This window comes from Maylandia zebra, linkage group LG20, assembly GCF_041146795.1.
Source record: "Maylandia zebra isolate NMK-2024a linkage group LG20, Mzebra_GT3a, whole genome shotgun sequence".
NCBI classification, from domain to species: domain Eukaryota; kingdom Metazoa; phylum Chordata; class Actinopteri; order Cichliformes; family Cichlidae; genus Maylandia; species Maylandia zebra.
This window is the reverse complement of record NC_135186.1, coordinates 9,160,614-9,232,702: the sequence shown is the minus strand read 5'-3', so window position 1 is coordinate 9,232,702 and position 72,089 is coordinate 9,160,614. Positions and strand designations below refer to the sequence as shown.

General features: G+C 39.6%; 2 protein-coding genes across 5 annotated transcripts in view; one reads left to right on the top strand and one right to left on the bottom strand.

Moving 5' to 3' along the window:
- The window catches only part of mtcl2 (microtubule crosslinking factor 2), an 89,015-nt gene extending 56,619 nt beyond the window's left edge, over window positions 1–32,396 (bottom strand). Inside the window, exons 1-4 of one of the 2 annotated variants that reach the window (XM_004553988.3) lie at window positions 31,033–32,396; window positions 26,087–26,188; window positions 25,681–25,803; window positions 13,770–13,919 (exon numbers count right to left, since the gene is read on the bottom strand). In XM_004553988.3, coding sequence (XP_004554045.3) covers window positions 13,770–13,919; window positions 25,681–25,803; window positions 26,087–26,188; window positions 31,033–32,016 — 1,359 coding nt within the window. In that variant the 5' untranslated portion in view covers window positions 32,017–32,396. The remainder of the gene's footprint in view (window positions 1–13,769; window positions 13,920–25,680; window positions 25,804–26,086; window positions 26,189–31,032) is intronic. The other variant, XM_004553987.3, reaches the window with a different exon arrangement.
- A 7,583-nt stretch (window positions 32,397–39,979) lies between these two features.
- On the top strand, window positions 39,980–67,401 carry osbpl2b (oxysterol binding protein-like 2b). Of its 3 annotated transcripts, none has more exons than XM_012919921.5 (14): window positions 39,980–40,090; window positions 56,168–56,541; window positions 58,832–58,958; window positions 59,498–59,573; window positions 59,997–60,131; window positions 60,444–60,541; window positions 60,634–60,816; window positions 60,986–61,093; window positions 61,783–61,872; window positions 62,176–62,296; window positions 62,717–62,842; window positions 62,942–63,065; window positions 63,489–63,579; window positions 64,293–67,401. In XM_012919921.5, the coding sequence occupies exons 2-14, from the start codon at window positions 56,505–56,507 to the stop codon at window positions 64,393–64,395; spliced, it is 1,419 nt and encodes a 472-aa protein (XP_012775375.1). In that variant the 5' UTR covers window positions 39,980–40,090; window positions 56,168–56,504; the 3' UTR covers window positions 64,396–67,401. The 3 variants fall into 3 exon arrangements, with proteins under 3 accessions (XP_012775375.1, XP_023008072.1, XP_023008071.1); XM_023152304.3 differs by lacking the exon at window positions 39,980–40,090 and adding an exon at window positions 49,799–49,820; XM_023152303.3 differs by lacking the exon at window positions 39,980–40,090 and adding an exon at window positions 53,049–53,169.
- The last annotated feature ends 4,688 nt before the right edge of the window (window positions 67,402–72,089 follow it).

The window sequence follows — 72,089 nt, the reverse complement described above, 5'->3', positions numbered from 1 at the left end:
CAGAGCTATCCCTGCCAGGCTTACAGCTGCTGTGGGACATCACGGTAGCAGGGTAACCATAGCAACACACATGACACAGGCTATGTCGCCATAGTAACCGCGGTGCAGCCAGACTATCATCAGCGGGAGGTGCCAGCTATTCATTTTCCACGTCTCCACTTCCACATCACAACAAGGCCTGGCAGCACCGTGATGATGTCACCCGGGAAGCAGGAAGAGGGCGATGTAGAGAAGGGGGGAGACGTGGAAAGAAAGGGAGGAGAAAGAGGGAGGGAAACAACAGCAAGAGAAGAAGAGGGAGAAAGAAAGGGCATAGAGAGGAGGTTTTGGGGGGGAATGGATGGATCTTAGGAACAAAAGAGACGCACACCCTTGTAACCCTACCTGCATGTGTGCAGCCATGTTAATCTCCTTGCTGTGGTTTCGCGCAGCCACGGCTGAACAACGTCAATACCCAGCAGACCTCCCATTTATATGCATCAGCACCAAGCCTCGACATTCATCATACAATAGATACTATACGGACCTCTCAGCCCCAGGCAATAAACACTTTAAACACTGTATCTTGAGCCAAGTCCTTGCAGCTAAGAAAACCTCAGACTCATTTTACTACATTTTTACATAATCCATGTTTGTTTTGGTTATTGCGTGTCTGTCATTTGTTTCTGTGCCGCATTCCCCAGCTGTCAATCAGACGCTGGGGGTAGGACTGAGAAGCCTGTGGATTTCTGCCGAAAAGGTTTAAACTGGAGCTTTTGTTCCGTCTTTGTTCATTCATGGCCCTTGGAGGGCCATCTGCTAATACAAAACATTCAATTTCTCCATTTTCCGAGCCGCTTGTCTAGCTTAGAGTGGCTGCAGTCTGCAGTTGTCAATGGGTGAACGCTGAGGTATACCCTGGACAGATCACCTGTGCATTAAAAGACCAGCAGAGATGGATGACCACACCAAATAAAGATACAAAAATGAAATATATGGGCAGTTTAGTTCACTGATCAAGCAGACGATCGTATGGCACACAGCAGCAGCCCCCTTCTTTTCATTCCTACTTTTAACTACTCCCACTCTGATAAAGGTGAAAAATGCCCCCCAAGAGTAAATACAAATATACATTTTCTTGACTTCTTGTTCTTGATCTCAGTTGCATTTAGGAAAATTTTCCATTGCTACTATTTGGAACGAGACAAATAAATAAACCAGGCCAATATCTTGGTCAATACGAACTTATTGTAGTTTCTTAATATCAGTCTAGCTGTACTGACATTATTCAATAAACAGCATTCATCTTTTTTTTTCAAATCTGTGTCAGCCTTAAATACTGGATTTCAGTATTGAGTGACTAAACTCGAAGAACACGATAACTTTTTTGGGTTTCAAGCTACAGCGACTGGTCTGCTCAGTCATCAAATCCTTACAAAGTGATGAAGTAATCTATTACAGTATTACACACTCCTCAGTTTTAATATTAAGATTCTGTTGTCTGTAATATTATGAATTACATGAAGTATTTGAGTTATTTGAAAATCACCACAATCTGTTTTTATTCATTTTTAAACAGGGGCTTTAAAAATCATTCTGTGAGCCACACAGTGTAATTATTAATAACCTCACTATGACTGGATATCGACTGGACTTCAGCTACGATCATGCTGCAGCACTACCGAACAAGAAATCTAGCGTATCGGGTGTTTTGGTTCTTCTTCCACAGAGGACCTCATCAGAAACCACAGTCTTTCACTTAGCAAAGGGTGATGCCATTAAATTTTAAGGTACTCTACCCTTTTAAAAATTTAAATGCCTTTATCGATTTGGCTCTGCTCAAGTTAGCCTACCTCCAGCCAGTTTATCTACTGAACACTGAGATCCCAGCAGCAAAACCACAGACAGGCTGAAGCTGCAGCACGGTCTGTGGAGCAGATTGACAGCCATTCAAAGAGGTTTTTATTCCTGCGACGCTGAAAAAATTCTGAAATGTCACAGAGAAATCGGGTTTTGTGTCTAATCCATTTCCTGACAGAAAAAAATTGAACAAACACGCAATGTGAAAAATAATCCAGCCTTTTAGGATGTGGCAACTTTGTAACATTTCCAGGTAAAGTTTATACTGCTCTTACAGCTCCAGACCTTTTGACTTCCTGCCAAGTGAACCGATTTACTCCTGACTGAAAAACCTTGGAAAGAAATTCTGGATTGGTGTAAATCATGCAAACATCCCACTATCTATTTTTGCTTTTGTTCCAGTGAAAGATTAGATCTACACACTGAGGTGAGGATGTGGTACACCGGTTGTCAATATGCTAAACTAAGACAGTTTAGACAGTGGTTGTGAGAGTGGCATCCCGTTGGCCTCGAACAGCTTGTCTGTGCACTTTCACTCATTTTATATTACACTGTTTGTCCCTTCATGTGTTTCCCAGTAACTATGATGGTGTGATAGCGATCATTATGCACAATAGGAAGCTAAAGAGCCTTCAGCAACCTGTACTTTTCCGCATGCAACGTGTCAACACATCTTACACACCAAATGTGTGAAAACGGTCCCGTTAGGTGAAAATAATCAACACTTGGCATTTAATTAGAAGCAAAATCCCAAACTCACAACTCTACCAGATATAGATTCATGCATACACACACCTTCAGCTTCTTTAGTCATCCTATAACTGTACTCAGACGGCAGAGTCGGTGTTCGGTAGCAGCATAACGCACTGCTGAGCAAATTACCACTGACATCAGGACACATAATTTATGTGTAATTCATGAACTGAGAGCTGCTCGGCATCAGTCTAATGTGACGCACATTTAGACGGCTAACACTCCCAAAAGTAGACTTCTACATAAATTTTAAAAAGGTGGTTGGAAACACTCGCACTTATGGGAAAGTAGAGTGCACAATGAAATCACAGGGGGAAACGTTGGATCTATATAGCCCCTATATGAGACAATCAATAAATCATCACACTAACACTACACAAATACGACCGCAACAGAATGCACACACAGCAAGTAAACCCTGCTTTGTGTGCGTCTGTTGGTGTGAATGTGTTGCATTTCCAGATACAATGGTCCTCCCCAGAGACCAGAGCGAAGCCTCTTCAGCCAACCCCAGTTCGTCCCTACAGGTGAGATAATCTGCACTCCAGTCAGCCTTTAGCAGCTTGAAACCTTTTAATGGGTTCGAGACAGGCAGCATCCCTCCTCCCCTCCATCATCCACCTGCTCTATTCTTTGTCCTGTCTGTGTACAGTGTGCTGTCTGCAGGCTATTTCCTATTCATTCTTCCAGTCTCACCTCCCACCTCATTTCATTTGGCTTTTCCTTTGTATACATACAGATGAGCGCATTAACTATTACATACTGTTCTTCAGTTATAGGGGCCAAATAATAAACCACATGTCATACAGACAAATGTAAGGTGAATTCCTGAACTGTTTCTTAGTATTTAAGCAGGAATTTGGCCACGTTTATATGTAAAAAAACATTCATTCTTTCTGAAAATATCCAAATTTTGGACATAATCTAACCCTTTGGAGTCCAAATTACGTGACCAATTTAAGACGACAAAGCAGCAAGACGCAGCCTCGCTGAGTCTCGGCTTCACTGTGTGTCGAAAGTGCAGACTCCAAACTATGTTCCGGTTTGTAATCCTAACAGTGCAGTTATATGGATTTATTGACAGTCCTACACGACAAAAACAGACTAAATCCAGCAAAATACCCGTGCTTATGTTGTCTGTCTTGTGTATATATCTTACTCCGAATAACACATAAGCTGTTTAGGTGTTTTATGACAAGGATCACATTTAGTGTTATATTTTAGATCCTCTCAGTTGATATTTGGGATTCGGGTATTTGTTTTAGTTTGACATTGCAAAGCACAATTTGGTGCTGCTATCCGAAAGTGTGTGTGGGATTAGGCTTAGGGTTAGCACACATGGCTTAGACTTTAGAGGGTTAGGAAAAAGCAAGGAAAACTAGATTTAAATGAAATAGAACATAAATGATATCAAAGCATGAGAGACAGCACAGCTACATTGGCTTTAAAGGTGTTTCATTTGATACTTTGGGGTTTTCTGCATTTGTTTGAACTTCCAAAGCACAGTTAGCATAGGCCCAGTATCAATATGTGCATATGTAATAAAATAGGTTCTACTGTGACAGTGTTTGAGTAGATGAATAGTGCTGTTCTATGCGAGTGACAGTGATATTTAACCTTCTGATATTTACAGAGTTGTTGTTCTTAATAGTGTGACCATCTGCTGCTCTCAGGGAAACATTCAACTACTTACCTTCTGCTGAAAAATATAATAATAATTATATTTGACATTTTCTAATATTTGAGCTGTAGTTGCTCGTGTCCTTACTGACTATAAACCAGCAGCCTGAGTCAAATACTACCATCAATATTGGTGTTTTTTCACGGATGACGATTTCGCTCGTCTTTGTGGTTCCCGAAGGTTTGATCATTTTGCAAAACTTTTTTTTGTTTTGCTTTTGTAACTTTTGGTAACGTTTGGAAGAGGTACAGAATACATCTGAATGAGGTGATGCAGCGGTCATTTTCTGGTGATGCATTAGCACAGGAAAAAAGGTGTCCTGAAGTCAAAGGTGAGCACTTATCTGATATTTTACAACAGCTTTTAAAGGCACTCAGCCGATCTGAAATGCAGGTCAGAAAACAGCCTTTTCCTGACTCCTTTTTCCCGTTCTTTGTTTCTTCTCTCACTGCTGAGCGGAGAACAGCTGCCAGGCTATCACTATTCTGTCAATCTATTAATTTAAGTTAAATAACCGACTCAAAGTGAAATTTTTGAACAAAACGAGAACTATGAAGACATCATCTAGGATTCTAAAACTATGTAAATGTGCTTTAAGCATTACTGGCCTGTTTGTGGTGTTCTCCTCCAGCTTGAGCCCCCTGTGGGGTTGCTCTCAGTGAACGGGAGCTACAAATTCATCCCCTCCCTCTTTTGTCCTGACATTTATCCACCCTCTCTCCCTCCTTCGTTCTGCCCTCCAGTCCTCTGTTCTTCCCCTTCCCTCTTGAGTGTTTACACTGTTATTGCTCCCCAGTCATCTCCCAGCATCTCAATCCGTGACTCGACCAGCTCTCTGCCCTTCAGTGCGCAGGGGTATCTTCAGACAGACTCATGTTACATCTACTGAGGCATGAAATTACCTCTGCACCCCCTACAGGCCCCTAAAAGATGCTCCACTGTTGAAAAATGCAACACAAATATTGGCACTAAAGAAGGGGTGGAGCACGCAGGCGGAGATGAACACAATGCTAATCATCGGTTTATAAAAGCGTCAAAGCGAGGAGAAGTCATGTTAGCTCTGATCTCCCCCCGAGTGAGTGAGATACTGTCAAAAAAGTTAATCTGAAATTGATTGGATGATGGTGGGGGATGATGACAGGCCGTGCAGTTATAAAGCGTTTGGCTGTTAAACAATGGGAGATTTTTCAAACATTTCAAAGCACGTGCTTGTTCCTGGTTATGATAACTAATGCTTTTAAGAGACCTACAGTCACATTATTCTCCACCATGAGTAACACCTTGTAATCCAGTGTAATCTGCATGCTGAAACACACTGTTTTACACAGAAGTTGCTTTAATAATAATAATAATAATAATAATAATAATAATAATAATGATTCTTGATAGTTGAGCAAAAACCCTATCTGCATTATGTAATTAGCGAAGTCCTTTAGCACTACTATAATTCTGTCAGTAACTTTAAACAAAACAGTGTAAGTGTTCATCCCTCAGTCAGTATGGAGCGCCCAGCTGTGGATGTCTGTGTGATATACAGGGAGAAGCGGAGATTCAGGCCATTACTCTTTGTTCGCCCTTGTACTGCTCTCTCGTTCTTTCTGTGTGTGTGTGTGTGTGTGTGTGTGTGTGTGTGTGTGTGTGTGCCTATAAGGGCTTTGAGTTCCCAGAGAACATTCAGCTCTCCTATTTTTCTATATTCTAGTACACGTATATGTGTGTGTGTATGTGAATGAGTACAAATGTATCACTCTCTTTCTCTGTGTATGTGTGTTTGTGTGTATTTGTGCATGTGACTTCTGTCTGTCCCACTGGTACCGCTGAAGTTCCCATCGACCTAGAAACCCTTCTGGCAAAATTCCCCCTCCTATCTTTCCTCGTCTCCTCTTCCTTTCTCTTTTTATCCATTTTTTATGCCTTCTTCCCACCAATAGCTGTGACGGCCAGAGGCGTTGTGTTTTCTGAGTATCCACCAGCCCGATGTTAATTTCATCCAACCCGATTCTTATACACATCAACACCTTGATGATATTTCTTAACATGTAGCACAAAAGGTCTTTACACCCTCACAGAGCACATTTTTGTCCAGTACAGTATAGTTACCGTTATAAAAATTATGCAATACTGCCGTACATAAGCACCACCTGCCATAATGGAAAGTGCAAGGCGAAGTCGGAATGGTGGAAGATTATTTCATATACGGGTTTGACGCCACCTGAACCCATGTGCCTGGACTGCAGTGATTTTGTTTTTTATATGTTTTTTTTAATATGTTTTATTTTGTCTCCCCTGTCCCACTTTTCCTCTCTTCTTCTCTCACGATATCACTCGCTTTTGTTCGCATTTTTAAACAGCAGTCTTATCTGCCATTCACAATCTAAATCCATTCCCTCTTTTGTTCCCTTTATCTCTTTCCATGCCTCATTCTCTCACCTGTCACTCCTCTGAACTTTGATTCTCTTCCTCTCTCTTCCCTTTTACTTTCAGTCTCTCCGCTTCTCTTTATGTCGCTCTAGTCTTGTGTTATGCTCTAACTCAGTTACGCCTTGCAGCATCCTGACACACTGTAAACAGGTTTCCTCACTCACAGAAAGACTGTCATCGCCTATCATTTTACTCTTTTTTTGAAAGTGTTCACCAAAACTTTTCTTCATCTCATTGTCTTCCTTAAGTCACATACACATACTCGTTTTCATATCTTAGTGAGGACATCTCATTGACATAATGCTTTCCCTAGCCGCTTAGCCGTGTGGGACTAATAAAGGTTATCTTATCTTATCTTATCTTATCTTATCTTACCCTAACCCTGACCATCAAAAATTAATGCCTAACCCTGACCCTTAGCCTAACCATAACCATAACCTAATTGTAAACCTGACACTAAAACCACATTTTGAGCCTCAAAAATCCCTTCAAGCTAATGGGGACAGGAACTTTGTCTCCATAAGTGACTGTTGGTCCCCATAAATATAGCAGTATGCCAATTTTCTGTCCTCACGAAGATGTCTAAACATGTACACACACACATATACACACACTACCCTGTTTCAGGTGTGAAGTGGGGTTATGTGACTGATTTTTCTCTAAGCCTATCTTCACCTTAATCAATCACTCTGACCCAGATAAGTTCAAATGTGGACCACTTTGATGCTCTGACCCATTTAACAACACTTGTGTCCCTGAAGACAACACACAGCTTTCACTGTTGGCCTGACATGGAGTGTCGTGACTTGTTTGGTATGGAAAAGTAAATAAATACATTTTAAAAAATGACTAACATGTGTTATTAATATAGTGCTGCTGGGTGCTTCACTGTTTCCACAAGTGTTTCAGGTTATCTTCAGACAAAACACTAAAATTTAAGATATTAAGCCCGTATTGACACAAATACATCCCCAGTAACACGTCGACTCACATACAGGCACAAAAGCTCACTCCAAAGTCTCTGGCTACCCCTGCCCCACATCCCTCAACTTGCTGCAAACAATAGGCAGCACTTCCTGAAAGACAGGAATAACAGGGAACAGTTTCCTTCAGCAGTAAGTGGGGAATTAGAGAGAGTGAGTGGAGAGGGGCATTTAAAAGTAACAAAAAGGAAACAGCCCTGCAGGACTGAAACATACAGGCTGTGATTAGAAGTACTTACCACTCTGCTTCTCCTTCATTAAGCCAGACAGAAAACATATCAACTATATAAATGTGTAGGTCCCCATATACACAGAAGTCCCCTTACCATCATCAACTAGGTTCTGAACCCTCATATGCACATATGCAGACACACACACACACACTCTCACAGAAAGGGAGTATGATCCCTGCTGAATGACCTTCAAGGGAAACATGGGATTTAAACCCATGCAGAGAGGTAATGGTGTGTGTGGGTAAATCTGAGGAAGAAACAATTACAGAAAGAAAGAGAGAGAGAAATGCACAATGAATAAAAACAAGCACCAGAAAGAGAAATGACATGCCACATTTCTCTCTTCACCCTCCAGTCACTGAGGATTTTTTTTCCAATTAAGGCTGTTATCTCCTCCACTGCCAGCCCTCCTTACAAGACCCCACCCACACGGTATATTCCCCCTCCTCATCATCTCCCTTTTCCTCTTTCTGTCAGTATTTTTTGCCCTAATTTCTTCTTCTTTATCCTCCTTTCCATAATTTCTTTGTTTTATGTCTTCTTCTTTTCTTCCAATATACAGGTTCAGCCAACCAATCAACAAACGAACTATGCTGTTTGTATCCCCCAGTTTCACCTCCCTTCCGCCTGTCTACCTCTTCATCTTTCACCTTCAGCTCTATGTTGCTCCTTTGTGTTTAAGCAGCTTGGGGCAGAGTGGCCATGGCTGGAAAGGGAGCTTCTGTGTTCTTTTGGTCAGCTTGTATTGCACTCTGTAAACAAAGACAGCTCTGGATTGGTGCTAGGAGCACAGCAGCACTGCAACATGGATACATTCCTTATCAAAAAAAGAGCCAATAAAGAACTGAGTATTATCCAGGGTGGCAAAACTTTAGATTTATGCCTTCACCTAAACCAACAGACAGATATGCTGTTAATGCAAAATACTTCCAGGCAGTATCAGAAGTTGATCTGCTGATATCTGCATTACAAGGTCAGTGTCCTTTTATTTCTTCTCATCCGTCTCACCTTTGCCCTTCACTAAGCGAAACAGAAACTCACTAAAATTCAGTAAATTGGTGTTATTATAATGATAGTACCTATTTACAGTGAATACAGTGGCTCACTGAACGACAACATCCAGACAGCATAAATGGTATTAACCAGAAACAAGAGCTGCTTGTTCTGTTGATTGTTACAAAGAAGACGTAAATAAAGTGTGAAGGAAAGTAAAATGAAAGAAGGTCTCTGGTTGAATGACAGGCTGGCTTGTATTCAAAAGACAGAGTCTCTTGCAACCTCAGCTTTATTGTCTTTCTAACCATGATTTTTTTTCTTTCTTACATTCCTTCAATCAATCCTTCCCTAACATCCGATAACTCTAACCCACTCCTCCCTTCATCACATCTGACCTTGCCTCTGTCAAAGGTCAAGCAGCTGGAATGGATCGATGGGTTTTGGAGAGGGAAGGGAAGATTGCAGCAGCAGAGGAGGGGAGGAAACAAGACAAAAAAGGCGAGGTATGAGTGAGCGAGGGAATGAGGGCTTTGGTATGAAGGAGGGAGAGGGGGCGGACTGGCTTGAGTAGGAGGAGCAGGAGGAGCTGGACAGAGGAGAAATTTTAAGGGAGAGAGGAGAGAGATGGAAAAAGAAATCCCTGCATCAGCATTCCTCTGCGTCTCTATGGGAGCAGCAGGAGAGGAGGAAGGGAGGGAGGCAGGAAGAATAGAAGGTGATAACAAATGGGGAGATGCAGGAGGAGAGCAGAGGTGCAATGGAGGAGGGGAAGGGAGAGCCGGGCTGTGAGAGAGGGATGAGGGTAAAGGAAAACAAGGGTGGAGAAAATGAATGATAGAAAACATTGCCCTTCTGCTTGTTTGACTAAATTAATTGTGTTTTACGCGTGTTTGTCTAACAGTGCGTATACATCTGTAGAAGAGAGGCAACTGATTTAATATAATATCAACCAATATTATCTATTTTCCGATCTATTAGTATTGATATTTATAACAGCTGATAATTAACTATCAGCCATTCCTACATTTACAATGGATGCATCCGCATATTAGCTTTAGCTCCAGTTTTTACACTGGGCGCCCTTCTGGACCCGACCCTTCAAAGGATTTTTTTAATTCGGTTTACTTCATGTTTATTTATATGCAACCAAATCATAACAACAGTTGTCTCAAGGCACTTTATACTGTGAGTTTTCATTTCAGTCTTGATTTTTACACCAGAGAGCACTCTGCAAACTTCCCTATTGGGAACGCCGCAAACACAACAATCATCTGAGCTGAGTAGATTTGGGCACAACATAATAAATAAATAATAATAATAATAATAATAAACTATGCGTAACAGATTTGGGGGAAATCTGTTTATGTTTTTGTTTTATCTGGATTAAAAAAAAATCGGCTCATGTAATATCAGAGTTTTAAATCAGAAACTATTGGTATCAGTATCAGTCTTCAAACTCCTACATCGGTCAGACTCTAGCAACTATTAAAATTCTTACTTAACTTTTACATGAACCATTTTCTAAAAATACATAAGATAGGAGACAAATTCACGAAAAATCAACTGAACGATTTAATTTCTCCACAAAAATGCACAGTTTGAATCAAGACAAGGCTTTTCGGTATGTAATTATGAAAGCGATGGAAATATTATGATGTGGCCTTTTCAACCCAAATTGACATTTGGAGGTTTGGACCAAAGGGTTTGAGAAATTTGTCACTCTTTATAAATAAAATAAATTATAATCTGGAATTCTTCAGTGTGGGATTAATGAAGTCTATATCTATGCATAAATGACATTGCTTCCTATATCAAAATTGACATAGTTTTCTAAAATATGGCAGATCTTGACCTTCAAGTTACCAAATGGAGAAGGCTAACATAATAACACTAGTGCACCATCCAAACCTGCTGTGATTAAGTATTAAGTATGTCATAAAAGAGGCATCATTTGCGGTCAGTGAAACTAATATGTTACAAACATATAAGTAAAATACTGCAATTAATAATGTGAATGTACCTAAGGCTAACACACAACTGCCAAAGACTAGCATATAAGAGAAGATTTGGCAATGATAATATAAAGCACACATGCAACAGCGGTGCTTGTTTCTATCATTGTTTTTCGCTCTGCAACTGGCAAACTAAAAAATGATAGCAGCCTATAAGCATATTGACAACGATTGCTAAAAATGTGTTTTTATTATATTAATATAATACAAAAACATGCGCATACAGAAACCTACCTATAAGTCCAACCTCTAATGTATAGTTTTTACCATTTATAGCAACACATGATACATATAAAGCAAAAACTAAAAAAGAATATTGACAATTCAAACGAGATGTAACAATCAAATTACATGTTTGTCTGCTTCTAATTGACATTATTTCTGTTTATGTAGCTAAATCATTAAAACTGTTACTCTACAGAAACTAATCCTCCTGTTTCCAGTTTGGTATTGATGGCCTGCAGCAGCAGCAGCAGCAGCAGCACAGTAAAGGTCTAGCCAGTGCACCGCACAGCTCTTCTTTTTAAAGAATATCGATATCAGTGCAGACCGTGGGCTGCAGTCACCACACAATCAATAATTCACAAACTTAATTTACAGCTGTGAAATACCAAGGCCTTTACTGACTGCATGCACTCCTGTCTGTGTGCTTAAATCCCTTTCTGTCCAGTGTGTTTATCTTCACCGTATAATTTTTTTGTGCATATCTGTGTATATTTTATCACTCTCTGAAAGGCGGCCGCTCTTATCACTCTCTTTTCTGTGATGTACTTGAATTCTTGTGTTTGTACTGTGCAGTCGAAGGTGAAACACAGATGAGTGAGACATTCCTTTGTGGATGAACATGCACACAAACACAGCTCTCTGAATCACATCAGCTATGTGAAGAACTCCCTTCACTGAAGGGTTAGCATGACTCTGCACAGCAGTCCCAAAACAAGGCTTATGAAACCATGTTAGTTCATAGCACATCAGGCATCCAGTCAGTCAACAGCCTGCTGTGCTAGGTGAGAAATAACCATGGTACTTTCCACTTGGTGAGACTTTGTAGCTCTGCTTTAGTGTATGATTGGTGACATAATACAATAGCCAATGGGCTATTTTGCTTTAGATGGATGAAAGCTTTCTTCCAAATACCAGGAACTATCAGGATCTTTTAATTGTAAAAAGTAAAACATTAAAGCCTGTGCTTAAAAAATGACAGTATAAATAACAATTATAACTCCAAGGGAAGAAATTTCATAGCAACAAGATTAGCATCCGGTTGTATCCATTTCTAATGGCCAACAATTAAGCTTTGTGGAAAACTGACATTTTGATAACTGAAAACAAAGGGTTGTGAATTTTTTCATTATGACTCATTACATTATTCAGATGACTCGAGAGCTGCTGTGTTTTGAAGGAAAAGCATTCAAAATGTACAGTAAAGAAAAACACGAACTGCAATATGAGATTTCAAACAAAATCTCATATTTGCAGGATATTAAACAAACCAATAATACTTTTACCAATTAAAACTGCTACAATATAAAAATCTATTCCACAGACTCATGCAAAGGAAGCTCAGTCTTTAAATCAAACCATTGGTGAGGGCTGGAAATATAAATCAAATCATTGAGATATTAGGGTGTTGCATCTCCATCACTGTGGATGTTAGGGATGGGGATGGCAAGCAAGCTATTTGAAATTCACTGAGAACTGTTCATCTATTTTTAAACACCCCCCACTTGTGGAAGCCTCACCTGGCAGAGTTGCACTGAACCTTTTTTTTTTTTTATTTTTTTTTTTTTTAGAGAAGGTCAACTAAGATTTTTTGACATCTGTACAGTGGCATGAAATCTCACAGTGCTACACATATTTCAGTTTAATAGTAGTATTTAATGGTAGTTCAACAGAGGCTGGTAAATAGTGCAATATTGCAAACTTGTAGTAGTAGTACAAGATACCTCCAGGAGCTGAGAAAAAACAAGGGGAAATGTATATAATAGACAAGAAGCAGCTATTCAGAATGTACGTATGTGTATATCATCTGTAGTGGATGCACCACTACACTTCATCTGAAAGACAGCCAGGTGAAGGGTGATGAAACCCAGCCATCTTCCTTCAATCCACAAACAGCAAACGCCCAATTGTACCAAGGGAACACACAGTCCAGCCAGACCAGAGCAGACAGACCCAGATCCCCTGCCAGGAACCCAGCCATCCATCCCAACCCGAGCCACATCAGGGACCTGGTCCTGAGCCAAGGCTGTGACCATCAGACCATTAGACATTGGCAAAAGAGACAATAAGCAGAAAGAGGGAGGAATTGGATGCAGAACTGTAGCCTCATTTTCTGCTTTTCACTCACATTACGCTTCTCTCAGACCAAATCTATGTGCAAATACACTTACTCGTATTTTTTCCCATTAAAAAAAAAGGGCAGCAACATCAACTCTGTTATGTTTATTTTCACTTCACCGAGTCCTGACATCAGTTTCTATTCTTCCTTTTCATTACAGTTTTTATTGGCTACACTTAGTATAACAAAAAAGTCCCTAGAGTTGCAGCCGAGTGGCAGAAAGGAAGTGAACACCAGAAAAGAACAGACTCTCTGGAGGCTTCAAGACAAACTGAGCACAGTAAACAGTTTTCTTCAAAGGTCCCAAATCCACGACAGGCTAAATAGGGATCTGCCTGAACCTCAGTGTTTAAATGAAATTTCTAGTCAAGTCTGAACCTAAACAAACACACATCTTAACTTGTAGTCTTGTAATCTACTTCAACTGGCAAACCTTTTTTAAATGGTTTCTCAGTACATGGCTTCTGCAGCTTGGCCTCTCCTGACTCAGATGCAAAGTTTTGATCCTACCTTGTCAATTTCCTGCTGCAGGACCTGTTTAGCGACCTCCAGATCCTGCAGGCGGACCCTCAGCTCCTCATTCTCCTGCTCAAGACGACTCCTCTTCTTCTCCACACTGTCCAGCTGGCTGTGGAGACGGATGGACACGTCCTTTGCCACCTGTGAGGGGAAGATGGAGGGGTAGAGGTTGGGAAGTTTAGCTCAGTGCGTCAGTCGTCACAATGATACCTAAATATCATGCATGAAAGTCCGTTTGCCTCAGAATTTCTTTTACACGATCAGGTATTTGGGCACACAGACACATATTAGGACCCTGCAGGTTGTTCGCTTTATCAGATATTATAACAACATTATGCTGCCTAGCTAAAATGCTAAAATCATCCATTCATAGACTCCTTCAAGACCTTATCATCTTCATCGGATCGTTTCAGTTTAATGACAATATCCACATAACATGAATAATGTGTTGTTCAAGTTATTAGGGCATGATCCATGATCCTAGGAAACACCTAACAAGGAACTAAAGTTACAGACATAATCATACTGTGGTGTGTACTTAAAATATTCTCAGCTGTAGCAAACCTAAGTCATATCCATTTAATTCAGACATCTAGGGTAAGAGTAGTTTCAAGCAATGTGTGTATAAATGCATATTTTTCTCCAAAAGGAACCCCAGAGTGTTGTTATCTCGGATTGTAAGTTCACCAAGGTTGAGGGAGGTTACTTATTATGTTATTAATCTCTGTTCAGGTAAAATAGAACATCTGGGCTATGCAAATATCAGAAATGTTATTAAAATAGTGCTGGAGAAAAAAAAGAACTAGTTAAATACTTGTTATTTGGGCTGAGACTTAAGAGTGTATTATACATCAGGAGGAAGTTTATACAGGCACTACTTGGGGACAATGATGAGGGGACTTTTTTTTTTTCAATAATAATACCAGAAAAGATAATTAATAGCAGCCTAGCAGGGACTGATCTTTTATACATAAAATGATCTCATGAAAGTCTGATTGTGCCCCCCTCCCCGGACTGCCTCCCCCACCACCAAAGCCCTGAGGGCAGTTATTCATTAAAAGTTTCTAATGTCAGAGAGTGACACCAAAGTCGACACCAGCAGCTGGGGGAAAAAATTTTTTTTAAATCCCATGTGACAACTGCATTGCGGTTTTAGTAAAGCTATCATGCTGTTACAGTATTAAAAATCAGAACAACTTCTAAAATGAGGCGAGTTAAATAAATTTGTCTAGTTTGCAAACTTGCATTGCATGAAGCTGAATTAAGCAGCGTTTTGCTGTCTGAAAAACAAAGAGTGCCCTGATCTGCAACACCGATGCAAAACTGGTTCTTCAATGTGTTTTGGGGAAACAATACACAAAATTACACACCGACATCATCCCGAAACACTGTATTCAGTATTCACGTCATAGTCTTTACACAGCCAGTTAAGAGTTTGCATAGGGGCCCAGTGATATATCAGCTGATGATTGGTATTTGATAAATATCGAAAGGTCTGAAAATAAAGTGTGAAATATACTGATGTCAACGGCTGTTTTTCTGTTGTCCCATATTCATTCACATTCATGTGTTGTGGTTTGTTTGTTGTATCAGGATAGAAAGGGGAATAAACTGACAGCAAAAATCAAATATACAACCCCAAAATTATCAGTGTCAGCAGTAACACACAAACACTCGAATCAAGACTTTTTAGCATTTTTTTCATAAAAAAATGTCTGCACAAAGTATGATATCGCACAAAACACTGTGAAGAATTGCAAAAAATAAAAGGTAGTCAAATCCCAATTATGGCTTTCAGTATAGAGGTTTGTCAATTATCTAGCAGTGAAAATTACCAGAGGCTAATGAGCCGAAGCCCCGACTAAAGAGCAAAAACTATTCCACTGGACAGATCGCTGTATCGCATTTAATCAGTCATCGCTGGTTATTAAAGAAGACAAACACAGAAAAAATGAGCTTGTGCAGAGAAAAGGGGTCATTTGCTTTAATAAATATCAATTTCACCTTCAAACTGATTGCTTTTTGCTCAATTCAAACTAAATATGAGGGCTTTTATTTTAAGAGGCTGCATTACATTTGATCAAATTAAACTTTAATGGTTCCCATTGGGAACTAAGTAAAAGACTTCATCTAGTGTTTCGGGGGAAAATCTGTTCAATCATCACTCAGTAGTTCAAAAATGCACTTAAACCCCATTAACCTCCATACTGATTTAATCTAGTGGGATGAGGGTTTTTGTCTCCAATGGTTTAACAGTTTATACTGACCACTTTTCATTTTAGCAGTTAACTGGTGCAGGCTTCAATGATTTGTTATCAATGAACTCGTTGTATTTAATATTTAGCTGTGAGACAGGCAGGTGTGAGTTTTAAAAAATAGAGGTGTTTTTTTGTTTGTAGTGTAAATAGTGCATATCTGAATAGAAGCTGCAGCACCAGTGGAACCACTATTAGTCAGAGTGGATTTATGTGGTTTCAACAATACTCCTGTTAGAGTTTATAAATGCATGTAACGGACTGTCTGCTTGTGCACTTTGTAAATGTGTGTGTGTGTGTGTGTATCAGGTGTCTGTTTGAGCATCACTGGTACAGTGCGTCTCGCTGCTTGTTTGAAACGACTCTCTTGAACACAGTTTGTAATTGTACGTCTGAATGTGTTTTTTTTACGTCTGTGTCTTTGTGGATGAGTTTGAATTGGTGCCAGGATGCACAATGCCCCTCTGTACCCTCACTCTATCCAAATGCTCTCGCAGCTCCACCATGCTCCAATTCATGCTCAAATGTGTGTGTGTGTGTAGTTTCTAATAGTTCCAGTGGTATTCAACTCATTTTAAGTCTTTATTTTAAGTTTTTTTCTGAACTTTATTCAGGCATCTCTCATCTTATTATTATATGAAGAGACTTTATTTTAGACAAAAGTTATTAACATGAAAATATTATTTTGTTGCTGTCTGTCTATCTGTTCATTTTCAGTCACCTCACATGTTGGGCTGGTTAAAAAAATATACCAATATAAGCTAACCAGTTAGCTATTGAACATTTAGTAAACTGTAATGTACTGTACAGCTGGATCCAGGAATATTTGTACACTGACACAGTTTTTCTAGTTTTGCTTCTATACATCATCATTATGAATGCTGCAACAGTCAATCAGGATGTGACCGAAATGCAAACTCTTTAATTCAAGGGAGTTAACAAAAGTATTGCGTACGTCTATATTTCTATATAACATGTCCTTGTATTTGTACACCCATACCGTGGTAAGCAACTTTTGACCGTTAGACTTAGAGTTGATTAGTTGATTAGTTAGAGTAGAGGTGTCAAACATAAGGCCTGGGACCAGAATTGCCCTTTCTTTGGAAAATGTGAAGGAGGGCAAAAATCTTGGACTTTTAACTTTATTTTCAGACGTTTTACAACTTTTCCTACCCATGCAAACCTCTCCCATGGCCCTTCATACTTCGTCAATGTAATTAAGTAATAGACAAACATTAAATGTGTTTTGTCTATCACAGAAATCTCTGTTTTGTAAAATTAGCCCACAGTAAAAAAAAAGAAAGAAAGAAAAAAAAGAAAGAAAAAAAAATACTTAAAGGACAGTCTGAGGCATGAGCTACCAGAACTTGATATCCCTAAGCTAGAGCAAAAACAATATATAAAAAACACAAAGCCCAAAAGTTTTTCACTATGCACACACACAGATTTATGGCTTATCCATCTCCCCCTTCCTTTGTTCCTCCTCCCACCCTCACTTCTATATTGTCCCCTTCATTAACACTCCTTCGTCAGCCTTTTGACTCCCAGTAAATGCTGCACTGTTCTTCTATGTTAAAGGGAAACGTGAAGGAATTTAATACCATTGAAGCTGTGGTTTTTACCCAGCAACAGAGCCATAGGATGTAATTAGAATTCAGTCAGGGTGTCAGCTGACTGAGAAGATGTGTGTCTGCGCGCGTGTGTGTGTGTGTATACATGTGTGCATGTGTTAGAGAATGAAGGAGCGAGTGTGTGACAGGGAGGTGTGGAAGAAAAGCATTAAACCTACAGAAAAGGGTGAAAATCAGGCCGCAGGGGGGAAACAGTCACATCATTCTACAAGTGGCAGTTAGTCACCCAATCACTCTTTTTTTCATGCACACTGTGCGGTTATTTGTGTTTGATTGCGCTTAACAACTGGAGTCTTGTTTCTCCACAAACACACACACAGCTGCTTTCTTTCCATAACGGACATCTCTCTTTAACAACGACTCTATCCCTGTAGATCTTATCAGAGGGGTTTTATGTGCAGCCGCTTGTGTGTGTTTACGTGGCCGTGTGTGTATTTGCATGCACTTGTTCTTATCCTGAGGTACAAAGCATACAAAAAAAATATTTGGCACTCGCCTCTTGAAAGAGCGGTTTAAAAAAATTAGATCAGTCTAATTTAGACATACGCAGGTTATCTGTGGGTTTATATTAAGGCAAAAAGTTGAGCATGTGCATACTGTACTTATCTGTGTTGGTGAAGGGTGAAAAAAGGTATTATGACAAATTATATATCAGTTAATAATTTACAGAAATCTTGTAAAAATATATTTACAGATAAAGAAAATATAATTTATGTCTTTACCTCAACTCATGAACAAACTCTTTTATTCAATATGTTTCTTTTTTAACTCATGCACTGCAGCCCAGAACTGCTTGTGATAATGCAAATGCCCAGTGCAGATAACAAAATGATCTTTTACATGCCAGCTCAGTAATGTAAAGTCTGTGTGTTGTGTGTGTGTGTGTGGTTGCACCACTTTTCACTCATCTGAGAATTGTGCAGGTTATGATAATCTGATGCATCACAGCCCATGCCTGTCCTGGGTCCTGCTTCCTGCTGTGCTCTACCGCATATCTCTTATTGTCTGAGGTTTTCTTTTTTGTAATTTTGTCTCTGTACACCACCACTGCGTTTAAATCAAACAAATAAGTCTTTTAGCTTTAATTCAGGGACTTAGCTAAAGCATTGCATTAACTGTTTAGGAATTACAGCAATTTCTATGTCCAGTCCCCTGGTTTAGAGGTACAAAATTAACTGAGCCTTTGTCTGGCAAGTGCTTTAATTTTTACCTGATCAATTAAACAACTAAAAGATCTGGAGTTGGTTTAAAGTGGTGCGCTTGCATTTGGTAGCTGTTAACCAGAACTGGAACAAGACATTAATGTAAGTGAAGGAGGCCATTATTGGCAATGACAATGAGAAATAACAGCTTAAGCAAAATGTCTTCATCTGTTTCTTCCACTAAAATCCTTAGTTTACGTGCTAGCAGGTTGGCATGCTATATTTGAATTGCTCAACAGCTGAAAGAAAACTTTTCCAACATTGCTACAATGAGCCTATCACCAAACATTTTCTTGAAACCTACTCTAACTAAAATTCCAGAGCTTAACGGAAAAGGGTCCCTAGGCAAGCTCATTCTTGATTTTATGCTAGCTGGTAAGAAATCACCTGAACTGAATGGATGATAATGTACTCTGCTACACCGCACACGTAGCTCTTTAAGAAACAGGATTTACATGTGTTACACCACCTAATTTCCAAGAAAACATGACTGAGTACTGACCTCGGATCTACAGCTGTTCTACCTCACAGCATACAGAAATTAAAATAAGACTCATGCTAATATCGTGGTTCAGATAGCGACCGACAGGTTCAGTCAGTCCTGATGGTCTTTGAAATCACTCACAGTTACTAAACCACTTTGGCTTTGTCCATTGTTTTCCAACTTTGAATTTTTAAGTGCTGAACATGTGTGGGATTCACAGTTCCATTTCTGAATGCCACTTCACTCTGCTTTGTCTGCCTGCACTCCAGCGCTATAGCCATTCTGCTGTCAAATCAAATAGGAACATAACCATTTCTGCTAATGTAAAAATATGACAGTAACAATTGTTCAGTCTGTAGTTTTATTTACATCAGCACTCTGCAGCGGTTCAGCCTTCCATTTACCAATTTAGAAATCGCTGCAGATTCATGTCGGGGAGCGATGACTCTAGTGAAACTGTAACACTCAGCCTTGGAGTTGAGCGCATTGTTTTTTTTAATGAGCTCTGAAATATGCTTACAAAGAGTGGCTCTATGTAGAATTATTGACTGCCTACTGTTAAGCTGAACCCATCAGTTTATCTTGGATCAGAGTAATGCTGAATAAGCTTGTAGCAGCACATATAAACAAGGAGTGTTTTTGAAAAGCTATCTAAAACACCGCTGCTTGCTTGTAATTTCATTTCAGGTAACCCATTTTGAATGTTTGCATGCAGTAATTAAACAGTCGGATTTTTTATTTGACACATAATATGATACAATAAAAAGCCACGCAAATAACTGCAGTATATTCAATGGAAATTGCTGGCTTTTTTGACGTAGCTGGATAAACATACATTTGATCCTGTGAGAACAGGAAACAGCAGCTATTAATAAATGTAAACACGATGACATGCTGTCTAGGGAATGACCAGTCTTCAGTCAGTCCCAGTGTTTAAAGATAATATGAGGTCATTAATTTGAAATTTGAATATGAATTTGAATTGAATTACAGACTGGAAGACAAAAACTATTTCAGTTCTAACTATTTCAATCTAAAAGGACAGTTATTTATATTTCTAGGCCTTCAGTGATCCAAAGTGGATATCTTCACTATTGCTTCGAAAAGCCTAATGTTGCATCAGTGCATCATTTTGCATGAGTCCTGTCATCATTTACAGCCCTCAAAACACAACCATGATAATGATAACTTATCACAGTATGGAGGAAAGAAAACATCCCATATGACTCTATCATTTGTTTTTATTAAACTTCAAATATAATTCAAGGTAAAGGTGAGGAGAACACATTTTATTTAAGTCTGCTCAAGTGAACTGCCTGATTTTGATGGAGACGGTGGGTGACACAGAGGTAGCCCTGGTCTTGATGTTTACTGTTCACGATGCTGACCTTTTCCACAGTCGTCCAACATTCTGGCCCTTCAGTACCCACTTAGAGGGTGTTACGTCACAAGTGGTCTGCTTCGTGTCTATATATAAACCATTATGTGTGAAAGAAGAAGAGAAACAGACAGTGTTGTGACAGCTGTGCAGGCTGTGATCCATCTATCTTAGAAAAGAGGGTGTGAGAGAGAGAGCCACAAGGAGGGAGAGAGGTAGTGAAAAGTGAGGAATTCTCACAGTCGCTGGCATGCTGGGAATGTGTGATCTCGCCTCCAGTATCACCAGCAATCATTTTTAACCATGTTTTCATTAATGCATGCATACAAACAGGTATCTGCTCAGTAGGGGTGGGACTGAAGCTGCTGTAGTTCTTCACAGGGCACGTCCTGTTGCTATAAGCACTTCTGCTGGACTCTGTAACATCCAAAAATAATTCTACATAAGCATTTTACTGTTAACTTCCTGAAATGTAAAGCGTGACACACGCATGGAAACAGCAACTTCCTACAGTATGTGTGTGTTTGTGTGCGTGTGTATGTGAGAGCAACACAAGAGGAACATTTTTACTGGAACTCACACAGTGTTATTAAACAGTAAAAACAAATCCCACTTTAGAAATTTTTATCACAAGCACACACACACACACAAGCACACACACAATGCAAATAAGATATAAGATAAATGTACACTGCTGCTTTTGATGATAGTGAGCATGTGTGCGTTTGGATGGCTGTCTTTTTGTGAGAACTAGTGTAAGGCTTTCAGAGTGACGACATCTTGTCTAGTCCGTAACTTTTCAAGATGCATTGAGGTTATAGCTTGTGGTTAGTTGAGTATATTTTTAAAAAACATGGTTCCTCTCAGCTGGAAGTCTGTCTGATGTTCATGCGTGAATGAGTGAGAGGCAGGATGACTCTTGACCAAGTGACAATGCATTTATAAGAACATCTACAGGAAGCACCCTCCCCCTAACACGCACGCACACACACATCTACTGTGTGGTACAAAGATAGGAAGTATTATAATGGAAAAAATGAACTGAACTAAATGACAAAACAGAGAAAAACGAGAAAAAGAATTCATAAATATTTGTCAAATTATTATGGTCTACTTTATATATCGTGTTGACATTACCGGGAGCACAGACTGCACACAGGTACCATATGTAGCATAAATATTGTACAAAGCACCGTAAAGCTGTCCCGATTTACACTCACTGCTGCAGAGGGCAGGGGTGTCTCCTTATTTGGGCAACTTAAAAGAAGTGTTCAAGGCCCAGGCCTAATGCTAAGCTATGCTAAACACCTTGTAAATCTCTCTCACAAAGGGAATCTACTCATCTTCTGAAAAAGGTAAGTTCACCTTAAAAGTTTTGCCTTTTAAAACTATATCCTTTTAAAATATTACTTGTTCTCAGGTGGAAATCATCTTAAAACAATCTACTTGAGATACAGTCAGATACAGTCACACCCTTAAGACAAGTGAGTGAATAACTGACTTTTTTCTGGAAATGTGAAGTACCAATGAGCTAACATCATGAGAATCCTAACAACTATTTCCTCTGTGTGTCCAGATGCCTGTTGCCTGTGGGAATGAGAGTAGTGAGTGAGTAGGACAGGAAATGATGTCAGGAATTCTCATAGAGAGTCTGATGGCTGTAGACCTACTGAACCCTTACAAACACGCATATAAAAACAGGCAGTCACATGCAAGCAGACACCCGCAAGATTTCTAAATGGGCACAAATAAGAGCACATGATGTACATAATGACATGTTTGTGTCAGAAAGTATTCACATGACAAACACATTAGAGTGAAGACACACTCTTTCTAGTTCACCATTTCTTTCACTTGTCATTCTGACTTTTTTCCATCTGACTTTCAGCCCACGTGCTCTCCCTAAAGGACAACTAAAGGCCTTGAGAATAGACTGAAAGAGGCAGAGTAAGGAAAGGAGGAGTACTTTTGCTGATTTGTTTCCACTTGCATGCGAGTGAGTCATCGAATCTAATGCATCAACAGTAGTTAAGCCAATTACTTTTGCAAAGCAGCTCAGGGCAGAGCTGCTCGGCAAATCAAGGTCAAGTTGGACCATGAAGTGCAAAAACACTGGGGCGCGTCAACCACAAGAACCGTAGCTCAATAAAACGTTTTATACAATAAGTTCGCACATTTCTCTGGAGCAAGAAGAAGAAGAAGCACTGAGATTTTCACTCGTGTTTACTCTTGTTTAAGATAATCAGTATGACTGTCATACTTGATAGCTGTTTGGCATTGCACCAAGCTTTTGTGAGGCCTACTGTAAATGCAAAGAAACATGTATTTTCAACCCGCTGTCAAAACGAAACTTACATATAAGGAGTGAAAACCAAAGTGGAGCTTTTTTCTTGTATTGTTTGATTTTAGTTGAGTAATTTAAAAAGGTGAATCAGTGAATGTTTATTAGTTATTTTATGACCATCTTGCAAAGCCTCAGGGACTTACCACCCTTTACTTGGATCACTAGCTGATCTTATGGAGCAACAGCCACTCAATCTAAACTGATAGTTTTATGTTACATTGCACTATGAAAGGGGCAGTATAGAGCTACTACTTAATGCACTTCTGTGTACAAATGAAAACACTGGGCTTTTTTGAATCTGGCCTTCTGGACTTCATGCTTATTAAAGGATAAGAACACTGACGCCAGCATACCATTGCTACACTGGTAGATTTTGTGTAAAACTTTATGATGCATCCCCTTACGATGAACCATTATAAGGGTACTAAAAGAGATTTCATTTAAAAAAGGAAAATATCCAAGTAATTTTATGTCAGTAAATTATTGATTTTTAAACAGAGTATTTGTAAATTCAGTGTGGTTAAAAATATGGGAAAAAATCCTTAAAAAATTAATACAGAAAACTGCTTCATTTTAAAACGGTACATTGTGCCATACTTTTACTTTTACTGTGGGGATGAACTGGGGGATGTTTGTGCATCTTACTGCTTAATTAACTGTGCATTCATTTTTGAGGCAATACTCCACTCAAACCTATGAACATTTTCCAATTGAAAAATGTCCTTTGATTATTTTCACACATCTGATGTCAACTTTAGGGTTACTAAAATGTGCACAAAAATACAACAGTGCTAATATTTAGTTGTACAACAAATGGCACATTACAGACAGTTGGATGATTTTGGTTTCTATGACTTAGTTAATGGCAAAGTTGAAGAGTCTCCAAACAATTTCGCTTGTTTTTATAATTAAACTTTTATGCTCTGAGTCAGAAATTCAGAGCTTTTAAATCTGCAACACTGAAAACCTTTAAACAACGTCAATTTTTTTTAACTCCTATTAAAGCAAAGTGAAGATTAAAGTTTTCCAGTACAGCCTAATCACAGTGGAGTCATAGGGGTAGGTAGAGTGTGTGTTTTTAAAATACGAATAATGAAGCTACCAGAATAAACAGAGGAGTGGCTGATACACACTAGAGAAAGAGAAGCTTAGCCACGGCTTAATGCATGCAAACACACACACACACACACACACACACACACGAACACACATGCAGAACAGTATGTTGTAACTTGACCTGGCATCTGAGTCCTTGGCCCTGTCGGCAACAAGGCACAATCAGCCATGTGTTGTGAGAGAGAGACACAGAGAGGGCAGACTTGTCTCCCAGCAGTGTGATTTTTTTCAGCTTTCTGTGTTAACGATACCCCTTTGCTGATGCAATCAACAGATGCAGACTTAGCTCATTTTCCCCCTCAAGCTTTAGTCTTTCCATGCATCATCCCTGCCATCACTCCCCTCTCATTTTCTAAACATGACAACTGGCCACTGAATTCAAACAGGGACTCCCTTCTGCCTTTGAGTTGTTTTCTCATTGGCCAATTTGAATTTTCAAACACTGACCAACCACCCCCTTCCCTTTTAGTCACAGGATGTACACTCATCCCTCCCTCTTTCCGTCCTCACTTCCCTCCTTCCTTCCAAAACAACCAGATGGTGATACAGCAGCTAAGAGACAGACAGCAGCAGCGGGCGGGAAGCCCTTCGAGAGTGATTCCACGGTCTCACTCTCTTGCACGCTCTCTCTCTCTTAGAGGATAAAAAGCCCTCATTGTGTCGTCCTTCACGTGGAAAATGTTGGAGGAATGCTATAAATTTCGCACAGAGTAACGGTAGTCCAGGGTCAGTGTGACAAAACACACACACAAAGGCTTTGCCCTAAACTCACCGTGTTCCTGTACAGCTACTGCAAGGCCCTACCAAAACAGACTGTGCACATAGACACATTTATAGTGTCTAAAATGTATCAATTTTATCATTGGTGGGGGTTTCCTGACTAATCAAATTAATTGCCTGTATAAGTGGGTTATTACAGATAGCCCATGTTATAGGAAAAGGAAGGAAATTCTTCAGAAACAAAAGCTCGAACTCGATGCAGTTTTGTGACTTTCAGAGTGTGACAAAAACTGGGTCAAAGGAATCTCCATATACAGACACATCATCAGAAAGCATTACTGTATCCAAACATATCTTCTCTTATGTCACAAAAATAGTGATTGAAGACCGTTGCATAGCAAAAATTATGCAACCGTGTGCAGTGAACTTATGATCTTGTCGCCTTTGAAACAATTGCTTTGAAGAATGCAAGTCTACGGCAAATCGCAGCAAGCTGGATTCTCCAAGATTGACTGAAAGTGGTTGCCCAGAGGTCGAGCGTGTAATGCCTGAACCTCTGTATATTTTACTTCTAAAGATCAAAGATGGTAGAAGAAGTTTAATTAACTCGTTAGCTAATTAAACCTGACAGCTGTGTTTTTATTATTGAGTACCTTAGAGATGCTGGGATTAAAGACAAGACATCTAACGATGTTCCACTTGACTCTTTTTGAGACCAACTTCATTTGAGTCCACACATCTTTTAATTTCCAGCTCAATCTCCAACACTTACTTTTACATCCTGCTCTAGTGTTCGTATCAGTTCTCCATCCACTTGTCCTGTTTGGGCCACGCGGATAGAGCGTCGTTCTGCCTTCCTCAGCCGGTACTGCAGGATGCGGCAGGTCTTGTTTGCCTGAGGAACAGGGGCAATGTCAGCAGATCATGTTATGCATCAGCTGTCTAATCCATCTCTAGTACTTTGCTTCACTGCACTGTTCCTTGCAGCAGTCATGTGCATGTAGAAGAAATGCAGAAAACATAAAATGGCAGGAAAGAGCATTTGTTGCATTTATTTTTGGAGCCCAAATTTGCTTTTCAGATGTAAAATAAATGGAATTCTTTCTTCACGAGGTCATTTTTGCAAGATCTGCGATAAGTCAGGCTCATTAAACCAGTCTGTCTTTGTAACCACATACCTGCTCCAGCTGTTGCCGCAGTTCCTGCAACTGGTAAACGTCTTCCTCCATGTACATGTCCCTCATCTCCAGCATCTCAGATCTCAATTCCTCCATCTCATCCTTGGGGCAGTGAAAATGAGAGAGTATATAAGTGCGTCTGTTATTTTTACACATAGCTAAGTACTCCTCCAGTGTTAACCTGTGGAGAAGGTGTAAAGACTTCTGACTGAACATCAGGCTCTAAGTGGCTGTAAAGAGCTGACAGCATTATATGCACACACAGGATTTTTGTCATAAATGCAAGGCAATCATCACTGTCATCAGAAAATCACTCCATTAAACTTTCCAACATCGTAATGTAGTCCATCAATCACCTCTTGCTGCCATGTATGACTACATCTTCTTCTTTATCACCCTCATAATTGCATAACAATCAGTGTCCTCTTAAAATGAGCTTCTGCAATATTTTCTTACATCAGATAAAAGGGGCCATGCAAAATAGAGAACTGCATGACCGAGTAAGATAATATGACAGTGAACTGTACTCTTGTTTTTTGCCTCACTCCGAAGGTAGTGCTAAGGAGACCAAAGGTCAGGGTATAGCTATTAGCACACCTTGGAGCAAACTCCAGGATGTGGCATCTGTGGATTAAGAAAATTCAAAATCTAAGCAGAGCATTTGGATAGTGTGGGACTGCACTAAAATACAACTCACAAATACTACAGACCAGTATAAATGTTTCATTCAAACCAGTGTTTTTATCTACCCCCGTTTTAGTCACATGCAGATGAATTATTCATTTCAGCCTGACAGCATGAATTGCATCACACTTCTGAATCATATTTAAGGCGCAGCTCTGTCTGTGTTTCCAATGAAATCAAGTATCACACCCCATAAAAAAAGGAAAGTCTAGGTCACTCTGTTTTACGGCAAAGCACGACAATGTGCTTACAGAACTGTTAAATGAACGTGTGCTGGCAAAAATCCCTGCCTCTAAGTATGAGCGTGTTTGTGTGGGTGATGTGTTAGCATAATGAGCCAAATGAGTATGAGCGGCTGTAGTAATAGTAGTGCTGTCATGACTTACTACAGTAAAGAATGTGGGTCAGCTCCTGCAGAGCTCCAAGTGCAGCAACAACAAGCTGTGCGGGTGTGTGTGCATGTGTATTTTTGTGTGTCTGTATGTTTACTATGTGCACAATATGAAAAGCAAGGTGAGCAGTGTGTGCCTGCGTCTCCACTACGTACGCACTAAACTGTACAAGGATGAATCATAACCGTGTGAGCAGGTAAAGTAAAATGGATGGATTTAGTAATGTTTCTGTGAGTGGCACACAAGTTAATAGCATGAAAAAGAATCAAAGGGAAAGAGCAGACACAAGAACAAAACCCAAATTCTGAAACTGAGAGGAAAAGGAATGAAAGAACAGCAAAGCAATAAAAGGGAATGTAAATGGGAAACAGGAAAAGAAAAATCAGATAGGGAAAAAAACAGAGCGTGAAAACTATCTAGATGGAGAGGGAGATAAAACATGACAGCAGAGAGTGAGGAAGTGAGGACACGAAACCAGGGAATCATAAGTTAATGTGGTGAGAGACTGAGACTGAGGGAGAGAGATGGTCCACTGACCTGCTTTTCACAGCTAACTAAAGAAGAACAGTGAAGAAGGTCTCTGTCATGTGAGCGAGTCAGGAGAAGAAATCAACCAATCAGCTGTCATGTTAGTGAGTCAGAGTGGTTAATGTCAGAAATGAGTGTGTGCACACATCTGCTGTGATAACAGTCCTCCCTACCTGGCTCTGCAAATCTGAAACCCACCATATTTTGTTGTCAGTTGTGTACGAGGTGATTTAGCTAATTGCTCTCAGTATTTTGTCCCAGCTTTATGAGAGTGGCATTGTCAGGTTTTCATCTGACTCTCATATTCTTACATTCGTATGTGTATTCTATTCTATAAAGAAGCCTACAATAATACAGAGAAAACCCAAACAATCAAACAACCTCTTATGAGAAAGCACTTGGCAACAGTGGGGAGGGAAAACTCCCTTTTAACAGGAAGAAACCTCCCAGAACTAGGATCAGGGAGGGGTGGCCATCTGTCACATACAGCCCGGGTAAGAGGGCGAAGACAGGATAAACGAAACACGGCGGAAGAGAGCCAGAGATAAATGATAACTAATGATTAAATGTGGAGCGGTGTAAAAACAGAGTGAGTGAAAAGAAAAAAGAGGAGTGAAGATGAAACACTTGGTTAATAACGGGAAGTCCCCAGCAGTCTAGGACAAGTGCAGCCTTAAAAAGGGAGGATTCAGGGTCACCTGACAGAGCCAAAACTATAAGCTTTATCAAAAAGGGAAGTTTTGAGATTAACCTTCAAAGTAGAGATAGTGTCTGTCTCCCAAACCCAAACTGGAAGCTGGTTTCACAGAAGAGGGGCCTGAAAACTGAAGGCCTCCCATTCTACTTTTAAATCCCAGAGGAACCAGTCTCAGAGCAAAGTGTTCTTTTGGGTGATACGATGGGCCTGATTATACAACACCTTGTGTCTGAGGAGTTAAACATAAATTAAATATAAACACAAAACATAAACATAGTGGATCTGTATGGTTTTTATGTTCATTTAGGCAATTAGGCAGCAGATCAAGCTGCTATTCTGTGCATTTCTATCACATTTGCTATATTTACATAGATCCTGTATGTTTATTGTTATTATTATTTTCAGATTAAGCCTTCAGGATCATAACAAATGATCAAATGACTCATTGAAGGCACCATTGCATTTATTACCACTATGTTTTCAACTATTTAACTCTACCACCAAGGTCGTCTTTTACAATTTAAATTACTCCTAATTGGTAAGTGAAAACAGCCATCTGCACAAGCTGCACAGATGCTCATCTGTTTGTTTAAATTGCAGTCACAGGACGGACATTCCTAAAAATTAAATCCAGAAAATCTCGTCTTTCTTTGTGAAACTGTGTCAGGTTAGGCATAACATGAAGAGCAGCACGTCCCTACTCCTGGTTTATTGTGTCGAAATACAGCATGTGGACTTGAATGATGATTCAACTGTACTGAGCGTAAGTTCCCCCCTTGACAAGGCGTGCGGTGACTAAAGTGCGTTCAACAATTTGTCAAACTGTTTGTCAGCATGGCACCTACAACCTGACGGTGTATGTTCATGGTGTAGGAAAGCAGGAATGTAAGTACAGGCGTCAGTAATGCTGCGTGCGCGGTACGTGAAACATCTAATCAGATATTCTTTTGTAGCTTCAACAGAAACACAAACAGTAAGGTATAAAGTCGCCACTAATGAGATTCAAACAGCTGCCAACTGTTTTGATCTCCTACGGTGATTACCAGCTGAATGGGAAACAGCTCGGCACCCAGAAAGAGTCTGCATATTCATAGGATGGCGGTGGAAGACTGGCAGGCTGGAGATGTAAAGCATGAAGGAGGAAAAAAAAGATGAATTTTGAAGCGGTGGAAAACAAAGAGAAGGAACTGGAGACTGAGCATTACAGCAAGGATTTATGATAAGTCTGAGAGCCTGATGCCTCTGCAGCATGTTGTTTTGATCGTCTGATCACTAACCAGGTGTTCCTCGCAGCTGCAACAACACACACAGCCAGACTTACTTCACTGCCAACCCTCCCGTGGGGCTTTGCCGTGGTCCAATGTGATATGATGCCCCATATTCCGTCAGCAGCCACACACTGCACCAAATATGCACCAACTAGGATGACGTGTGTTAATGATAAAAGAAAGGAGTATTTTGGGGACCAGGAGTGGGCAACCAGAAACTAAACCAAAGATCAAAACACCCCCAACAGTTAAAGAAACTCCTGGGGAAAGTGCTTTTTGCTTAGAGACAAGCGCTGCTAATCAATTACCACAGGCAATCAATGTCTGACAATCACTGGCTTGTCTGGTCACTGCCAGGTAGTGCTAGGGGATATGTTCCCTAGCTGATCCTTGCCTTAATCAATCACTCTGGAGGGAGGCTTGACCAGCAGCTCGATGTATATAATACATTTCACTGCCTGCAGATGTACTGTGGGAGCTGTGAGATGCCTATTCTATCAAAAACACTGATGAAATCAAATCCTCCTGTGAGCTGAGGTACTTTGGGATAATGCAACAATTGTTTAGTTATTGTTTTCAAGAGTGATGCTTTAGTGTTTGACAGACAACAGGAATTTGATACCGATGCTGCCAGTAGAGGATCTTTTTCTCTTTTTTAATATAAGAGTTTTGCACTTTTATGGAAAACCCCACTCAAAATTCACAACTTGCAGGATTTCCATATTTACTTCCACATTTTAGGTGTTGAGAATCTTTAGGCAATCACACAGCGCTCTACCTCTGTGTTAATACAATGCTATTAATAATGCCTTTAGGAGCAAAGCAGAATACAGCAGCAGAATGAACCGTACCTCCACTGTGCCAACATGCGAAGCACAAGTGATGAACACCAAGTGCAAAATCTCAATCCAAAGCACACCATTGTTAACCATTTACAGTATTTCACCGTTCTGCAACTGCAGATTTTCTATCAGAAACCTATTCTGTCACCAGGAAGCAGCATGTTGTGCTCATGCGTGGCCAGGGGTGCAGACAGACTCTCTATAACATCAACATCCTTGTAGTGAGTACTCTTGGGAGGCATCCAAAGGAATCTCTACACAGTGAGAAGCAGGTCAGAGTGACTTTTAGAGGCAGACTTTGGAATAAAACAGTATGACAGAAAGATGATTTGTTTAAGGAATGAAAAATGACAATGACGTCAAATTGCTAAATAGGCCAGGTGTATGCATGTGACCAACGTCAGGAGTGTTTTTCATGGGAACCCATGCAAAATCTGGTGTCACTGCTTGAAAAAAAAAGACTAAAACCCTGTTTGTGAAGCACTATGTAGGTTAAGCAACTTCAAAAACACGAGCTGACATATGCCGAACTTACTTTGAGGTAATCATTCTCAGATCTCAGCTCTTCTATTTCCCTGACAAACTCCTCGTGCATGCTGTCCATAAACTCCTCTGTGAGGTCTGAGAAAGCCAGAGATGTGCTGGCGGGCACCCGGCTATCAAATGAGGTGACCGATCGCTCCTCGCCCGGGGATATGCTCCCTTCTCCCGTCTCGATACCGGTGGAGAGCCGGTCCTTCTCTCCGGAGGAGCAGGTGGTCTTAGCAGCAGCAGCAGCTTGTTGGCTGGTTCTGTCCGCCAACGCGCCATCCCTGAGCGGCTTCTCTAACTCCGGCCCGCCGCCCCTGCTACTCCTCGACTCGGCGCCGCTGCTCACAGCGTCCGTGGACAGCTTGTTTTCCTCAGAGGCGCAGTCCGACAGCTCGGAGCTGCTGTCGGTTGGGGAGAGCTTCCCCGGGGCGCATCCAGAATCCTTGGATAAATCATCGGATCCTATGCTGGCGTCCGACACCTTCCTCCGCGCTACGGTGCTTTTGATGGCCTTGGACGCCGAGCCCTTGGAGGACATGCCACCAGAGAGGGAGGATTTGCCGGCGGGTTTTCCGCCACCACTCTTCTCCCCTTTGCCGTCCTTCCCAGCAAGACTTCCCACGGGGCTGCGCCTGGATATGCGGCTACCCAGATGAATGGCTCCTGGCTTGACACTCAGGGTCGGGGTCCCAATCCCTCCTCGGATCTTCGTGAGCGACCACCCGGGTACATCCTTCGGTCTCGCCGGAGATGGGGCCCGGTTGATCTTCTTCTTCTGGCCTGGAGTGTGAGCGGACAGCACGGCAGAAAGGTCCGCAGATTCGGGCTGCTGACCGGGCACCGCGTGCTGCATCTGCCCGCTATCCGAGCACTCCGTCCCGCCTCCGCTTTCCATCTTCTGCCGGAGATGGAGTCTTCGTTCCTTGGGCGAGGCGAAGACGAGGTGAGTCGGAGAGTTGTGGACATCAACCTCCTTTGTTTTTGTCATTCATTCCGTTTAGGCAGATACGAGAAAAATAGAAACGAAACCTCCTATTTGCAGAAACAGGAGGCAGAAGTTAGGAGTGTGAATAAACAACTGCAGAGCCACACAAAAGGAGGAGATCACTCCGGCCACAATGAGGGCTTGCAACGCAACAGGACGAAGCGGGAAGTGGAGTCTAAAAGATCGAGAAAAGATAAATACAATCCAATTTTCCAGTTCTGTGTGCCGCAAATGCACCAATTATTCCGCTTTGTTCTGCTGGATCCTCCACTCCTGTCCTCGGGATCTCCCTCTCTCTGCCTCGATGACACAAATTAGCCGGTTCCTGCTCAGAGGAATTGTGGGTGAGAACAGACGGCAGTGCGGTGCCTATGGTCACCTCTCTCTCTCTCTCCTCTCATATAACGGGATGTAGCTCTGGAGGAGAGAGATAGTCTCGTTTCTGCAGCTCTCTGCCGCCACCAATGCAAGATATCAGAAAAACAGTAAGACACAGCAATAAATAAATAAATAAATAAAATATTGTGTAGAGACTCCAGGGCTCGGAGGACAGGGCCCATTTATGCACACTTAAGTCAGCTTAAAATATTTTCATACAGGTCAGTAAAGCAGCTGTGTGTGTGTGTGTGTGTGTGTGTGTGTGTGTGTGTGTGTGTGTGTGTGTGTGTGTAGCAGCCAGACCAGAAACCTTTCCTTCCAAAGTAACAGATATTTAACATGCGCGCAAATCATAGAAGAAAGGTCACAACAGCATACAGCTGCATTGTGGGAGGTGAGAGCATCACCTGACCCCAAATGTGTGCATTAATGTAGAGTACACTGTAGGGCTCAGATTATCTGTCTCCTTCTAAGCAAACAAACAAACAAAAGATTCCTCTGACATCACACTCAAGCAAATCTTTCTTATTCTTCTTAAAGTTTAGGTAGATAGGTTTGTCGCAAACATCGCATGAAAAATAGTGTCAAAGAACAATATTTCTTTTGTTTTAAATAAAGCATGCAATTTATAGTATCCCTTCTGTTTCCCTCCTTTCTGTCACCTGTTTATCTTTTACTTCTCAGACTGTAGACTGTTATTATCCTGCATACTGTCCCACTGTTCCCCCATTATTTATTGCCTCCGACAGCTTTAAATTTGTAACCTTTGGAGATCCCTTTTCACAGTCCCACCATTATTCTATCACAACTAATCATTAAACCTTAAGCGGCTATTGATATCCTGTAATTAGCATGTGCAGTTAAATTTTACAGAGCGCTGAGTCAGGCAATTCTCTGTTTTGTTGTGTTAAAGAGATTGTATGGGTTTTAAGGCATGGCCGAAAAACCCACGAGACCCGTCACCAGTCAAGATAAACTACTTACAGATAGGCGGAAAATTAAGTGATAACATTTATCCCATAGTGAAACATTTCCTGATAGGTAGGGTCTCATTCAGAGGTCATCAGGGGGCTCACCGAACAGTTTGAAATGAGTGGAGCCTGTGCTACAGCTCACACAATCATCAGATCTTAACCAAACTGGATACCCATAGGAGGTTTTTCAAGTAACGTGTTAGATATTAGTCCACCAAAATCTTGGTCTAAAGCTGGACACCAAAATGTATTTTTTTAATAAGCCGTATTTGCTTGTGCAGCATGTTTATTAGCATATACAGCATAAGTAGGAACCATAAAGTTGATTTTTTAAAATGTGTTTGTGCATTATTTTTGATAACTGACTGAAGGGCCGTGTCATCGTCTGCCATAAACTGTATTTTTGTTTCAATAAAGCTACAAAGCAGTGCTGGATCTCCTGCCCTGTATGCACACAGTCGGAGATTTCCAGTAATAACCATCGCATGGTGCAATCTCAGTGGGCTCAACAAATGTGTGTAAACACTCTTCCAAGCAGTTAGAGCACATTATGACATTTAGCAGCATTTCTAATAACATTTATTCTCCAAGGCTCCTTTTTTGCCCATCCTGCGGGTGCTTGTAACCATCATCTGACTAAAGTCTTATCACAGAGACAATACAAACCATATTGATTCAGTCCATGCTGTCAGACTCAAACTCTGTGAATGTCTTATGAGTAGAAACTTGAGGACAACAAACACAGAATCGAAGCCATGAGAATAGATTTTCCCACTCAGGGATCAGGGCTGGTGAATGGCCATTTGCTATGTGCTGAAGCAGTGGGCTGTACTGTGTTTACATCTGTATAATTCATGTAAACACGTGGCTACAAAAATAGCACTATTGTAGGACTTTCTAAACTTAAACACATTATGGAGCAATTACGTTCTCAGTCCATCACAAGCAGCTGCTGCCACGTTTCACTCTGTATGTGATCTGTCATGTGTGAACGATCACATAGTTATCTACACACATTTGTATTTTTGACGCATTTGGATTCAGCCAGAGAAATTAAAAATCTCACTGTGCAAAACAAACATGCATGCAACATTTTTACTGTTTTTGCACCCCCGAGAGGATATTTGAAACACATTCCAATGAAACCTCACACCTTAAAGGAGCATCCAGTGAGTGAGACCACACCAAACCTCTCTGAATGAAATAATATAACCGATTAAATGAAAGCACTGTCATTTACATATGATGGGTAGCGTAAAAGGTGCTAGAAAAATCACTTTTGGTTCAGCTGATCAATCCACTACCTCTATCCTAAATCCTGCTTGAGCATTCTACTATGTTCGCTTGTTTATCACTTTCTCTGGCAGCGGTCTTTACTCAGTATGAAGATACTGCCACTAGCAGACTGCATCTGAAATCATGCAGTCTTTAAATCATTCATTGCTAATGATCCTGCAGTGGCAGCCGCAGAATTACAACCTAGTATACTCTATTATCTTCTCTCACACCACAACAAAACCAAATATCTGCTTTAAAGGTCTAATAATGAACAGAAATAGAAATATTAAACAATATTTTACACTCCCAGTTAATCCATTTAGAGCACTCATTCATTGCAGAAATCTTGCCTATAATCAGTTGGAAAACAGTGGAAACAATGTTGTTTTATTTCCGGTTTGTTTTGGCAATAATAAGGCAAGAATAAGAACATGGTTAGCAGCGCGTTCTGCTGAGTCAAGCTGACGGAAAAGATAAGAGAGGAGTCAAGAGCATTACAGGAAAGAAAGGAAAGAAACAAGATAACAACAATATGAAACCTATTTAAAACATTCTCTCGATTAGATGCCTTTCTTTTTTACAACAAACATATGACGATCTTTCATTTAGTGTCACAATGATCTCATATACAATACAAGTACAACGCTGTATGCCTGACACAATGCATCTGTCAATTAGTTTGCTGTCTACACACACACACACACACTACCAGACCTATCCTTTTCCAGATCAGGCATGTGAGAAGGTTTGCTATGAATGGTTCTTTACCAGAGCCCTTAAACTGAGCCAGCTAAACCAAATTTAGCCATCGTGAATTTTATTATGTAAATATGTGACATGTAATATTAAAGTCCATTTCATACCAGGCAATTTTCTGTGCATTGCAATTATATACCCTTATTAAGGATCTGGTTTAACATCAAAATTGCAATTTGGAGCAGTTGAATGGTTCTTTGAATCATTAATGAACCGACCCTCCATTGTTGGTGGTATACCACGTTCATTGAATATTAAGCAGACCACAAACAGCACCCATGTTGGCCCTCACAGAGCCCATCAAGTCGCCCCCTTCCTCGGCCCCTTCTTCTAATAACCAGTGTTTAGCCAGATAATGAAGAGAAATGCAGATTTCTGCAGTATTAAAACCCCACTGTAATAATGCAATTGGCTTTTATTGTTTTCAGCAGGCTCTTTGTTACAAGAACATCTTGACACATTATTTCCCAAATGTTTTCGATACCTCATTTTACTGCACCATTTACTCACAGCAGTTCAATACGGCAGTTTCAACAAGCTGTTCTGTCATTTGCTTACCAGTAAAATATTTTGTGATTAGCACTTTGAATGTTGCAGAGATGTCTTTTACATAGCATAAAGACAAATAATTGAAGCTGCACCGTTTAAAGTCTTTTCTGCCTTTAGTTTGTTGAAGTATTGCGATTTTTCTCTAGCAGATTTTTCAAGCTTTGTGACAGTTTTTACTCTTCAGTGCTCCTGGAGTGTGGTTTCAAGGTCAAAGCAACTCACTGTGCTCCTGGGCTACTTGGGCCACAGCATTTTATGGGAACACAGAACTTTATTGGTGACAGTTATGTTACATCATTAGCCAAACACATTTACATTCAGGAAGAACACAGTGGGGTACAAGATTCTTTTACAAATCTGCTGAGTTTGCATAATAAAATCAAAATGCAATAATATAAAGGAATATATTACTATGTTTTAAGGGAACAATGAAAGAATACCCTGCAATCTTGCACGGATATTGCCAAGAATTAAACGTCACATGAATATGTCTGAATCCAAGAGCATCATTGGTGTTAGTTGATGAGCTAATATTCAGTTCTTTCTCATGTATGGCATGTAGGTTGGCACTAGAAGTGCTTTTTTTAGGAATGATATCTAAGTTTTGCTTCATTATTCGCTTTCAGCCATTAGAAAGGAGAGCATAAATGAGGTGAATGGCTTGACAGTTGTGTCGCAAGACTTCACATCACCCCTCTGCCATCCAATCCGTTATGTGATTCTGGTAGGAGGTAACCCACGCAGACCAACCAGCAAGTGCTCCTTAACAATGAGCATATTTTACTAATTGTGAGTGAAAAACACCCCGATGTGCCTCACACTGACGTCCAGTCTGAGTGCCGGTCTGCTTTGCTGAGACAAAAAAAAAGGCATCGGCAGAAAATTGCTGTCCTTGCACGTTATTTTCAGTTCAGTAATTGGAAAGCAGTGAGTGTGTGTGAACTAGAGCTGCATCAGCAATGTCACTGCTACATTCTGCCTGCTGACATTAGTACAGGACAGATATTCTCAACCATGATTTTCTTATATCATGAATTTCTTTATTTCATGCATTAAATGTAGGTGCACTCTCTGTGTAGTGATCACTGTGTATTTGTAATCAGTTACGCTTGCTTTATCACAGTGCTGCCGTAGGGGACCAAACTAACCTGGGTTTTCCCTTCCTTACAGAAGCTACTGCTTCTGCAATGACGTTGTCAGCCTTCACCAATTGTGGTAAATCCCCCTTTGAGAATTGTTGTGGAAATTTGTCTCCTGCAAGTAAAATGAGTCTCATGTGACCTGCTTTAGCTGGAATAACACGTTTGTGCTCAACTTACCTCCCTGCAGGGTACAGTAGGTGGCCTATATATGATGATATCAACTTCCAGACCTTCTGTTGACACTGTTGGATCTGCCTGGAGCTTCTCATAAGTGTGCCACATAAATAGTCCTGTACATTGTTCAAAACCATACGAAGAGCAACAGCCAAAGGCCTCCTTCTTGAATTAGTATTCAATAGTTTGGGTTCCAGACCTCATTCAAAGACCATTTATCTTGTAGTTAGAAGAGGATCAAAATTCCCTTATTGCTGGAATCACTTTGTCCAAAACACTCAGTTTCCATAATCATAAAGGGATGTTATTTCATGAATGATATTTTTCTGCAAATCAGCACAAGGAGAACATACACAGTACTGAGTAAATGTCTTTTTTATTTCTATTTCTTTCTATTTCTATTGGGAAAAGGATTGAAACAGGTATAACAATACACAGAAAAACACTATACATGCGAACAAAAGGAGTTTGTGCATTTCTAACCAGTCTATATTTGGTATGACCACCTTAATTCTCTCTCCCGAACAAGCTTTCTCATAATTTCCTGAAGCAGCCTTCAGGAACAGTTCTCCAGGCTTGAAGGGCGTTCCAAGTTCTGCCTGTCGTTTCATTCTCTGTCAGTCCCACGGTGCTTCAACAATGTTGATGTCTACTCTCGCACTGAGACAGTTTCTGATGAGGGTTTGGTAAATAATAGATAAATCAGCTGAAAGGCCAGGGGCACCTCACAAATTTTGTCTCAGGTCTTTGTTGGTCTGATCCATCCTTGGAGGCGCTTTTTATTGCTGAATTGGTCAGTATTAAGTGGGTGAAAATAAAGAAAAATCCTCTGAAAAGGATCAGGCACTAGGACTGAACTGAAAATGTGTGAAAAAGCAGCCAATGTCCAAAGAAAATCTTTGAAGGACTTTCAGAAAGCCTGGAGAACGACTGCTAAGGGCCACTTGAAAAAATAATCTAAAGTCTGGCTTCTTGAAAGCAAAATATGTAGTAAAGGCTTAAGACCTTTTCACAGTACTCTGTACAATTAGTTTCAAAGGTTTGGTTTCTGTTGGCTACTGACGAGTGAACAACTCAGGGAAAAACTTTATCTTTTACCTCCATCTAGTGGTGAGTAGGGAAACTTGGCGAGTACACCAGGAAGAAAAACAAAACTGTTTGACTAATTGTATGATAAAGATCAAAGCGTTTGCTTGACCACAGGTGAATTTAGAGGCAATTCATCGCAGCAAACAGGAAGCAAACTATTCAAATCATTAATGCTGTGAAGCAGATAAAGTCAAATGTTAAAACCAGCTGCTTTTTCTGTGTGATGCAAATTAAAGCATTCTTTTTCTGGTTTGTTCTTTTCAGATATCTTAAGTATTAAAATTACAGTCATGTAGCTTCTTTAGGCTCAACATAATGCTTTGATAATGGGGTTTTTTTTTTGTGAATTATACATAGAGGGGTGAGCAGCTGTATCTGCATGCGGTTGTGCACAAGCTGAACTCTTTGTCCCGCTGTGTGCCTGAATAGAAACCATTTTCTCCTTCTAGTCCACTGTTCTCTCTGCCTCTTCCCCTCCTCCTCATCTCCTGCAGTCTCTCATCCTATTCTCTGCCCCCCTCCCCCCTCTTTTCTTCTCATCACACCATCATTATGCAACTCTGGGAAAAGAAACACACTGATTGTTTGTTCTGAAAGAACAAATTACTACTGACAATTAAACTTTTCTCCATCCAACATTAAGATATAATGGCACTACAGAGTTCTTTTAGAAATACTCTTGATGCAACAGTGCATCATTAGTGCCTGGCCTGGTTTTGTGTCATCTGTGAAACAGTGTGGGCCTATGACCTGTGAGCCTTCAGTAAATGTTATGAGAGGATATTGTAAAAGCTTTATCAGACATTCAAATACAAGCCAACATGGGTACTAAATTGTAAATGTTTTATCATGTGCCTCGTTATTGCTCATGCCCCAGTTCTCCTCTAAGCAGGCTGCCTGCTATATCAAATAGATAAGCTGTATTACTGATGACAGTTGATACAATCTCTGACTAAGTTGAAGCCATATAGACGTGAAATGAACGTCAGATATTGAAAACCCTGTACTGCTAAAGCAGCTGTGGAACACAGTGTTAGTAAGCAGCTGTGCAAACCTGACCTTTGGTAGAGAAACCTCAGATGTTTTCAGAAATAGAATTATAATCAAAACATTAAAAATCGCTGGCTGATTAGGGTATCAGAATGCAAGTTGAATATGTCCTCATTTTGAGCATCAACACTGTCTCTTATCACAAAACATCCACGAACCACCATGAAGGGGCCTTTTAATTCCAGCTATTCTCAATGTGTTATTCATGGTAATGATACTAGAGATGTTAGACAGTATTTCTTATATATATCTGATATATTTCTTATATCTCAGACTTCTGAGGTGCGGTTTTTACACACACACGCACGCACACACACAGACACACACTGTTTGGAACGGAACATATGTGTGTCTGTGTGTGTGTGTTGATTTAGACATATTCTCGATTTAGACTTATGTTCTGTAATTTATAATAATGGAGAATAAGCTGCAGATGCTCAGCTTTATTTTTTTTTTAAAAAGGAAAAGGGTGCATGTTTTTTAAAAATCTGCTCTTTAGTGCGCATTGTCATTGGTTAAACGTTTCCTGGATTACATCTCATTGGCTGCAGACTGTGTCTGTCGTCTATCTAACGACGCCCCCATTTGCCAGCTACTTCCGCTGCTGTGTCAAGCTGAGGCTACACAGTAAATTCTTGTTCATCTTTCTGGACTTGCAGATACATTCAGCCTGCTCACGCCACTCAGGTACGATGACAGATATTCCGTTGGTCTTTCTATGGTCTTATGTTTTCTTTTCAGTGCCCTAAATTTTGCTTTGGCCTCTCTATTCAAAAAGGTGGCTAACCATGCTAGTTAGCCACCTTATTTTTCTTTAGCCCGCCCGCTAATGGTAAAGCGCTAGCTGTCAAAAAGCTCCGGCCAGCCTCGGCACTGTCAGTTTGTTGTGTGGGAACAATGATTTAAAAACATTGTTCTCATTTAGGAATATTGTATAGTTCGTCACATGTTAAATTTGGCAAGTTAAAGTGTATGCTATTATGTTAGCAAGCATAGAGTTTACAGTAGCATTTATTAGATGGGTTGTCAGAGCTGGGTGTTTTTCAAGTTGTCAGTGAAGGTTTAATTGGTAATTGATTTAGAATATAATTATTATTTGGGTATTTTTAATGTATTGTCAGTGCAAGCAGAACGATTAAGTTCCGTGTGCTGGTAAAAAGCTGCTGGTAAAAAGCTCTTGATGGTTGAGTGTGAGGGAGTCCTTCAGAGGAAAACATCTATTCAGATTAAAACCGTCACATTTTCTTCACCTGCAGCAGTTTATGTAAAGGTGCAGATTAAAGTCATTTCCTATCACGTTTCACTGCCTCAGCAAACATTGGTAATGTCTCCCCGCCAGGCTGACTTCTTCCCGATTACATCCGCATCTGACTCGCAAGAGATTAAACAAAGGTTTGTCGTTTAAAGCTGGTGTACTTTAGGTCATTGACACAAGGTTTGCTCTGACACAGTCATCTGTTTGTCTACTCTCCCTGACAGACATATTGCTCAGTGGCATTCATAGTAGTACTACTGCATGTTTCCACTGTCACTAAGGAACTTAATGTAAGGAAGTGATACTGTGTTACTGACGGTCAATCTGCTTAGCATTGTTTGTTCATTTGATATCGATCTTTTGTAGATATGTCAGTAATAACTGTGAGGCAATTCACAAATGTTTTGACTACCACAATTTGATAAAGTTGAACTGAAAACGTTGAACCAAAATAACATCATCTAAGCAGATGATGAACAAAAAGTCCCCCTTTTTCAGAATCAGAATCAGAATACTTTATTGATCCCTGGGGGAAATTATTTTTTGTTACAGTGCTCCATTATAAATCAACATTAAGACAAGACAGACAATACGCTAACTAAGAATAGTACAATATATACATACATACATACATACATACATACATACATACATACATACATACATACATACATACATCACTCATAAATAAATAGCTGGAAAAGAAACATGTGTAGTTGTAGCAGTAAACAGTGTGTTAAGTGGATGCGTTGTACAGGGAGATGGCCACAGGCAGGAAAGATTTCCTGTGTCGTTCAGTGGTGCTTTTCGGTAATCTCAGTCTCTCACTGAACGAGCTCCTGTGACTGACCAGCATGTCATGTCATGTCTTAAACTTTTTAAGAGTTTGTTAAAAAAAATGAGAGGTTTTGTTTTTGGTGGTGATGGTGTTTTTTTTGTTTTGTTTTTTTGCACGATGGTACAGTGGGGGTGGATCTTTTGGATCCTGTGGATTATGCTTTTTGGACTCCCATAGTTGCTATGTGTTGATCTTGGGGCTTTGGAGGCCCAGCCAACACTTTAGAATATTTTTCATGTACCTTGAACCATTCCTTGACAGGTTTTGTGGTGTTACAGCATGCATTGTCCTGCCTGGAGAGTGAGTGCTGCTCCATGGGGGTCAGTTTAATTATGGGTTTTATTTGTCAAAGTATAAAAGCTGGCATGGAAACTTTCCCAGCAGAACATTGCACTGAAAGGATGCTCTGTGTTATGTACTTCACGTAGTAGCTGTTTTATTGTTGCTAATCATCTTTTGTATGGTTAGGATTAAAGTGAACTTCCCTTTTTAAAAAAAATTGTTGCTTTATCCACAGGAGTATGAAGGTAGACACATTTTGTTTTTATCTTTACATGACATACTAGTCTGTCCTCTCTGGAATTGCAGTTGTTGTCATTTAGTTATGGGTTTTCCTCCCTAAGGTACCTTAATTACCCTCACCATGGTGTCTATGGCAATAGATTCCATTTGAAAGGGGAGCTTTACACTGTGCTAGTAAGTAAGTTTACTAGCACAGGTAAGGTAGTTACCTTAGAGTAATGTAGTTCCACTTGAGAGCTAGATGAGCAGTTGTCCTTGTTGAAACAGCAATTGCCTAATTAAAGTGTTCATGGAATAAATGCTTATGAGCGTTCAGTTGTGGAATATCTGTGTTTTGTTTATGTTTTGCTTTTGTATTTTTTTCTGCCTCACATTAGAAAAAGTTTGTATGAGTACAATTTGTCTTTCAGCAGGATTGCACAAACGATTATTAGCCTGACCTTCATGAAGCTTGATGGAGCGGTGGTACGTGGGCAGAGGAAAGACCCATTGAATTTTGGTGGATCTTTTTAAATGAGCAAAATAGGGCAATGGCTCTGGTGGAGATTAGCCTGCCTAATGCTCTTGTAGTTGAGTTCTGTGGCTAAATTTAAGTGAACAGGAAGAAGATGTTGCAAGCCATGTCCCAAAAGTTGGGTTTCAGCAGTGTTGAAACCTAACTGTTGCAGCAATGGGACGGTCAGCAAATGCAAAATCAGTAGTTGTATTTGGAAAGCAGGGAGGAGTCTTGGTGTAGGTATGTTTTCAGTGTGATTTGTCTGTTAGCAAATACTAGGTTGCTTCTGCTAAGCTAAATTTGAATCAATTTATTTAAGTGGAGCATGGGTGAAGACCCATGAAATCTTTAGTGCAGCTTTGTGTCTCTTTCTTTAAATTTCTAATTAATTGTTAAAAATAGATGATGTTGTTTGTGTATCACATTATATTGTGATATTCTGTCGTTCGTACAGTTGCATCATGTACACGAAACTGCACGATTTCCTCAAAAGTAAATTAAAGATCTTTCAGAAGTTTCTCTGAAGCAAAAAAAGACTGGTATATTTTTCCTTTGGTAATTTATAACTGTAGGTGCCCTATAAAATGCAATTAAAGTATATTCTGGTAATGTGAAATTGACTGGTTGTCTCTAAAATCCATTGGAAATGTGGCTCCACATACCTTTTTACCTAAATGCCAGAACGCAGAGAAAGTTTAAACCCAGTCACCTGAACCTGTCAAATAACAACTCAAGTGCAAACAATGCTGATCACAAAACATGCTTTTGTGCACATGTTTTATCTAAACTCAGGAGTGCCATTGTTTGTGTTAATGGGTGGACAATTCAAGGGAGTTTCCAGGCAAGATGCTGAGCAGGCTTTGTTTCTGCATACACTGTGAAGGTAAAACTCCTCCTAGCAGGTTCTTCTTCCTAGCAGGTATCACTGGTATGCGCTGACTCACACTGTTCAGTAGTGTTGTGTGTGTGTGTGTGTGTGTGTGTGTGTGTGTGTGTGTGTGTGAGAGAGTGTGTGAAACTATACGTTCAAGCATCCTGCCCAGAATGAGACAGTATCTTATGCCCAGTGGGGTTTACTTGACTTCAAGCAGGAGTAGAATAAAGAGAACAAGCTCCTCCCTTATATTTGAAAGACAAACAGACAGGATAGACTAGCGCACATGATTACACATATGATTGAGCTTAGATCTCAAGTGCAACAAATTCAATGAAACATTTGTTTGGAGCTACCTTTAGTCTTTAGAAACTTACCTCATCAGTGTTAGGGGTGTTACAAAAAAAAAAAAAAAAGAGTGGGGCAAGAAATTAAATAAAATAATAAACTGCATATTATTCATTACTTTTCTTAAAAATAATGCAGTGTTACTTTCTCTGATGGGTCATTAAGTAATTTGTTCCATTACTTCCAAGTAACAGCGTAACATGACATTAAATTCGTTGTCACATAAACTCATATACATAGAGCATCAAATTACATCTCTGTATCTCTGTTATATGTATGCTAATTTCTTTACATTTGCAAATGTACTCCACAGTTTTTGTGTACTTGTTTGAGACATTTTTTTCACCCCCTACTTCCTCACTTCTAAGGCTGAATGACTTATGCAATCTAGAGGTTACATGAGTCCTCAGTGTATTTCAGAAGTTTCACTGGGAGCTTTTGTTATTATACGGCAAGATTTTTCACTCTATCATTTAAATAATCTGTAAACATGTTTTACATTACAGTAAAGAGGAAGAAATGCAAAAGGATAAAAAAAGATCTGACCAACATGGAAAAAAGATTTGTACTTGATTCTCATAGGAGAGTTTACTTTTCGTCACACATTTGAGTTATTATTGCATCAGATGTAAAAGTGTACGTTTGAGGCTGTTTGGGTGTGGTTTATTGCAATTTCCTCTCTTTAAATGGATTAATGGTTTTAATGTTAGCACTTAGTTTTTCTAAAGTGCTCCAGTCAGTGGATGTACTCCGTAAGGTTAGTCTTGTGATTGAAGTAGACTGAATTTGATTTCATAGTTTCAGTATACTATAATAAAAAGTAATTTGTGAATGATTGTCAGTTAGACCGTCTGTTGGTCTTGTGCTCTACTTCCATTCGCCAGCTCTTTGGAGCTTGGAACGTAAGTTTGGATAACATCATAGAAAGCTCACGGCTCTCCAAGGGGAGATTGAGAGACCAGTGTTGGACTGTTAGAACAGCTTTGAAATTTATGAGTTGTTCGCACTAAAGTAAAAACTATCATCACTTCATGCGGAGACCCCTTCGACGCCAGCTGCGGCCTCAAGGCTGGAGCTGAACAAAACACCCTCATAACGACTGTGTTTAGACTGTTCCCCCCATTCCATGCAAGGCCACCCGGGTTGGCTGGAAGACTGTTTACTTAGCCTGGCGGGGCGAAGGACACTGTCTCAGCTGAACTCTGGACACACACATACACTGACTCCCCCCCTCCCTTTCCAAACGCCTTCGATGCTTGTGCCCTACCGGGGAAGATGGCAGTCAACTGGACCAGCGCAGACATGCTGCAGGACCGGATGCGCTGTCTACACCGGCTCTCTCTTACCCTTTACCTGCCCCTGTTGCTTGTCTTGTGTTTCTATGGTGTATTGACAGTCATGTGCTTTTTGTGCTGAGGTGTTTTTTCTATTATCAAACTGTTCTCCCACTAGGAGCTCAGTCTGAGTAGTTTTGTTTTTTTTTCCCCCTCCTCCTCTTACCTCATGTTATGTATTTTTTTCCCCCTCCTCCTCTTACCTCATGTTATGTATTTTTTTTTTTCCCCTCCTCCTCTTACCTCATGTTATGTATATTTTTTTCCCCTCCTCCTCTTACCTCATGTTATGTATTTTTATTTATTTATTTTTTAAAGTTGGTCAGAAGGTTCCTTTGTAAGTACAGCATGCGCCATTAGCGTGCTGCCTGCTGTAACCCTAATTTCCTTCGGGATTAATAAAGTATTCTGATTCTGATTGTGATGAAAACAGGAAGCACGGAACACAAAATAAACTAATTTTGGTCATTTCACCCAGTTAGACTCTTGCTCAAATAACTTTTGCTCTACGTCAGTCTAGTACTGGCTTACAGTACAAACATTTGTGTTTTGTAAGATGCTTGGGCTTAAGACAATCACGTAACAGCCTTTCCTGTATACAGACATGTTTCTGAAAAGATAAGAAACTAAAACATCATGAACCATTATAAACTACTGATTCAAACTTGGGGTGTAAGAGGTTTGAATCCCTGATGAGATGGCTTTTCATTGTTAACCAATATGGACCTTAGAAAAAATAGCGACCACGCACATAATGGTGAGTTTGGATAAATGAAATCTTAAACTCACCATTAACCAAATACTTCGCTGTTCTGTGTTATGTCTACACATAGCAGAAGACTTCACAATGTATATGTTATGAATTGTAACTTTAAGTGCTTTGTTACCAGCAGCTTGTTGCAAAAACACATAATTTGCTCTCATTTCTTTAGTTGAATGTGCAAAAAATTTCAAAGATGACAGTTTGACAGATGTCGATGCAAAAATATAATTTTACAAGTTAATTCTCAAAGAGCTATTGGCTGAAAACTTGGCATATCTCTGCTTGGTGTGCAGAGACCTGATACAGGACCTGGGAAATGCATCTGGCCTTTGAGTTGATCCACCCATTGTTTGCCAAATGAGATCTTTGAATGTTTTTCAAGAAGCCTAAAAAACTGTTCCTGGAGACTACTGACAGAAATTACAAGAAGGCTTCAGTGCGAGAGTTTAGGCTGTGTTGAATGATAAATTTTGTTAGAATAGTGCAAACACTTTTTTTGTTGCCTTACACTGTATGTTCATGTGTATTTGCGCCTGTTTCAATAAATCATTGTACCCGTTTTCTAGCAGAATATAAATTCAATATGACCCAAAATGAGTGACTGAGACTATAAGCTTAATGGCAAAATGTTTAGATGCAAAAAAAGAAACATTTTCCAGTAGATTTCTATAGGACTTGATGTGTCCTACGTCCAGCACAAAACCATGAAGAGAAAGTTAAGAATGAGCAGGCAGAGTGGTTGGGGTCACCACGTTCAACAAGACCAAGCTAGGTTCATTCCTCCTGAGTAACTTGCTGTTTTTCAGTAGTGCACTACTTTCTGAGTGCTTTCTGAGTTCAGTTCCTTGGGTTGCTGCTTTGGCTTTAGTTTACTTGCAGCTACATCTACAGAGCACAAATGCCTATTAACACTCAGATCTCCATAGCGATTCTGTCCACCCCCCTTCTTTTTTTTTTTTTTTTTTTTCTTTTTCTCCCCCCCCCCCTTCCCTTTCTGCACTCATTAGTGCACAGACAGCACACACAGCAAAATGCTGCTCTCTGTTGAACTCCCTCTAACACAGTGGCCTGTCTGTGATTCTTGTTCCCACTGTTGTCTCTCAGGCCACATTCACATCCTTCCTACTTCTCTCAGAATGGTAGATGAGACCCATTTCCTTCATCTTAACCTTGAGCCTTTGCTAGGAAAACTTAATCACATGACATAAATAGCAGTGTGGCATCTGAGTATTTAGATGTCTATATAAAGTGTATCAGATGAATGACAGTGAATTGCAGTGGTTATCCGTGTGGCCTTATAATATGCATTTGGCATTATTTGACCGAAAAGTTCCGGGAACTATCAAAGTGACATGAAATGACATCAGCACAGAGTATAATTTTGTCCTGGACCGCAGGTTCATAGAAATAAGCCTCTGTGTCACAGAGACTAGTAACAAGAAAAAGTCCAGGACTGATCATTCTTATATGTGAGGAACTAATATTAACAACAATAGCTAACATTTAGTTCACACAGTCCTGCATTAGATAGCCCTTCTGGCTGTGGTAGAACAGGTCTCTTAACAGTGGGCCACATTTGGGTTATAGAACAGTTGCCAGTCCTGTCTCTATATATGCACAAACAGAACCAAAGCACAGATGCTTTCTTAGTTTCAGTGTGGACTTGCTGTCCTTGTGGGCTATCCTAACACCATAAATCACTATGAGGAAAAATTGGGGTGAGGGGTGGGGGCTCCTGTTTCATCACATTGAAAAGTATTAAACAGTTATTCTACACTTTAACCTGGCCAGTGAGAATGTTAACCATATAACTATTAGCAGATATCCGATGGACAGAAATCTAGTCCCAGGGAAACAGAAGTTACTGTACTTAAAGTGCTGGTCCCAAGTCTGGATAAATGGCAGAGTAACCTTAGGAAGGGCAATTTGTACCAAATCAAACATGCGGTTCCATGTGCTGTGGCAACCCATTTGGAAGTAAGGGAACAGTGTAAAGTACCTCTATCTGCAAATAATAAAATGATAACGTTAATGTGGGAGCTAGGCAACAAATATTTTCAGGCCTACCTTTATAGATATTTGTATCTGAAAACCGTTCGTTTTTCTTAAAGTCCCAGATTCAGCAACTAGACAAATGGTGGAAGCTTACCTTACCAATTCTATTTAATCAGCAAAGAAAGTATTGTGCCATATAGGGCTGGGCCATATTATACCGTTCACGGTAATACCGGTATAATGTTAGGCAACGATAGGAAAATGAAATATCGCGATAGAATGGGAGTAAAATGCGCATGCGCAGTGCCTTTGTTTTCATACGCACATGGCCGATTGTTGAGGAACCAGAATTGGTTTGTAAAAATGGTGTAACTTCGGTGATGTGGAACTGGTTTGGTGTTTGTCTGTCAGATACACAACAAAGCACATTTTTTTGCAGAACATGCAAGCGGCCGTTGTTATTGTCGTATTTGTCGGACTAAGATGCTCTTAAATCTGGGAGTAATCTGGGTCCTAAACTCCGAAGATTTGACTTGAGGTCAAACAACACTGCAGCATCACTGAGAGTTGAAAACTGTCTAAATTCTTTCATCTTTAATAAAACGATCAGCATTGCTGCTTTACCAGGTGTAACTATGAAGTTTAACTTCCAGGCATCCATGAAAACAAAAGTTATTACATTTAACGGAGTTAGAAGTTAGCAGGAAGCTAGCGGAAGTTAGCTCGCTAGTTTCGCTAGTTACCTAAGCATGATATTGCATGTTCTGACTGAGAGATTTCTGAAAAAATTCAAACGTACAGCTCTGCTATCACTTCCAACATAAATGAAGACAGGAAACTAAACAGCAGTGACGTTTGTAGGGTTACTGAAGTTGGGCTAGCTGGTATATTATGATGTGCTACGTGATCGCTAGCGACACAGCTATGTTAGCATAACATAAACAGTGAAGCTGGAGGACGAACACTAACACTTTTCCACTTATAAAAGTTAACGTGAAGGTTCCTCATGGTTAGAGACAAATGCAATCGCATGGCAGGATGCTGTAAACGGACCAAACTTCAGTCAGGAGAACAACTGAGATAATCCATCCACAATACGAGGTCAGTCATTAATATACTGCAACAACATGGGAATAGAGCAGCTGCCAGAGAATTCAACATTAATGAATCAATGGTACAGAAGTGGAGGAAGCAAGAAGAATGAGTTTAATAAAGTTTGATTTATCTGACTGCTTTGTTTCGCTTAATGTGCCTTATAATCCCGTGCACCTTATGGTCTGAAAAATACGTACTGCACACTGCAGTTTAATGTTGCAAAGCACCTCTTTTTAACTTCAGTGGATATTATACATGGTTATGCTCAGGATATGTCAGCCCATTTCTACTGGAAATGCCTTTTGGTTAAACTTTCAGCAAGGAATTTGCATTTGCACTGTTACATTTTTATAAAGCTTTAATGTACATAAAAACCAGCTTCTTGTTTAAGTGAAAATAAATGGAAGGTTGTCTTTTTGCGCTAGTAATGTTATGGAGTTGTATTTTGTCTCGCATCAATTATATCGTCAGTTATATCGTTATCGCAAATTTTCAAATATATATCGTGATAAATATTTTTGGCCATATCGCCCTGCTCTAGTGCCATATCACCAGAAGTACAGCACTACCTCAGGTGCAACCTTTCTCTAATGTTAGCCTTTTTTGGTTTCTGCCATCAGTGGCATGTTTGTATGTGAAACTGACTTGGTATGTGTTTCAGTCTGTAGAGGTGTGTCCCCTGTTGAGGTAGGTGTGTGTAAAGAGAAATATAGAGGTGTGTGTATGCTGTATCAGTATGTTGCATGGCAACCTTGTCCTTTACTTTCTTTCACCTTGGCTCTACCTCTGCCAGTCTCTTGACTCTCTCTCTATGCGCCTTTTGGCTTTGGATGTTTTTGTCTGCGGTGGACAGCAGAGACAGACATTACTTGGCTTATGAATGGAATTTTGGCATCAGTAGGTTTGCATTTCAAATGATTGTACAACATTTGGTGACAATTTTTACAATCTGTAATTAATGAAGGACTCGGAGTGCGATTTGACACAATCACTTGTCTTGTAACAATTGCTTTAGTTTAAGTAGTGTCTCATGTTTTATCAAAATTAGAAAATCTAGGGATAAACTGTGCACGTACCCTGTGTAATATTTTAAAATGTCTGTCTTTGTCTTCAAAAGAGAAGATATTATTGGTCCTGTCACTATGTATTTATAAATCATTTTATCCAAAAAAAATGGATTAGTTCATGATATAAAGTTTTATTTTAGGTTTAGCTCAAGCTTTGATATGGGTACTGCTATATCTAATTTTGCAGGTAATTAACTAACTTTATTTAATTATTGATTTAGAAAGTTTCATAACAGTTTTATTTTACTTTCTCCTGATATTTCTGGAAAAATGGACACCGACAGTGAACTAAATCAGAAAGCTTAGTCTGTGGGTCTGTATTTGAAATGAGTTACATGAATGAGGAATGGGGTAAAGTTATCTCTGTTCCAAAGCTTTATCTCTCTGTTCTGTGTATATTTTTTTTTTTCATCTGCTGACCTTTTTTGTGGCTACATTTGGTGAGCTATTATCAAAGTACGGAGGAGAGTGGTTGTGGTGCTCATATGGTGCCATGTCTGTCATGGTTACGTAATGGCTCACAAGGCGTGTGAGACAGCGAGTGATATTATCTGAGAGCTTGCTGCAGCCAATCGGATACCTCTCTTTTTCTCTCGCTGTCTGTGGGTGTGTGTTAGAATCTGTTTAATTTATCTGCACAATTCTGGAATGAAAAGTAAGTTCTTTTAAAAATGCAAGACTATCAAAAAGCAAAACAAAACTTCTAAACATGGATTTAACCCTCCTGCCATCCTTTAAAAAACTCACACCCATCACCCTAGGGACCATTCTCAGCCACGCCATAAAAAGACCATATATCCATATTTTATTCCACTTTAAATTAGCCAACCTTGTAAAACTACTTCTCCCTGAAATATTCATGTAAAGTTTTAATTATATTTTTGTTGTTTTAACCCTTCAAATCCCAGTGTTATTACATGAGCGCCCTGTGTTATAAGCCCCAAAAACCAAAAAACGAAACTAAATATTTCCACAAAAAACCAGTTGAAGTAATATGTGATTGTCATTATAAGTAGGCCTTTAGATGGACCAAAGATTGGCACCAACATACATTTTGACCTGCCATTATTTTTTTTGCATTTTTTTTGCAATTTAAAAATTAAAACTTCAAGGCCCTGAGTCTTCATTGACATCCAAGAAAAGAAGAAAAAATAAAATCATATGATAATTTGGGGTTGAAAAATAGCGTTTATAATGGAAGTCAATGGGCAGAAAATGGTCCCCAGGGTGATGGGTGTGGGGATTTCTGCTGCTCAGCCATTTTAGGCTGATTTAAGGAATTCACACTGGAATATTAACATTGACAGGTAAAAACTATCCTGTGGCAAGTTTGGTTATATTCCACTGAACACAGTGGAAATGGCAGCCATTTAACACATAGCAGTGGCACAAAAAGGTCCCAAGAAGGCAGGAAGGTTAAACTGAAATTCAAGTTTTAGTGTGTGCAGATAAAAACGGTGGCTTGTCAGTGATTATGAAGAATTTATTTTCACTTTCATCTATTGTTGCTGATGCTGAGAAGGAATCCTGGGGAAATATTTGTTCTACAAAATATAAAAGAATACTAAATTAACAGTGTTGTTAATGGAATACATTAGAGCACATAGAATTAATAGATTAGACAGTCTTTAATTTCCAAGTATTGCACTCAGTTTAGGTTTGTGTATTTGAAAAGTAGTAAACACATGTGCCTCTGAAACTGTGCTTCAGAACAGCTTTAAGAAGTAGTGTTAGTTGGACATCTTACAAAGACCAGCTACAGCCTGAGTGCAGTAGTCATACTTTGTCTCAAGTGCTGCATCTCTATCAAAAGAAATTTTCTTATGATCTGAATAGGTTTAACCAACCTTATAAAATGGGTCTGCTTTTTAATGGGTTGTGAACAAAGAGCAGTTTGAGAAATGAGCTTAGAGTTCGAGTCAGTGTTGTCTTGACTTTTCTGAGTGAGAACTAGGTCAGCTTATTTCATCAAGTCAATAATGCAGTTCTATTATTGATGATAGTTTCCATCACTAAAGCACACACTCGTCATCTTCCTGTTTTCTCTGTGTGCCTTAGTGGAGCTAGGAAAATGTGATGGATATCCATTTCTGATATTGCCTTATTTTAGAAAGCTTCACTGAAGGATATTGATTCTGGTGACAGAGATTGTAGCACTGTTGAATTACAAACTGTGAAGTGGCCTGTCTATTGTACAAAACATTTAATGTCATACGCAAATTTTATTTTCAGTCATATTTGCTTTGTGCATGGATGTTAAGGTTGGGAAAACGTGTTTTGTCTGTCATTCTGTTGCTGTATACTATAGCTATATATAAGGTTCAGTGGTCAGGTATTTGGGGGGAATTCATTTGGTGATGTGAAGACAATGTGCGACATGCCTTTTAACTGACAGCTTTGTTCAGAATCTGCTGTAACATTATGTTCACATAGCTTCCACAGACCACTGACTATGAATGCACTGAAATATGAATAAGGATTATCATACCACGACTCAATCTTTAAGAAGTGAGTTAGAGAAGGTGGTGTTTTCTTCAATCATATTTTCAACACAAACCCTGGTAGACAAGTGCATTAGTCAGATTTCCTCCGGTTGGGATTCCAAAATGTCCTGCAGAACCATTTAAAGGTTTGGGAGTTCCCTAGTTTATGTGATTTGTGAGGCCACAGGAAATATCACGTTTGTCCTGTAGATCTCCTGACTGATATGATCAGCTGATACAGTCAACTCCCTTTTATAGTGGAATTTCTTTGTTCTTTGTTTGTTGCTTTTAAAAAATGTTGGTATAAATCCTTTCTAATACTGAATGTAGGAAAATGAGAGAGATTCTATTTATTAATTTAAAAAAAAATCTAGATCTTATTTAAGCCAGCCTTTCACAAGTTAGAAAAATGCTGAGTTGGACACAGAGTTAACTGGTAGAATATTTGAATAATAGTTTATCATCCATTCTGTCCACCTTATCAATTGTGGACGCAGAGGCCAAAGTTCATGTGTGTGCTGAAGGCGTTTCCTTTCTCTGGCAAGGGCAAAACCCATCCACTGTGTAGAAATAGGCCAGGCGAGTGTGTAGAAGGCCAGGCGAGTGGGAACAAGACTGAATTTGGTATTTTTATCTTCTAAATCAGTCAGCTGTATGAGACTGGATATTTCTTTTAGGATTTTCTTTATGCTTCAGGTATGTAAAGATTTTATAATTCTGGAGATGAGGTCTGTCACACTGCATTACTGTATTATTTAGACATTAATCTGTGCTCTCTCTGTTACTTGCTATTACTCTCTCTATTACTTGCAGGAGGATCCCAATAAGCAGCAAGTGGGTAGAAGGGAATTTAGGTTTACTGTTTAATATACAATTATATTAATGTAATTAATATTCATATTTTTGTGTTTAGAGATGCTTTTTTTTCTTAAGTGTAACCTGTAGGTATCAACTTTTTTTTTGCATATCCCAAAATAGGTTCATCTGAAACAATTTTATTATTATGCTTCACAAAGGCTGCTGTAAACACAGTGGATAACATTTGGTAATTTGGTTTGGCTCCTGATGGAAATACTGCTGTTAAAATAAATCAGAAAATTGTAAATGCAAATGGAACTTTGCTAATTTTAAAAGCTGTTAAACGGTGGAACACTGATTAAAAACTTGATCAGTGGAGTTATGACCATAAGAATGAGTTTTCCATTAGATCAGGGGTCCCCAACTCCAGGCCTCGAGGGCCGGTGTCCTGCAGGTTTTAGATCTACACACCTGAATCAAATGATTAGCTCATTACCAAGCCTCTGGAGAACTTCAAGATATGTTGAGGAGGTAATTTAGCCATTTGAATCAGCTGTGTTGGATCAAGGACCCATCTAAAACCTGCAGGACACCGGCCCTCGAGGCCTGGAGTTGGGGACCCCTGCATTAGATGGATGGGGCCATGCCTTCATTAGTCAAAAATTTCTTCTAGCATGGGACTGTTTGTCCTACAATAGGCATCTACAAAAGTTCTTTTTCTGTGGCAGTAGTAGATAAAAGTGTCAATGTAATTTATTGGAAAATGGATTAAATAAAAATAAAAACAAAAAACGCACAGAATACAGTGGAATGAGATGTGTATGTCTTACACAAATTCACCTTTGCCTGTTCCCCTTCCCTCAGGATGTGTGTCTTGCTCATATAATATTAATATTATATGAGCATTTCGTTGCCTTGTAAATATTAAGATTGCATATAATTTTAGTAATAGTTGTAATCTAGATGGCACCCTCCATTGGCAGGGTTACACATATATGCAATATTTACTTACATCTGTCATATTGTTGTTAACACACATGCGTTTCACATATTCTATCATCCTTATAAATCAAAGGGGCCAATTTAATTTTCATATATCTGTCTGGTATTCTAGTTCTAATGTTTAGAGCCATTGGTGATAAGATAAAATGGATAAATGGGCCCTTGTTTACCTATTCCTTAGGGTGTGTGTGTGTGTGTCTCAACATTTGACATGTGGGGTGTGTCATAATAAAATGATGTATGCTATCTTATATTACTGGTAAGAACAGGCACATGGTAGTAGTGGTTGTAAAACTAAGCTGATTGTTTAAAAAAAAAAAAAAAAAAGTGTCCAGATGAAAATATTCTGTGTAATGGTAACAAAAATCTTTTTACATATTGTGTGAGGTTTTTACATGTTAAATGGTTTTTAAATATGGTCGGCACAGTGAACAAATTCCTTTTTAAGTGCAGCTCGGGTTTTTGCTAATTAATTGACACTAGGGCTGCACGATTTTGCATAAAATGAGAATCACGATTTTTTTTTTTTTTTTTTTTTTTTTTTTTTTTTTTTTTGGCTTAGAATTGAGATCAGGATTCTCTCACGATTTTCTTTTCCAGTATAAATATTTATTGCACTTATTAACTGCACATCAACTTCGTAACAGTTGAAACTGAACATAAAAACAATAAATAAACATAAAAACAACAAATGTCTCACGTTTTGTTGTTGCCGCAAAATGTTGTACTGCTTGAAATTCCGTCTCCACCGTTGCTCGACACTGCGTGTATAGAACAGGTAGTGCAACAATAGAAAAATAGTTGCGGGACAGCACTGTGTAGCGTTTGTCTAGGGTGTTGATCATTTTCCTAAATCCCTTGTTTTGCACAGTGTTGATGCGAGCCATATCTTTGGTCAGGTGATAAGTGATAGCCTCCGTAATTTCTTTGTGCCTGCGGGAGTTCGACGGGTATAGGGAAGGGCTGTATAAGGTTCCCGTTATTGATGTTTGGGTGGTTGACTGGGACGGATTTTCTCCTGTCACTTTGTCGTCATCCCTGACGTGTTCGCCGTTGTTTTTTTCCCTGCTAATTTTAGCATCACGCGGCACAGCTTCTGTATCACGTGGTATAAGGCTCCGCCCTTGTCATTTGTTGAGCAGGAAGAGTGAGCGCTTGTTTTCATGCAGATTACGTCCCGGATCAAAATGCGGTACAATCGTCGTCGTCTTTTTTTTTTTTTTTTTTTTAAATCGTTGTCATTTGGAAATGTGATCGCACATAAGTATGAATCGAGATCGCGATTTTCTAACAATTAATCGTGCAGCCCTAATTGACACACTCATTGACCCGTTGGCATTACTTTTTTGTTCTGTGTGATGAATAAACTGGAGTTTCAGTTTATTATGAATTGTATTTCTTGAAGGTTAAGTTACTAATTAAACAACTCCTTTTACTTCCTTGAAAATTGAAGTCCATGTTAAAATGTGTTTTGAAACTCTCAAAACTCTGGGCTGGTAATTTTGACCTGGGGAGTTACAAGTTATTCTGGGTCTTGCTTTTAAACTGGGTGAAGCTAATGTACCAAGCAGAGGGTAACAAAGACCCAGAATGCCTGTGACAGTGGTGTCCCAATTGTGTAACTACTGAACTAGAAACATCTCTGTTTTCACGCAACAAGCCATGATAGACAAAATTGTGACTGTGACAGAACAAGCAGACTTTGAGCGGATGGAACAGATGGTTAGATCTACTGTAAAGAGCATCAAGATAGTCCACTTAATGCAATCTTCTCTGCATGTTGTTTTTATTTTTGAAGGTTATCATTCCAAACATGGCAAGTAAACACTAGTTATAACCTTTTAATATTGATTGTTAGTAATATATTTGTTTCTTCTTTTTTTTCTTTCTACAGATTATTCATTTGCCTTGGTCAAAAGAGCCACATAAATTGAAGACTGGAAGTGCATCCGTTGTTTGTCTGCTAACTAAGCAGCTGATTTGCTCAAATTGACATCTGCTGGTGTCATTCCTCTGAGGACAGACCATCTGCTGAAAATCTGTGTGAAGCTGTATTTGGGACATTGTCTCGATATCAGACAAACATTGCTCTGTTGTTGTGGTGACACTCAAGCGAGACCTAGATTGACAGGTCTCCCTCCAGAGTAACTTTTCAGAGCAGCCACCAAAAGGAACATGTGCTAGAAGTTCAACATCTGTCCTAAACAACCGGTCAGCTTTGACTCTAGAAGATGAGCAATGACGATGAGTTCTTCGATGCCGTCACAGGTGGGTGCTTAATGTACATACTTATTGATGTGTTTCCCTCTAGTTGATCTTTTATTAAGAAAGGGGAAACATGCATGCTTCCTGTATTTCAGGACTGTATTGTGTTTTGTAGTTCTCACTTCTCCTTTGGTAGTTTAAAAACTTAAAAAGGGTTTTTAGAGGAAGAGAAATATTTTGTTTAGCGTTTTGGTATTTATTAGACCTGATGTATATATGTAATCGTTATTTTTCTTAGGTCTTAGTCTTTCTCTGGAAATTGCTACATGGTTTTTCTGCAAGAGGCTGCCACTCCTAATTAGATGGTCTGTTTTTGTTGTCGAAGCACAATGCTGTCCAGTGGAACTTAACCTGCCTTCGTCTGATGATTAGTTGAATAATTCAGAGGTTGGCTGTCTTACGACTATGATTAGTGATATCAACAACAACCTGGAGGGTGTGTGGTTCATACTTGTGTGCCTGTATTATATTCACAAAGAAATTTCATCTGGTAGAAACTGCCAAAGTTTGTGTCAGTGGGATAGTAGTGACTACCCCAAATCAGCATATTTGAGGAAGCCAACTAGACTTCACTCTTTTTAAAAGTATTTTCACATTTCTTTTTTTGGTGAGCAGCAGTTAATAGTCCTTGAAGTCAGCACTCTCAGGATTTCGTGCAGCCTAATGTTACAGTCCAGGTGAAGGTCTGATATCAAGCAGTACCCATTTACAATTACAAAGTACAGCCATGGTGACTTGCCTGGGGTTTGTGAGCAAGCATTCTTGGAAGCAGATACCTGGAAACTCAGGAGAGATGAACTTTGAACTGTTTACTCTAGGCAGATCTACCTCAAGTTTAGAAGACATCAAAACAATATAAAATCTCAGGATTAATGAAGTCAGCATGTGTAGGTTCAGCATTGAATGCTGAAATATGATTATAATATTAACTCTGAGAAATAAAGGCATGCAAACACTTTATTGTTGTAGATAAATTAGCAGTGCAGCCACTTATTTAACAGCTCGTTCTGTGCAAGGATAATAAGAGGGCAGGCAGGGTGGTGTTCTCTGTTAATAAATATTAGAATCACTGTTTTGTTGTTTGATTACCCCATGTTGACGTAGAGCCATTGCTATATGGCTGTCGTCACTTTAGCAAGTCATTTCCATTCAGGTATAAATAAAAGGGCTGTGTGTGTGCCTGCACCTGTCTTTGTGCCATTGTTATGATCATCTTAGTAATTTGAGACAGATGCAGAACAGGGGTGATCTATTATTTATGTGGTAGCATCAGGTATCATCTGGCTTGGCTTTAGCATCTTTTTCTCTTCTTAATTTACCCTCAAATATTTTGTTGTAACTATTTATTTTAAAAATATTACTAATGTGCTTGATGATTTGCCCGGGGCACACCTTCATAACACCTACAGAAGCTTGAAAGACATTGTTGAAGTGCAGCTTATATAATACATGAAAAGAGATTATCAAATATTTAAAGTTCCACAACCCTGGCTATGGGTCAACACTAATGTGTGACAAATAATTTTGTGTTGCACATCCTGCATTTAATGAGTCAGTTTCATACTGTGCAATACATTTTGTTTCTCAGGAAGTGGAACTTGCGACGTCTCAGTATCCATCCATTCGCTTCCGCTTATCCTTTTCAGGGTCGCGGGGGGCGCTGGAGCCTATCCCAGCTGTCATAGGGCGAGAGGCGGGGTACACCCTGGACAGGTCGCCAGTCTGTCGCAGGGTGTCTCAGTACTAAAATAAAATATTTTGTTGTGACTTATGTGACGATACGAACAATGCACCTTTGTACCTGACACCTGATTAGGCGTGTTTTCTGAGTAATGATAGTCATTAGTGTTTTTAAGCTTTTGTTAATGCACCACCTTTAATTGCCCACAACTCCATCCTACAGTACTACGTTGCAGATTATTCCAGCCCATTCTCATTCCCACGCCATGAACATCTGCCTTTTTGTTAAATCCACTGACGAGATGCAAGATATTCACAATCTGTCCTTTTTTTGAGATTATGATGGCGAATATGACTCCTTATAATATGCTCTCCTCCATGTTGAGCAATGATGCCGAAAGGTATTTGTGTTAAATGTGGCCCTATGTTGTCGTGGCCAGGCTTCCTTATGTGAAAGGTTTGAATTGAGACGTAGATTGTTATTACCTCATAAACAAGTTTACTGTTGTTGTCCCAGGTTTCTTAGTTTACAACAAGTGTAAAGAAGATGACATGGTGCGGATATCTATGACGTCGGTTTTCTTTGAATGCCACATTTCTTTTTCTTCCGCAGGCCTGGAATCGGACGAGTCGTGCGAGGGGCTGTCGGAGGCCAGTTTCAAAGATGCACAAGGGATTGACAGCAGCAGCCAGAAGAACAATGGATCAGTCCCACAAGAAAATGGCATCAAGAAACACAGGTACTCCTGCATTCCTCACCCACATTCCATCTGCTGTGTGTGTACTTGTTTGTGGATAAGTACTCTCTTGGTCAAAAACAATTGAGTTAAGTGGAACATTTTTGGGCAGGGTCACAATTTGTAATGGCTCAGTTTCATACAAAACGCATACACAGAAAGGCACACAATGGGTGCAGCAGTTTAAAGGTGACGTATTTTTAAACTTAAAAATAATGAGGGGGGGAAAGGGGGGGGGGGGAGATTTGTTGTTGTTCACAGTGGGGGGCTGACTTGGGTGACCTATATGTGAAGGTGTGGTGTGTTTACTTGAGTTAATTTCCTTTTTATAAATTTTAAGATGTCAGTGGAAAATTACCAAGTAGGAATTTTAGGATAGTTAGGTGACTGGGTTTAGTTCCTGTGAACAGAGGTGAGATGAATTGGCTTTGCACTTGTTCTTATCTTCGTGCAGAATTTCTTTATCTTCTGCCCTGATAACAAACCTGAACGCACTATCTCTTATCTGCAACCTTGGATATTTCTTTTCTTCTCCATTTCAGGACATCTCTCCCTGCACCCATGTTTTCCAGAAACAATATCAGTGTGTGGAGTATCCTGAAAAAATGTATTGGACTGGTAAGGGAAAGCTGGTTATCAGATTTAAGAGCTTCTCTTCTGTACATGAAAGGCTTTCATAGAGAGGTTTTCATAGTCATATTGGGCAGTATTTACAGTTTTTAATTTGCACACAGATAAACTGAAACAAGAAAAATGTATTACATAAAATTACTTGTTAAAACCACAATTTGAAAAACGTTTTAGAGTTCAATAGTATAAAGGGTAATATGTTAGGTAGCTTTTTTCCCCATTATAATTTACTGTAATTTCTTTCCATTTTTTCCCCCTTTATATGCACTACTGTGTTTAGTCATGTTGTATTTTAGGAGTTATTCTAGTTAACCTGTGGTTTAACTAGTGTTTAGTGCTTTGGCTGCTGACACAATTACAGTTTTTGTGATATAATAGAGTATATTCAGCTTTTATCTTAATGTTAAACAGGAACTGTCCAAGATCACGATGCCCATTGCCTTCAACGAGCCGCTGAGCTTCCTGCAGAGAATCACGGAATATATGGAACACACTTACCTCATCAACAGAACCTCCTCAATGTCCGACTCCATAGAGCGCATGCGGGTAGGGAGAGACGTGGACACACACGTCCTGTGTCATCTACCATGTTTCTCTGCTGTCACCCCTGACACTCTTCTCCACCCACTCCACCCTAGCTCCCCACAATGACATTGTCTTTACCTCTCTTGTCCATTGCTTTGAATGGTTGTAGTAGAGCCACCAAAAAAATTATCTAATCGAATATCATAACTGAAATGCAAATAATCTGGACATAGTATGGGGAGAAGGAAAAAACAAAACACTAACAGACATACTCAAGAGATGACTTGGACACATACGCGCATGCTAACTTGGTCTGTAATTGTTTCTGTTTAGGCAGTAGCTGCTTTTGCTGTGTCAGCAGTTGCGTCGCAGTGGGACAGAACTGGAAAGCCCTTTAATCCTTTGCTGGGAGAGACCTATGAACTTATCAGGTACACTTGCTTTTTTCTCTCTCGTTTTTTGTGAGGTCACTTTGTTTTACCAGTTAGCTTTCAGTCTCTCTTTTCACCCCTGCTTCTTGCAGAGAGGACCAGGATTTCCGAATAGTGTCTGAGCAGGTATCCCATCATCCTCCAGTGAGTGCATTTCATGCAGAGAGCCTGGCTGGGGATTTCGTGTTCCACGGCTCCATCTACCCTAAACTTAAATTCTGGGGCAAGAGTGTTGAGGCAGAGCCTAAAGGGACTATCACACTAGAGCTACTCAAGTTGGTCACTTAAAATCTTTGCGTTTAAATTATTTATTCATTAATTGTATTCTAAAACTGATTTCTCATTGTGTTGACTTTTTTTTCACCTTTCCCTCTTAAAACTTCCTCCTTCATTCCTATTTCCCCTTTTTCTTCCTTTTTTCTCCCCCCTGCAATTTTCATCCAGGCACAGGGAGGCATACACATGGAGCAACCCTAACTGCTGTGTACACAATGTCATACTGGGAAAACTGTGGATAGAACAGTATGGCACAGTAGAAATAGTCAACCACAGGTATTTAAATGATGCTTGCATGATAGAATTTATTATTTTCTTCTTCTTTTTTGGGTTGTATGGAAGCCCCAAATGCAATTTCATTGTTCTTGACAATGACAATAAATAAATAAATACCAAAAAAAAAATACCGAACTAGATACTAAGAAGTGTTTAACCTGTATTGATCACAATGCTTCCCTATAACTAGAGTGAGGAAATGACTGCAGTCAAGTTCAGATGAAACACTGTAAGGCTAACAAATGTTTACCCACAGTTCTCCATTCCTGCCGTGCACCTTCCTTGTTTCGTCTAATACTAGACACCAGCCTGCTTATGGTCTGTGTGGCTTCACAGGCAAACAACGTCTCCTTCAACATTTATTTTTCTAGGAAAGCAGTGCAAAGCTTTTATTGTCCTTATTGCTAAGCGTGCTGTGTCTTATTCACACAGTTGCACAGATTCATGCTAGTAACTGTGAATCAGCCAGACCTTACTTGCACTGACTAACTGTTGTCAAAACAGCAGGGTTTGAACGTGAACCTCTTTTATACAAATAGCCATGCAAAGTGATTTATATGAACGTATAATTGCATGATAAATCCACCACTTTATAATGTCAAATAATGTTGCTTTGTCTGTTTAATTCACTATAATGAGCTCTGCCAGTGAAAAGATGTTAATTGGCTCTTGTCTCATTTTTCCTGCAGCACTGGAGACAAATGTGTGTTGAATTTCAAGCCCTGTGGGATGTTTGGCAAAGAGCTACACAAAGTGGAGGGATACATCCAAGACAAGAGGTTTGTGTTTACTCTAACTGGTTTGTCACCTACATTGTGAATCTTTCTGTCTTCAAACGTTTAAAAAGACATGCTAATGCATTTTCATTATTTTCAATCTCATTTTCCATTGTACTTTTCTTCTCCTATTATTGACCATTTTCTTTTTTACATTCCTTTTTTTTTTTTTCTCTTTTTTTTTTTTTTGTCTTTTCTAACAATTTCTTCTCTCCACTTGCATCTCCAACTTTTTGTGTCTTGCCCTTTTGCTCCTTTTCCTGCCACATCTTCTTACTGTCGTTTTCATCTTCCGTTTCTATCCAGTAAAAAGAAGCTTGCTGTCATCTATGGGAAATGGACTGAATGCATGTGGAGTGTCGACCCTCAGGCCTATGAAGTACACAAGAAGTCTGAGAAGAAAGGAGACAACAAAAAGCAGAAAAATGTAAGAACCTGTGCAACTAATATTTTACATCTGCAATAAGAAATCATAAAAAAACAACAGTGTAGTGCCAGTCTGTGGGCTTTCTTTCTTTCTTTTAAAAAATAAATAAATTCATCTAAGTCATATTTCCTTTTCTTCTTCTGTCTTGATTTCCTGTTATTGTCCACAGCAATCTGTGTGGTCGTATCTAGGTAAACTAACAAGCTTGTGTAGATCAGTGCAGAGGTTTTTCAGCTCTTCCCCTTTTAGTCTGCTTATTTATTTGTAGTTGTGTGCAAATGCTCCAAACTGCAGGTTTGGAAATAAACAGATACTGACAGAAGCTTTGATCTCGCTGGTAACTGTTTGTGCCTGCAGCGTTCAGTCTCTGCTGATGCTATCAATTGGTCCAGTAGTTACAGTGAGTTGTATCATTCACAGGATGAACTTGAGGGCGCTGAGAACGATGACGCAGATGACATGCCCGAAGTCCAAGAGACTGTGTCTGTTGTACCAGGAAGCACTCTGTTATGGAGGATAGACTCTAGACCAGCACACTCTTCTGTGGTATCAAAAATAAAGTTACACATCCAAATTGGTGGCCCAGAACGCACACACGCAAACACACTCATTCTTGACATCTTTTATTCTTTCTCGGTTTCCCAGATGTACAACTTCACAAACTTTGCGATGTGTCTGAATGAGCTGGAGCCCGGCATGGAGGCCATCCTGCCCCACACAGACTGTCGCTTCAGGCCTGACATCAGAGCAATGGAGAACAGCAACATGGGTAATTAGTTTTTATCTGATCAAATTTGAATGCGTCGCTGGCTGACATTCAATAACTTGTTTGACAGAACTGTTGTTTAAAAAGAAAACCAGTATGCTATGACTATGTGGATGTTTAAGACGACTTTTAGAATGATCACTCTGTGAAAGTAAAACAAAACACAACAACAACAAAAAACAAAACAGAACCAATAAAGAAAAGAAACTACAAATGTTTTACTTCTGCTGCTCAAAGCAAAGGATTGGCAATAAGTCAGTGCTTCCACCTGCTGGATGTTGATGGTATTGTGCAATCCAAAGTGAGTGAGTTCCACAGGTGCCTAAAGAAAAATGGAAACAAATGAAATTAAAGGGGTAAATAAGCACAAGACTTTTTCTTGTTTTATTACAATCTGAAACCTTTCAACTCTTTATTCTTGTGAAGATGAGGCCAGTAAAGAAAAGGAAAGACTGGAGGAGAAACAGAGAGCTGCCAGAAAAGAGAGAGCCAAGAGAGATGAGGAGTGGTCTACTAGGTGAGAAACGCACACTGACACATGCATTCACTTTAATAAATTTTTCTGTGGTAACCTTTACAACAGCTTCAAAATATACCAAAAGTAATGAAGTTTTCATGATGCTGTTAGATGTCCAGTGTACATGAGAATAGCAGGGGGATTGCAGTGGTGCAGAAACTGTTCTGGTTAGTTGTTAAGAGTAGAGCTGAGCCCTAAAGGAGAATCTGTTACCATAATGGTTAATCTACATTCCTACCCTCACCCATGGCCACAACATGGAATGTAGCTTTTACTGCAAGTGTTAAGAAAATATTATTTACATAATGGACATTTTGTGTTCCACTCTCATTCTGTTTAATAAAATTGAAGCTACCAACATCCGCTTACTTTATTACAAAGGCTGGAAACGGATTCAGTGAAGCGAAGTCTGTATATTTAAAGCTCACTAATCATTGATGAGATTTATTTGTTTATACCGTATGAAAACTGAGGTTTGTGAAGAAAGTTTTGAACTGAATAATGGATTAAAAGAGCTGCAGGCTGAAGACGCAGAAAGGAAGGACAGCTGTTAAGATTACAGATTGACAGGGAAATGCAGGTGGAAAATAATACACAGACTTCTTGGAGGTTAATTGTAAAAGTTATATCTAGAAACTGGTAACACACTTAAGACCAAAGCCATAGTAAATCCCTACGGAAGTGTAACCTGTGTTGATTTTTTTTTTTTTTAGGTGGTTCCAGATGGGCACCAATCCATACACAGGTTCTCAGGATTGGATCTACACTGGTGGATACTTCAACAGGAACTACCAAGACTTGCCTGATATCTACTGAAAACCTACTTGCCTTTCTCCTCCTCCTCCACCATATCTATAACCTCCCGTTACACCCTCCCCCCACCCACCCACCCCCGGTCATTAACTGGAGATAAAATGATACAAATCATCATCAAGGCACACCAACTCAGATTGGAAATGCATACAAAGAAGCTGAACGTTGTTGACTGCCGAGTCTTCAGTAAAAGTGATTGTTTTGGGTTTTTTTTGCGCTGACACACACACACACGCACGCACGCACGCGCACACACACACACACACACACACACTTAAGAGAAGTTGTTATATTATTTCCAAGTCTTACTCTCCATCATCGACTAACATCTCCTGTTTCCCTGCTGAAGCACACTTTAGAGCACAATGGCCATTTAATTCCAGGTCAATCCCTCTGGCAGAGAGTTGGTAACAACTCAAAAACCTCACAGGTCCGTTCTGAATGTTTAACATCTTTGCTATTGAACTCTGTGCTCCGAGGATCTGCCCGCCAAGACTCTTGATGGCAGCATTTTAAAAACATTCACATGTCACAAATGAATTTTCCCAGTTTAACATGTGACTTTAGAGGATAAGGGTGTTGATCTGCAGCTGCTTGTGAATGAAACTGTTGTTCAGTCGTTTTTTTTTTTTCTTTTTTTTTCATTCTTTTAACTAGTGAACTTAAGAAGAGTCCAAAAAGACTAGAAGTAAATATTACAGTGATGGTATATGCTCATCTATTGTGTGAACCCGTGTATAAATGCGTACAAGCACCTAAAAGCCATATTAACAGGAGAGGGTGTTTTTTCTGTGCGGATATGAATTAGAAAATATGAGCCTAAAGGAACTGGATTGTTATAAATCTCACTATCGTCATAGAAGAAACTTGTCGGTGTAATCAGAGTATCAAATGCAGCTCTAGATAACTGTGTTCTGTGGCAGGATTGGGTGGATGGATTCATGGACAAAGTGACATAAGCAGACATGAACGGGAAAAACTGGAGAAAAATGGCGACTACAGAAAAGTTAACGGACCGCAGATTAACTTGGCGTCGACTCGTATAATAGGACAACAAAACAAGCAGAAACGATACAGTGATGATTGTAGTCTTTTGTGTCTGTGCAGGCTGCTTCTTACACTTATGTGCCAAGCAGAAACACTATTTCTTAAAGTGAAGAAGGAGAGGAGGAGGAAAAAAAAAAAAGCCGGAACTTCTCTAATGAATGTTGGCACACACAAAAAAAGACTGTAGACGTTTTGGATTGTTGGCAGTGTCCCAACAGGGTCCCAGAAATTGGTAACTCGAGATGAGGTCCACTGTTGTGCAGTTTCCCTTTGATTTGTGTTGAGCTCAACAACAGTGTGACTCTACATTTAACCCATTCATTATTATTTTAATGCATCGTCACTGAGCAGGACTCGCATTTCCCTTCAGATTCTAGGATACAGACATGTTGGTAAATGAATACTGGGATGAAATCCATCTTTTTCTTCTTTTTTTTTTTCTTTCTTTTCTTTTTTTTTTTTTTAATTTAAATTTTTGTTGCTATGCTGAGGTTTTATTAAAAGGTTAAAGTTTTTAAACATTGTAATGCTTTCGATTAAAGCACTTAGGCAGAGCTCGAGTCACCCTGCGGTTTTGATAGAGTGAGAAATGTAGAACAAACAGGTTACAGCTCTCACATGTGCGTACTAACTTAACATCGTAACACACGCGCCTAATTTTGTTTGACAGATGCGTTCTGCTGAAGTCGATCCCTGCTCAGTACGTTATGGCACGCATCTAATTTTTAATCACATTTAGTTTTGTTTCTGTATTAAAAATCACATTTTCACATGAATATTTAGCTTGCAGCACCGACCCTATGCAACTTTTGCACGTGTCTGTTATTGTACCACAGCTTAACATTCCCCCCCTCCACCCGCAGCGACACATTGAACGCACGCACACACACACCTTCACTTTTGAGTAGTGAGATGTACCTTTTTATATATTGACTTTGCAGCCTTAGTTTAATACATTCCAGATAATTTGAAACCTATTTGTACTACTTGTCACTACAGGTAGCCGTGTTGTCACATCTTCAATTTGACTTTTATTTGTATTATTTTATTTTTTTCAAAAATGGATTACCGTGTCATGCTTAGTGCCCGAGCTTGTCTGTTTTCCATTTTTAACTTGTGTGTTATTTATGGTGTTTTATGAATGAGTTTTTTTTTTTTTTTCTCTCTTGTAGCAAAATCGTTTCTTAATGTTTTGCTTAGGAAAGAGCAGAGCGCCTAATCGGGGCTTGAAGCAAACATTCACCAGCTGAACACTGAACCTTTGACTGTGGCTGTTACATCTGTCTGATTTACTTGCCAGTACAGTATCTGTAACCTATTCAGGACATGTTGGGTTAAATTCACCAGTACAATCCAGAACTTTTACATTCATTTAAAAACAACCTAAAAACAACTTTTTTTTGTTTTGTGTTATTAAAAAGCTTATTGCACAAACACTACTCCCAGTGCGCCATCACAGAAGGCTAAAGTCAAGCACTCACCAAATTCTGCAGCTGTACATGAATCCAAACAGACACAATGATCTTGGTAATTTTTTACTGTAAACTACTAACTGGCGAAAACTAAACACATGTAACCGTCACGTTCATCAGTGCTCATCAAGCTCTACCAGTTATACAACTAATAAACGTTATTTAACTAATTCTAGGATTTTATGTTGCTTTGATTGTTGGCTCTTTCTATTAAGGAAAATGTTTTCTGTTGAATTTTGTTTCTCTTCGATTGTGTCATGTGGTTGTCGATGTAATATATGTGTAAAAGTGTTGCACAGAAGTAATCGCAAGCAAAATGGCATATTTGTGCAATTGATTTTATTTTTATAGTATTTAAACAGTTTTTGGTGACAACCAGAAGTTTTATTTTGAAGTCGGGAGGGGTCTGTAAGGGGTTGTATCCATACTGTGGACAGCTTGTTAGATTCTATGAATGGGGAAAATGTCTACTAATAAAATCCTAATGTCAGCTTTGGGACCCTTCCCTTCTTCTTCTTTTCTTTTTTTTTTTTTTTTTTTTTTTTTTTTTTGGAAACATGCATGAGTAAGTACTGACTTTGCACTCCTGTAGCATCCCCGGACACATGATGCTTACTAGTGGGTGCATATTTAACTGCAGTGGGCTTCTAACTCAGTTGTGACAACCTACTCATGTAAGACTGTGTGATCCAGCTGTATTACTATCAATGATGGATATAACATCGTTCTCAAAAGTAAAGATGATTGTGCGAGGAGAACCTGCGTGGTTGCAAACAAGTACATTTGTTTAAAAGTCAGACAGTTACAAAAAAGAAGTTGGTTTATAAATGACATTTTTGCGCAGGCATGTTTCCTTGCTCCCCGCAGCACCAAGAAGACTCTTCCTAGTGGGCGTGTTTAACTGGGGATTATTTTCACTACTTTTTGAGTGCTGACAAGTACAGCGTTAACTCCAGTGGGCTTCTAACAGCAGTCATGACATCCTACACATGTAAGACTGTGATTCAGCTGTGCGTGGAGCCAATCACAGGAGATGTTGAGAGGCTACAATGGGGAAAGACAGCATACACGATTTAAACAAATCATGAAAAAAAGTGCACGTACTGTAAAGAAAACAAAACAAAATTAAAAGGCTTAAAAAAAAAAAAAAATCCAAGTGACCGTTATTACTGGATGTCCACACAAGTAAATTTTTAAATAAATTTGAGTCACAGTGAGCATCTCAGAGGAAATGAAAATGATTTGATGGTGGTTGAGCACTAAACAGGCTACTGTGCAGATTTTATGAATCCAGTGGGAATTTTGCATATGTGTTTTGTGCGCAGAGTGAGAACATTTATATGCAAATATAAGTGAATAAGGCCCATTTTCTCTCATGTGCAAACATGACAATTGAAGCATTCCATTTTTCTTTTTAATGACTTGCATTTAAATTTTCCCGAGCACGGCCTCCATTTCAAGGTTCAAGGGTTCAAGGTTCTTTATTTGTCACATGCATAGTTATACAAGTATAACACACAGTGAAATGTAGCCTGACACGCTCCTCGACATGTGCAAAAATGGGGGGGGGGCTGTATTTAATATTTAATTGTGCACATAGTGAGGAATACCTCTAAACTTTATTTAATACAAACAAATTCAGGTATAAGAATATGCATAAATCAATTATGTGTGTACACACTGTTAGTAAATGATAAAAAAAAACTAAACAAAACTGGGTTTAAAGGGTTTTTGTGTGTGCGGCGTGTTTAGGGAGGCTGACGATGCCACAGAGGGAGACAGAGTCAGCGCTTCTTACGAAGCTATTAGAAAACAATGGCCTGGGGACTGGCTTCACTTGTCTCCTGTTTAAGCTGAAAATCAACAGGCCTGCAGAAGTGAATTGCATCATTTTGCATCTTGAGAACATCAGCGGCATCTGCAAGGTCCAAGCTGCATGCCACAGCTGCCGTTAGAAGCCTGCTTCAATGATGTAGCTGTCAGCGCTTAAAAAAATCTCTGCAAGTGCCCACATGGTTGCATGGATGCACATGTTCATATTCCAAAAACAAATGGTAATACTCCAAATATTCCAAATATTGAAGATGATGCTTCAAAGCAGAGATCAACTGCCGTGCCAAGTTATGAACGATGGATCAGCTCAGTAAAGACACAGAAAAGCAACAGCTTTAAAAAACACAAAGCGTAAACATATTTTTAATGTATTTGTTTTTGTTTTTTTTATTTATATTTCCTGATTGAAATGTATTGTAAGGTCATAATTTGTCATTCATCACATTACATGGCATGATGCACCAGGTCTACTACACCCATTTACAGGAGGAATACACGGAAACATACACAAGGTTTTACAATGGGGAAACAGGAAGTTTAGCTCATTGCACTTACAACAGTGAATGGAACACTTTGTACTCATTTTTAGGCTCTCCACCTTTTTCTGTATTTTATTTTCAACCTTTTACTTCATTCAATTGCATTATTTTATAATTATTTTAGTTTTTTTTACACACACATTTCCAATGTCCGCTTCACCCTCTCCCCATCTCCATAAAATCCCCCCCACCCACCCCAAAAGTCACATGGAAGCCAGGATATTTTTCCCTTTTTTGATTTTGATGTTTTCATTTTACAAACACGACATGTATAGAAACTCTACACAGACCAATATGTTTATTTTTTCTCATATCCGAATACAACTTTTTTTTTAAATGAGTTTTAAACAGTCCGCATGAGCCAGCCACATACGCACAACGATGCATTTTGTCGTTTTATTGATCAAATCAACATCTGATCTTGTTCGTTATGTTCTCTCGTTGTTTTTATACACGAGTAGCACGAGTCTGGGCAGGGAGTTTCCGGCTTGCATACGCTCCAGCTTGTGTTGCCGTTTTTGGTGTGCAAACGCCTCTCTCGTGCCTCTCGTGCGCGCGTGTGTGTGTATGTTTGAGATTTACATGGCATTTACATGTTGTTGGTGTCTGTTTCGAAGCGGACTCTAGCCGGCTCTCGTGTGATATTTACACTGGAAAAAAAACACGACATGGCAACCTGTGAAGTGGGAGGTCAAAGGTCGAAGGGGTTTGTGTGGTCAAAAGGGGGTGGGGGGGAGTAGTAGGGTTGGGTTAGGGCGGGTGTCCAGGTCATGCACTTGTCCTTTTTTTTTTTTTTTTTTTAACTTTAATGATTCATACAGGTAAAAGGTGACAATAAATGATCCCTGATGGTTTTACAGTGAAAGATGGACTCTCTCGTGGTTTCATTTGTTTCGGCATTTAGCTTCTTTTACAGCCTCTCACCCATGAGACATTTACACACACTATACATTTTATATATATATTTGTGTTTTAAAATCGATCTAGGGTCCTACTATACGCTCACTGTCTTCATGACCAACAGCAAGACCAGTGGTGACTGTTACTACACTATGCTCTGTACAAGCACTGCATGCTACCTTTTTTTGGTTGAGAGCACACACCCGCGGGAACGCACGCACGCACACACACACACACAGTCTGGATTTCCCAAAAGCATTTTAAGCTGCATTTAAAGACAGCTCAAACAGAGACACTGTGTTTATAACTCTATGTGGCACTCTGTGGCACGTTCACGCCCAATTCAGATACAGATCAATGTCACAAAGGGTTAAAGGTCCAGATTGTCTGACTGTGCATAAATGCAGCTTTATTGCTGAGACGTTTCAGATTCAAAGACACGTCGCAGATGTGGTGGAAGAAACCTCTCGTTTAGCTTCACGTCTGTAAATCTGCCAGAGTTCTCTATCCAACTACTAGAGTTTTGTTCCAAACGGTCATTTGAAATAATATTCCTGCTCCTGGCATTGAGGAAAAACTCCAGATTTTTCTGTTTGGAGGAAGTCCCTACAGCAGATTTCATTCACGATTTGGAACACAACCCCTCAGAGTTCTATGTATCTCTAATATTGTTTACATTTGTGCTTCAAACGCCATTGAAAAACCCAGCTGTGGCTTGGTTATTTTTGCCCACTGGTGATTGCTGTGGTCTGAACAGAAGTCCATTGCATTCCTGGTTATAGACGCACACCACGCAGAGTATAGACAGAGACCACGACTGGCTAGAGGGCAGTAACAGGATGGCTTTCTTCAATGACCAGTATATTAGTATAAAAGCCCTTGCTGCTATGCATATTTAAGTCACTTTCAGCGGCTGGAGCAAAAAAAGAAAAAGAAAAAAAGAAACCGCCACGAACACGTTTTCACAGTTCCTGGGATTTATGTGCTCCAAATATTACAGACTCTCTCTGACTGGCAGCAGCCACGATTTCACCGGTGTCGTAAGCGATCTGCTTTCACTGCGCCTGCACAAACACACCCATTATTATCTGTTGTCTTCTGAACATCTCCGTTGCGATGCTGCCTTTAATGTGTGCTTTCCTGAGGCAAAAGTGATTGAGGATTGTTTTATTCAACATTTTATTGGATTTTTTTCTTTCTTTTCTTTTTTTTTTTTTAAACAAACTTCCAAAAACATACGACATACTGTACAATAGTGGAAGTTGGTATTAACTTGGGTAACGTTAAACTCTCTCTCATATTGTTTGTTGAAGCCTTATCTTTTGTTGGTGAAGTCACCAATCCGACGGCAGCGTATCCGTGATCTCTGTTTGGGTTACACACACTTAATGTGCAACTTAGAATGAGGCTGAAGAACCGTGGTGAAAAAGCATATAGGCGACTTATGTACAAACACAGTTTCTCATCGATATATCTATAAATTTTAAACCTAAATCTCTCTTTTTCCTAATGCCAGCTCGCTTTCTATACCCGCTCCGTATGATAAAATAAACTCTTACATAGACGAATCATCTATAAATGATAAATGTTTCAGAAAATAAAAACAATATATACATATACTAGCTTCTTGTCAGGCCCTGCTCAAATAAGACTTCAAAAGTATTTATAGTTAAGGGATACTTTGATACTGCATAAATCAACTCTTTAAATCTGGATTTCAATAAATAGATTCTTTCATAACTTGCTCTAATAAGCTGCTACCAGTGCAAACCAAACATACACACACACACGCACACACACACGCACCCACACGTACGCAAACTCCCCTGTTTCACTGCTTAAATTCTGCTTTGAATAGTGTTTAACTTCATAGCCTACAACAGTTTCTTTTGTTAAATATAATCTA

Excerpts from the sequence above, each read along its gene's own strand:
- osbpl2b (XM_012919921.5), top strand. The coding sequence starts at position 56,505 with ATGAGCAATGACGATGAGTTCTTCGATGCCGTCACAG. Across the intron at positions 60,817-60,985 it reads ATCACACTAGAGCTACTCAA|GCACAGGGAGGCATACACAT; the intron begins GTTGGTCACTTA and ends ATTTTCATCCAG. Across the intron at positions 63,066-63,488 it reads AATGGAGAACAGCAACATGG|ATGAGGCCAGTAAAGAAAAG; the intron begins GTAATTAGTTTT and ends ATTCTTGTGAAG.